The following is a 72,089-nucleotide window of genomic DNA, read 5'->3' as shown; positions in this document are numbered from 1 at the left end:
TGAGGTATTTTCCTAAAACGTGGTATTCTGACATATTTTTTCGAGAGAAAACTGTCCTGTGCATTCTCTTTTGAGGCTGCACGCTTACTCATACACCCAACACCAAATCTTTTCGAGTTACAACGTGTTGTTTAGGAAATACAAGATAATTTTGTACGATGCGTTATTTCTTCTCGTAAAGTTTAAGTATTTCTAATAAGTACGTATTTGTCTTTACACTGCAACACTGTATTTCCTTATAACGTGGTATTCTTACATATTCTTTCGAGAGAAAACTCTCCAGTGCGTTCTATTTTGAGACTACATGCTTAGGCATACACGCAACACCAAAGCTTTTTGAGTTAATATGTGTTGTTTAGGAAAAACAAGATAATTTCGCACGATGCGGGATTTCCATAAAACGTGGTATTATGACATATTTTTCGACAGAAAACTCTTCTCTGTGTTCTCTTTTGATGCTACACGCTTAGACATACACGCAACACCAAAGCTTTTCGAGTTACAACGTTTTGTTTAGGAAAAACAAAATAATTTCGCATGATGCATTATTTCTTCTCGTAAAGTTTAAGTATTTCTAATACCTATGTATTTGTCCTTACTCTGCAACGCTGTATTTCCTTATAACGTGCTATTCTTACATATTCTTTTGAGAGAAAACTCACCTGTGTGTTCTCTTTTGAGGCTACACACTTAGACATAGACGCAACACTAAAGCTTTTCGAGTTAAAACATGTTGTTTAGGAAAAACAAGATAATTTCCCACGATGCGGGATTTCCTTAAAACGTGGTATTGTGACATATTTTTTCTAGAGAGAATTCTCCTGTGGGTTCTTTTTTGAGGCTGCATGCTTAGTCATACATGCAAAACCATATCTTTTCGAGTTACAACGTGTTGTTTACGAAAAACAAGATAATTTTTTACGACTCGTTATTTCTTCTAGTAAAGTTTAAGTATTTCTAATACGTACGTATTTGTCTTTACTCTGCAACACTGTATTTCCTTATAACGTGGTATTCTTACATATTCTTTCGAGAGAAATCTCTCCTGTGCATTCTCTTTTGAGGCTACAAGCTTAGACATACACGTAACACCAAAGCTTTTCGAGTTACAACGTGTTGTTTAGGAAAAACAACATAATTTCGCAGGATGCGGGATTTCCTTAAAACGTGGTATTCTGACATATTTTTTCTAGAGAGAATTCTCCTGTGGGTTCTCTTTTGAGGCTACACGTTTAGACATACACGAAACACCAATTCTTTTTGAGTTACAATGTTTTGTTTAGGAAAAACAGGATAATTTTGCATGATGCGTTATTTCTTCTCATAAATTTTAAGTATTTCTAATACGTATGTATTTTTCTTTTCTCTGCAACACTGTATTTCCTTATAACGTGGTATTCTCACATATTCTTTCGAGAGAAAACTCTCCTGTGCGTTCTCTTTGAGGCTGCACGCTTAGAGAAAAATGCAACACCAAAGCTTTTCAAGTTACAACAAGTAGTTTAGGAAAAAAAAGATAATTTCGCACGATGCTGGATTTCCTTAAAACTTTGTATTCTGACATATTTTTTGTGAGAAAACTCTCCTGTGCATTCTCTTTTGATGCTACAGGCTTAGACATACATACAACACCAAAGCTTTTCAAGTTACAACATGTTGTTTAGGAAAAACAAGATAATTTCACTCGATGTGCGATTTCCTTATGACCGGGTATTCTGACATGTTTTTTCGAGAGAAAACTCTCCTGTGCGTTCTCTTTTGAGGCTAGAAGCTTACAAATACACGCAACACCAAATCTTTTCGAGTTACAACCTGTTATTTAGGAAAAAAAACATAATATTTCACGATGCGTTATTTCTTCTCATAAAGTTTAAGTATTTCCAATATGTACGTATTTGTCTTTAATATGCAACTCTGTATTTCCTTATAACGTTTTACTCTTACATATTCTTTCGAGTGAAAACTCTCCTGTGCGTTCTCTATTGAGGCTAAACGCTTAGACATACACGCAACACCAAAGCTTTTTGAGTTAAAATATGTTGTTAAGGAAAAACAAGATAATTTCCCACGATGCGTGATTTCCTGAAAACGTGGTATTCTGATATATTTTTTGAGAGAAAACTCTCCTGTGCGTTCTCCTTTGAGGCTACATGCATAGACATGCACACAACACCAAATCCTTTCGAGTTACAACGTGTTGTTTAGGAAATACAAGGTAATTTTGTATGATGCGTTATTTCTTCTCGTAAGTTTAAGTATTTCTGATACGTACATAGTTGTCTTTACTCTGCAACACTGTATTTACTTATAACGTGGTATTCTTACATAATCTTTCCAGAGAAAACTCTCCTGTGTGTTCTCTTTTGAGGCTACACACTTAGACATACACGTAACACCAAAGCTTTTCGAGTTAAAACATGTTGATTAGGAAAAACAAGATAATTTCGAACGATGTGGGATTTCCTCAAAACGTGGTATTCTGACTTATATTTTGGAGAGAAAAGTCTCCTGTGCATTCTCTTTTGAGGCTACACACTTAGACATACACGTAACACCAAAGCTTTTCGAGTTATAACGTGTTGTTTAGGAAAAACAAGATAATTTCGCACGATGCGGGATTTCCTTAAAATGTGGTATTCTGACATATTTTTTCGAGAGAAAATTCTCCTGTGGGTTCTCTTTTGAGGATACACGTTTAGACATACACGCCACAACAAATCTTTTTGAGTTACAATGTGTTGTTTAGGAAATACAAGATAATTTTGTATGATGCTTTATTTCTTCTCATAAAGTTTAAGTTTTTCTAATATGTACATATTTGTCTTTACTCTGCAACACTGTATTTCCTTGTAATGAGGTATTCTTATATATTCTTTCGAATGAAAACTCTCCTGTGCGTTCTCTTTTGAGGCTACACGCTTAGACATACATGCAACACCAAAGCTTTTCGAGTTACAACGTGTTGTTTAGTAAAAACAAGATAATTTCGCACGATGCTGGATTTCCTTAAAACGTGGTATTCTGACATATTTTTCAGAGAGAAAATTCTCCTGTGCATTCTCTTTTGAGGCTACATGCTTAGACATACACGCAACACCTAATCTTTTTGAGTTACAACCTGTTGTTTAGGAAAAACAAGATAATTTTGCACGATGCTTTATTTCTTCTCGTAAAGTTTAAGTATATCCAAAACGTAAGTATTTGTCTTTACTCTGCAACACTGTATTTCCTTATAACGTGGTATTCTTACATATCCTATGGAGAGAAAACTCTCCTGTGCATTCTCTTTTGAGGCTCATGCCTTGACATACATGCAACACCACAGCTTTTTGTGTTACAACGTGTTGTTTAGGAAACACAAGATAATTTCGCACGGTGCGGGATTTCCTTAAAATGTGGTATTCTGACATATTTTTTCGAGAGAAAACTCTCCTATGCATTCTCTTTTGAGGCTACATGCATAGACATATACGCCACACCAAATCATTTCGAGTTACAACGTGTTGTTTAGGAAATACATGATAATTTTGTACGATGCATTATTTCTTCTCATAAAGTTTAAGCATTTCTAATATGTACGTATTTGTCTTTACTCTACAAAACTGTATTTCCTTGTAACGTTGTATTCTTACATATTCTTGCGAGAGAATACTCTCCTGTGCATCCTCTTTTGAGGCTCCACACTTAGACCTACACACAACACCAAAGCTTTTCGTTTAAAACATGTTGTTTAGGAAAAACAAGATAATTTCGCATGATGCAGGATTTCCTTAAAACATGGTATTGTGACATATTTTTCCGAGAGTAAACTCTCCCGTGCGTTCTCTTTGGAGGCTACACGCTGAGACATACAAGCAACACCAAAGGTTTTCGAGTTACAACGGGTTGTTTAGGAAAAACAAGATAATTTTGCACGATGTCATATTTCTTCTCGTAAAGTTTAAGTATTTCCAATACATACGTATTTGTCTTTACTCTGCAGCACTATATTTCCTTATAACGTGGTATTCTTTCATAGTCTTCCGAGAGAAAACTCTCCTGTGGGTTCTCTTTTGAGGCTGCACGCTTAGACATACACGCAACACCAAAGCTTTTCGAGGTACAACGTGTTATTTAGGAAAAACAAGATAATTTCTCACGATGCTGGATTTCCTTAAAACGTGGTATTCTGACATATTTTTCAAGAGAAAATTATTCTGTGCGTTATTCTTTTGAGACTACATGCTTTACTATACATGCAACACAAAATCTTTTCGAGTTACAACGTGTTGTTTAGGAAATACAAGATAATTTTGCACGATGCGTGATTTCTTCTCGTAAATTTTAAGTATTTCTAATACGTACATATTTGTCTTTACACTGCAACACTCCATTTCTTTATAAAGTGGTATTCTTACATATTTTTTCGAGAGAAAACTCTCCTGTGCATTCCCTTTTGCGCCTACACGCTTAGACATACACACAACTCCAAAGCTTTTCGAGTTAAAACGTGTTGTTTAGGAAAAACAAGATAATTTCGCACTATGCGGGATTTCCTTAAAACGTGGTATTATGGCATATTTTTTCAAGAGTAAATTCTCCTTTGGGTTCTCCTTTGAGGCTACACGTTTAGACATACATGCAACACCAATTCTTTTCGAGTTACAACGTGTTGTTTAGGAAAAACAAGACAATTTTGCATGATGCATTATTTCTTCTCGTAAATTTTAAATATTTCTAATACGTACGTATTTGTCTTTACTCTCCAACACTGTATTTCATTACAACGTGGTATTCTTACATATTCTTTCGAGAGAAAACTCTCCTGTGCGTTCTCTTTTGAGGCTACACACTTAGACATACACGCAACACCAAAGCTTTTCAAGTTACAACGTGTTGTTTAGGAAAAACAAGATAATTTCGCACGATGTGAGATTTCCTTATAACGAGGTATTCTGACATGTTTTTTCGTGAGAAAACTTGCCTCTGCGTTTTCTTTTGAGGATAGAAGCTTAGACATTCGCGCAACACAAATTCTTTTCGAGTTAAAACGTGTTATTTAGGAAAAACAAGATAATTTTGCATGATGCGTTATTTCTTCTCATAAAATTTAAGTATTTCCAATATGTACATATTTCTCTTTAATATGCAACTCTGTATTTCCTTATAACGTGGTATTCTTACATATTCTTTCGAGTGAAAACTCTCCTGTGCATTCTCTATTGAGGCTACACGCTTAGATATACACGAAACACCAAAGCTTTTCGAGTTAAAATATGTTGTTAAGGAAAAACAAGATAATTTCCCACGATGAGTGATTTCCTTAAAACGTGGTATTCTGACATATTTTTTTGAGAGAAAAATCTCCTGTGCGTTCTCCTTTGACGCTACATGCATAGAAATACACGCAACACCAAATCCTTTCGAGTTACAATGTGTTGTTTAGGAAATACAAAATAATTTTTTACCATGCGTTATTTCTTCTTGTAAAGTTTAAGTATTTCTAATACGTACATAGTTGTCTTTAATCTGCAACACTGTATTTCCTTATAACGTGGTATTCTTAAATAATCTTTGGAGAGAAAACTCTCCTGTTCGTTCTCTTTTGAGGCTACACACTTAGACATACACATAACACCAAAGCTTTTCGAGTTAAAACATGTTGTTTAGGAAAAACAAGATAATTTCGCACGATGCGGGATTTCTTTAAACGTGGTATTCTGACATATTTTTTCGAGAGAAAACACTCCTATGCATTCTCTTTTGAGGCTACAAGCTTATACATACACGCAACACAAAATCTTTTGAGTTACAATGTGTTGTTTAGGAAAAACAAGATAATTTTGCACGATGTGATATTTCTTCTCGTAAAGATTAAGTATTTCCAATACGTACGTATTTGTCGTTGCTCTGCAACACTATATTTCCTTATAACGTGGTATTCTTACATATTCTTTTGAGAAAAAACTCTCCTGTGTGTTCTCTTTTGAGGCTGCACGCTTAGACATACACGCAACACCAAAGCTTTTCGAGTTACAACATGTTGTTTAGGAAAAACAAGATAATTTCGCACGATGCTGGATTTGCTTAAAAAGTGGTATTCTGACATATTTTTTAGAGAGAAAATTATCCTGTGCATTCTGTTTTGATACTACATGCTTTATCATACATGCAACACAAAATCTTTTCGAGTTACAACGTGTTGTTTAGGAAATACAAGATAAATTTTCACAATGCATTATTTCTTCTCGTAAATTTTAAGTATTTCTAATACGTACATATTTGTCTTTACTCTGCAACACTGTATTTCCTCATAACGTGGTATTCTTACATATTTTTTGAGAGAAAACTCTCCTGTGCGTTCTCTTTTGCGGCTACACGCTTAGAAATACAGGCAACACCAAAGCTTTTCGAGTTAAAACGTGTTGTTTAGGAAAAATAAGATAATTTCGCACGATGCGGTATTTCCTTAAAACGTGGTATTATGACATATTTTTTCAAGAGTAAATTCTCCTTTGGGTTCTCTTTTGAGGCTACACGTTTAGACATACACGCAACACCAAATCTTTCGAGTTACAATGTGTTGTTTAGGAAAAACAAGATAATTTTACATGATGCGTTATTTCTTCTCGTAAATTTTAAGTATTTCTGATATGTACGTATTTGTCTTTACTCTGCAACACTGTATTTACTTATAACGTGGTATTCTTACATATTCTTTCGAGAGAAAACTCTCCTGTGCATTCTCTTTTGAGGCTACATGCTTAGACATACACGCAACACCAAAGCTTTTCAAGTTGCAACGTGTTTTTTAGGAAAAACAAGATAATTTCTCACAATGTGTGATTTCCTTATAACGGGGTATTCTGACATGTTTTTTCGAGAGAAAACTCTCCTGTGCATTCTCTTTTGAGGCTAGAAGCTTAGACATACACGCAACACCAAATCTTTTCGAGTTACAATGTGTTATTTAGGAAAAACAAGATAATTTTGCACAATGCGGGATTTCCTTAAAATGTTGAATTCTTACATATTTTTTCGAGAGAAAATTCTCCTGTGGGTTCTCTTTTGAGGATACACGTTTAGACTTACAGGCAACACCAAATCTTTTCGAGTTGCAACGTGTTGTATAGGAAAAACAAGATAATTTTTTAGGATGCGTTATTTCCTCTCGTAAAGTTTAAGTATTTCTAATACGTACGTATTTGTCTTTACTCGGCAACACTCTACTTCCTTATAACGTGGTATTCTTACATATTCTTTCGAGAGAAAACTCTCATGTGCGTTCTCTTTTGAGGCTGCATGCTTAGACATACACGCAACACCAAAGCTTTTCGAGTTAAAACGTGTAGTTTAGGAAAAAAAAGATAATTTCGCGTTATTTCTTCTCGTAATTTAAGTATTTCTAATACGTATGTATTTGTCTTTACTCTGCAACACTCTACTTATAACTTCCTTATAACGTAGTATTCTTACATATTCTTTCGAGAGAAAACTCTCCTGTGCATTCTCTTTTGAGGTTGCACGCTTAGACATAAACGTAACAGCAAAGCTTTTCGAATGACAATGTGTTCTTTAGGGAAAACAAGATAATTTCGCACGATGCGGGATTTCCTTAGAACGTGGTATTCTGACATATTTTTTTGAGAGAAAACTCTCCTGTGCCTTCTCTTTTGCGGCTACAAGCTTAGACATACATGTAACACCAAATCTTTTCGAATTTCAACTTGTTTTTTTCTGAAATACAAGATAATTTTTTATGGAGCCTTATTTCTTCTCGTAAAGTTTAAGTATTTCTAATACGTACGTATTTGTCTTACTCTGCAACACTGTATTTCCTTGTATCATGGTATTCTGACATATTCTTTCGAGAGAAAACTCTCCAGTGTGTTCTCTTCTGAGGCTATACAGTTAGACATACACGCAACACCAAAGCTTTTAGAGTTAAAACGTGTTGTTTAGGAAAAACAAGATAATTTCGCACAATGCTGGAAATCCTTAAAACGTGGTATTCTGACATATTTTTTGAGAGAAAACTCTCCTGTGCATTCTCTTTTGAGGCTACACACTTAGTCATACAGGCAACACGAAAACTTTTCAAGTTACAGCGTGTTGTTTAGGAAAAACAAGATAATTTTGCATGATGCGTTATTTCTTCTCGTAAAGTTTAAATATTTCTAATACCTACGTATTTGTTTTTACTCTACAACACTGCATTCCGTTATAACGTGGAATTCTTACATATTCTTTCGAGAGAAAACTCTCCTGTGCGTTCTCTTTTGAGGCTACACGCTTAGACATACACACAACACCAAAGCTTTTCGAGTTACAACGTGTTGTTTAGGAAAAACAAGATAATTTCGCATGATGCGGTATTTCCTTAAAACGTGGTATTCTGACATATTTTTTCGAGGGAAAATTCTCCTGTGGGTTCTCTTTTGAGGCTACACATTTAGACATACACGCAACACCAAATCTTTTCGAGTTAAAACGTGTTGTTTAGGAAAAACTAGATAATTTTGCATGATGCATTATTTCTTCTCATAAATTTTTAAGTATTTCTAATACGTACATATTTGTCTTTACTCTGCAACACTGTATTTCCTTATAACGTGGTATTCTTACATATTCTTTCGAGAGAAAACTCTCCTCTTCGTTCTCTTTTGAGGCGACACGCTTAGACATACACGCAACACCAAAGATTTTCGAGTTACAACGTGTTGTTTAAGAAAAACAAGATAATTTCGCACGAAGCGGGATTTCCTTAAAACGTTGTATTCTGACATATTTTTTCGAGAAAAAATTCTCCTGTGGGTTCTCTTTTGAGGCTATACTTTTAGCCTTACAAGCAACATCAAATCTTTTCAGGTTACAACGTGTTGTTTAGGATATACAAGATAATTTTGTGCGATGCGTTATTTCTTCTCGTAAAGTTTAAGTATTTCTGATATGTACATATTTGTCTTTAATCTGCAACACTGTATTTGCTTATAACGTGGTATTCTTACATATTCTTTCGAGAGAAAACTCTCCTCTGCGTTCTCTTTTGAGGCTACACCAATAGACATACACGCAACATGAAAGCTTTACAAGTTACAACGTGTTGTTTAGGAAAAACAAGATAATTTCGCAAGATGTGCGATTTCATTAAACCGGGGTATTCTGACATGTTTTTTCGAGAGAAAACTCTCCTGTGCATTCTCTTTTGAGGCTAGAAGCTTAGACATACAAGCAACACCAAATCTTTTTGAGTTACAATGTGTTATTTAGGAAAAACAAGATAATTTTGTACAATGCGTTATTTCTTCTCATAAAGTTTAAGTATTTCCAATATATAAGTATTTGTCTTTAATATGCAACACTGTATTTCCTTATACCGTGGTATTCTTACATATTCTTTCGAGTGAAAACTCTCCTGTGCGTTCTCTTTTGAGGCTGCATGCTAAGACATACACGCAACACCAAAGATTTTCGAGTTACAACTTGTTGTTTAGGAAAAACAAGATAATTTCGCACGATGCGGGATTTCCATAAAACGTTGTATTCTTACATATTTTTTTGAGAGAAAATTCTCCTGTGTGTTCTCTTTTGAGGATACACGTTTAGACATACAGGCAACACCAAATCTTTTCGAGTTACAACGTGTTGTATAGGAAATGCAAGATAATTTTTTAGGATGCGTTATTTCCTCTCGTAAAGTTTAAGTATTTCTAATACGTACGTATTTGTCTTTACTCTGCAACACTCTACTTCCTTATAACGTGGTATTCTTACATATTCTTTCGAGAGAAAACTCTCCTGCCCATTCTCTTTTGAGGCTGCACGCTTAGATTTACATGCAACACCAAAGATTTTCGAGTTAAAACGTGTTGTTTAGGAAAAAAAAGATAATTTCGCAAGATGCTGGATTTCCTTAAAACGTGGTATTCTGACATATTTTTTTCGAGAGAAAACTCTCCTGTGTGTTCTCTTTTGAGGCTACACGCTTAGTCAAAAACGCAACACCATATCTTTTGGAGTTACATCGTGTTGTTTAGGAAAAACAAAATAATTTTGCATGATGCATTATTTCTCCTCATAAAGTTTAAGTATTTATAATACATACGTATTTGTTTTTACTCTGCAACACTGTATTCCGTGATAACGTGGAAATCTGACATATTCTTTTAAGAGAAAACTCTCCTTTGCATTCTCTTTAAAGGCTACACGCTTAGACATACACGCAACACCAAAGCTTTTCCAGGTACAACGTGTTGTTTAGGAAAAAGAAAGTAATTTCGCATGATGTGGTATTTCCTTAAAACGTGGTATTCTGACATATTTTTTGAGAGAAAATTCTTCTGTGGGTTCTCTTTTGAGGCTACACATTTAGACATACACGCTACACCAAATCTTTTCGAGTTACAATGAGTTGTTTAGGAAAAACAAGATAATTTTGCACGAAGCGTTATTTCTTCTCATAAATTTTAAGTATTTCTAATACGTACATATTTGTCTTTACTCTGCAACACTGTATTTCCTTATAACGTGGTATTCTTACATATTCTTTCGAGAGACAAGTCCTCTGTGCGTTCTCTTTTGAGGCTACACGCTTTGACGTACACGCAACACCAAAGCTTTTCGAGTTACAACATATTGTTTAGGAAAAACAAGATAATTTCGCACGAAGCGGGATTTCCTTAAAACGTTGTATTCTGACATATTTTTTTCGAGAGAAAATTCTCCTGTGGGTTCTCTTTTGAGGCTACACTTTTAGACTTACAAGCAACACCAAATCTTTTCAGGTTACAACGTGTTGTTTAGGAGAAACAAGATAATTTTGTATGATTTGTTATTTCTTCTCGTAAAGTTTAAGTATTACTAATATGAACGTATTTGTGTTTACTCTGCAACACTGTATTTGCTTATAACGTGGTATTCTTACATATTCTTTCAAGTGAAAACTCTCCTGTGCATTCTCTTTTGAGGCTACACGCATAGACATACACGCAACACCAAAGCTTTTCAAGTTACAACGTGTTGTTTAGGAAAAACAACATAATTTTGCATGATGCGTTATTTCCTCTCGTAAAGTTTAAGTATTTCCACAACGTACATATTTGTCTTTACTCTGCAACACTTTATTTCTTTATGACGTGGTATTCTTACATATTCTTTCGAGAGAAAACTTTCCTGTGCATTCTCTTTTGAGGCTGCACGCTTAGGAAAAAACGCAACACCAAAGCTTTTCGAGTTACAAATAGTTGTTTAGGAAAAACAAGATAATTTCGCACGAAATGGGATTTTCTTAAACGTGGTATTCTGACATATTTTTCCGAGAAAAAAACTCTCCTCTGCGTTCTCTTTTGAGGCTGCATGCTTAGACATAATAGCACCACAAAACTTTTCGAGTCCAACGTGTGGTTTAGGAAAAACAAGATAATTTCGCACGATGAAAGATTTCCTTCAAAGGTGTTATTCTGACATATTTTTTCGAGAGAAAATACTCCTGTGCATTCTCTTTTGAGGCTACACTCTTAGACATACATGCAACACCAAAGCTTTTCGAGTTACAAGAAATTGTTTAGGAAAAAAAGATAATTTCGCACGATGCGGGATTTCCTTAAAACGTAGTATTCTGACTTATTTTTTCGAGAGAAAACTCTCCTGTGCATTCTGTTTTGAGGGTACATGCTGAGACATACAAGCAACACCAAACCTTTTCGAGTTGCAACGTGTTGTTTAGGAAAAACAAGATAATTTCGCACGATGCAGGATTTCCTTAAAACGTGGTATTCTGACATATTTTTTGAGAAAAAATTCTCCTCTGGGTTCTCTTTTGTGGCTACATGTTTAGACATACACGCAACTCCAAATCTTTTCGAGTTACAACGTGTTGTTTAGGAAATACAAGATAATTTTGTACGATGCGTTATTTCTTCTAGTAAAGTTTAAGTATTTCTCATATGTACGTATTTGTCTTTATTCTGCAACACTGTATTTCCTTATAACGTGGTATTCTTACATATTCTTTCTAGAGAAAACTCTCCTGTGCATTCTCTTTTGAGGCTACATGCTTAGATATACACGCAACACCAAAGCTTTTCGAGTTACAACGTGTTGTTTAGGAAAAACAAGATAATATCGCACTATGACGGATTTCCTTAAAACGTGGTATTATGACATATTTTTTCGAGAGAAAACTCTCCTGTGCATTCTCTTTTGAGGCTACATGCTTAGACATACACGCAACACCAAATCTTTTCGAGTTACAACGTGTTGTTTAGGAAAGAAAAGATAATTTCGCACGATGCGGGATTTCCTTAAAACGTGGTATTCTGACATATTTTTTCGAGAGAAAACTGTCCTGTGCATTCTCTTTTGAGGCTACATGCTGAGACATACAAGAAACATCAAAGCTTTTCGAGTAACAACATGTTGTTTATGAAAAACAAGACAATTTCGCACGATGCAGGATTTCTTTAAAACGTGGTATTCTGACATATTTTTTCGAGAGAAAATTCTCCTGTGGGTTCTCTTTTGAGGCTACACACTTAGACATACACGCAACACCAAAGCTTTTCGAGTTACAACTTGTTGTTTAGGAAATACAAGATAATTTTTTATGATGAGTTATTTCTTCTCGTAAAGTTTAAGCATTTCTAATATGTACGTATTTGTCTTTACTCTGCAACACTGTATTTCCTTATAACGTGGTATTCTTACATATTCTTTCGAGAGAAAACTCTCCTGTGCATTCTGTTTTGTGGCTACACGCTTAGACATACACGCAACACCAAAGCTTTTCGAGTTATAACGTGTTGTTTAAGAAAAACAAGATAATTTAGCACGATGCGGGATATCCTTAAAACGTGGTATTCTTACATATTTTTTCGAGAGAAAACTCTCCTGTGCATTCTCTTTTGAGGCTACATGCTTAGACATACACGCAACACCAAATCTTTTTGAGTTACAACGTGTTGTTTAGGAAATACAAGATAATTTCACACGATGCAGGATTTCCTTAAAACGTGGTATTCTGACATATTTTGTCGAGAGAAAATTCTCCTGTGGGTTCTCTTTTGATGCTACACGTTTAGACATACACGCAATACCAAATCTTTTCGAGTTTCAACGTGTTGATTAGGAAAAACAAGATAATTTTGCACGATGTGTTAATTCTTCTCATAAAGTTTAAGTGTTTCCAATACGTATCTATTTGTCTTTACTCTGCAACACTGTATTTCCTTATAACGTGGTATTCTTACATATTCTTTCGAGAAAACACTCTCCTGTGCATTATCTTTTGAGGCTGCAGGCTTAGACAAAAACGCAACACCAAAGCTTTTCGAGTTGCAACAAGTTGTTTAGGAAAGAAAAGATAATTTCGCACGATTCGGTATTTCCTTAAAACGTGGTATTCTGACATATTTTTTCGAGAGAAAACTCTCCTGTGCATTCTCTTTTGAGGCTACATGCTGAGACATACAAGAAACATCAAAGCTTTTCAAGTTACAACGTGTTGTTTTGGAAAAACAAGATAATTTCGCACGATGCAGGATTTCTTTAAAACATGTTATTCAGACATATTTTTTCGAGAGAAAATTCTCCTGTGGGTTCTCTTTTGAGGCTACACGTGTAGAGATACACGCAACACCAAATATTTTCGAGTTACAACGTGTTGTTTAGGAAATACAAGATAATTTTGTACGATGAGTTATTTCTTCTCGTAAAGTTTAAGTATTTCTAATACATATGTATTTGCCTTTATTCTGCAACACTGTATTACCTTATAACGTGGTATTCTTACATATTCTTTCTAGGGAAAACTCTCCTGTGGATTCTCTTTTGAGGCTACATGCTTAGACATACACGCAACACCAAAGCTTTTCGAGTTACAACGTGTTGTTTAGGAAATACAAGATAATTTTGTAAGATGCGTTATTTCTTCTTGTAAAATTTAAGTTTTTCTAATATGTACGTATTAGTCTTTACTCTGCAAAACTGTATTTCCTTGTAACATGGTATTCTTACATATCCTTGCGAGAGAAAACTCTCCTGTGCATTCTCTTTTGAGGCTACACACTTAGACATACACGCAACACCAAAGCTTTTCGAGTTAAAACATGTTGTTTAGGAAAAACAAGATAATTTCGCACAATGCAGGATTTCCTTATAATGTGGTATTCTGACATATTTTTTCGAGTAAAAAATCTCCTGTGCATTCTCTTTTGAAGCGACATGCTTAGACAAACACGCAACACCAAATCTTTTTGTGTTACAATGTGTTGTTTAGGAAAAACAAGATAATTTTGCAGGATGTGTTATTTCTTCTTGTAAAGTTTAAGTATTTCTAATACATACGTATTTGTCTTTACTCTGTAACACTGTATTTCCTAATAACGTGGTATTCTTATATATTCTTTCAAGAGAAATCTCTGCTGTGCGTTCTCTTTTGAGGCTACACACTTAGACATACACGCAACAACAAAGCTTTTCGAGTTACAACGTGTTGTTTAAGAAAAACAAAATTTCGCACGATGCGTGATTTCCTTAAAACGTGGTATTCTGACATATTTTTTCAAGAGAAAACTCTCCTTTGGGTTCTCTTTTGAGGCTACACTTTTAGACATACACGCAACACCAAATCTTTTGAGTTACAACCTGTTGGTTAGGAAATACAAGATAATTTTGTATGATGCGTTATTTCTTCTCGTAAAGTTTAAGTATTTCTAATACATACTTATTCGTCTTTATTCTGCAACATTTTATTTCCTTATAACGTGGTATTCTTACATATTCTTTCTAGAGAAAACTCTCCTGTGGATTCTCTCTTGAGGCTACACGCTTAGACAAACACGCAACACCAAATCATTTTAAGTTACAACGTGTTGTTTAGGAAAAACAAGATAATTTTGCAGGATGTGTTATTTCTTCTTGTAAAGTTTAAGTATTTCTAATACGTATGTATTTGTCTTTACTCTGAAACACTGTATTTCCTAATAATGTGATATTCTTACATATTCGTTCGAGAGAAAACTCTCCTGTGCATTCTCTTTTGAGGCTACACACTTAGACATACACGCAACACCAAAGCTTTTCGAGTTACAATGTGTTGTTTAAGAAAAACATAATTTCGCACGATGCGTGATTTCCTTAAAACGTGGTATTCTGACATATTTTTTCGAGAGAAAACTCTCCTGTGGGTGGTCTTTTGAGGCTACACTTTTAGACATACAAGCAACACCAAATCTTTTGAGATACAACTTGTTGATTAGGAAATACATGATAATTTTGTATGATGCGTTATTTCTTCTCGTAAAATTTAAGTATATCTAATACGTACTTATTTGTCTTTATTCTGCAACATTTTATTTCCTTATAACGTGGTATTCTTACATATTCTTTCTAGAGAAAACTCTCCTGTGGATTCTCTTTTGAGGCTACACGCTTAGACAAACACGCAACACCAAATCTTTTTGAGTTACAACGTGTTGTTTAGGAAAAACAAGATAATTTTGCAGGATGTGTTATTTCTTCTTGTTAAGTTTAAGTATTTCTAATATGTACGTATTTGTCTTTACTCTGAAACACTGTATTTCCTAATAACGTGGTATTCTTACATATTCTTTTGAGAGAAAACTCTCCTGTGCATTCTCTTTTGAGGCTAAACACTTAGACATACACGCAACAACAAAGCTTTTCGAGTTACAACGTGTTGTTTAAGAAAAACATAATTTCGCACAATGCGTGATTTCCTTAAAACGTGGTATTCTGACATATTTTTTTGAGAGAAAACTCTCCTGTGGGTTCTCTTTTGAGGATACACTTTTAGACATACACACAACACCAAATCTTTTGAGTTACAACTTGTTGGTTAGGAAATGCAAGATAATTTTGTATGACACATTATTCTTCTTGTAAAGTTTAAGTATTACTAATACGTACTTATTCGTCTTTATTCTGCAACATTTTATTTCCTTATAACGTGGTATTCTTACATATTTTTTCTAGAGAAAACTCTCCTGTGGATTCTCTTTTGAGGCTACACGCTTTGACATACACGCAACACCAAAGCTTTTCGAGTTACAACATGTTGTTTTAAAAAAAATATGATAATTTCGCACGATGTGGGATTTCCTTAAAACGTAGTATTCTGACATATATTTTCAAGAGAAAATTCTCCTGTGGGTTCTCTTTTGAGGCTACACACTTAGACATACACGCAACACCAAAGCTTTTCGAGTTACAACGTGTTGTTTAGGAAAAAGAAGATAATTTCGCCCGATGCGGGATTTCCTTAAAACGTGGTATTCTGACATATTTTTTTGAGAGAAAACTCTCCTGTGCGTTCTCTTTTAAGGCTACACACTTAGACATACAGGCAACCCCAAATCTTTCGAGTTACAACGTGTTGTTTAGGAAATACAAGATAATTTTGTACGATGCGTAATTTCTTCTTGTAACTGTTAAGTATTTCTAATACGTACATATTTGTCTTTACTCTGCAACACTGTATTTCCTTGTAACGTGTTATTCTTAGATATTCTTTCAAGAGAAAACTCTCCTGTGCGTTCTCTTTTGAGACGACACTCTTAGACATACACGCAACACCAAAGCTTTTCGAGTTAAAACATGTTGTTCAGGAAAAACAGGATAATTTCCCACAATGCAGGATTTCCGTAAAACGTGGTATTCTGACATATTTTTTCGAGAGAAAACTCTCCTGTGCCTTCAATTTTGAGGCTACACGCTAAGACACACACGCAACCCCAAATCTTTTCGAGTTACAACGTATTGTTTAGGAAAAACAAGATAATTTTGCATGATGCTTTATTTCTTCTCAAAAAGTTTAAGTGTTTCTATTACGTAAGTATTTGTCTTTCCTCTGCAACACTGTATATCCTTATAACGTGGTATTCGTACATATTCTTTCAAGAGAAAACTCTCCTGTGCGTTCACTTTTGAGGCTGCGCGCTTAGACAAAAACGCAACACCAAAGCTTTTCGAGTTACAACAAGTTGTTTAGGAAAAACAAGATAATTTCGCACGATGCGGGATTTCCTTAAAACGTGGTATTCTGACATATTGTTTCGAGAGAAAACTCTCTTGTGCCTTCTCCTTTGAGGCTACTCGCTTAGACATACACGCAACCCCAAATCTTTTCGAGTTACAGCATGTTGTTTAGGAAAAACAAGATAATTTTGCACGATGTGTTATTTCTTCTCGTTACGGTTTAGTATTTGTAATACGTACGTATTTGTCTTTACTCTGCAACACTGTATTTCCTTGTAACGTGGTATTCTTACATATTCTTTCGAGAGAAAACTCTCCTGTGCGTTCTCTTTTGAGACTACACACCTAGACATACACGCAACACCAAAGCTTTTCGAGTTAAAACATGTTGTTTAGGAAAAAGAGTATAATTTCCCATGATGCGGGATTTCTTTAAAACGTGGTATTCTGACATATTTTTTCGAGAGAAAACTCTCCTGTGCCTTCTATTTGAGGCTACACGCTTAGACATACACGCAAAACCAAATCTTTTTGAGTTACAAAGTGTTGTTTAGGAAAAACAAGATAATTTTGCACGATGATTTATTTCTTCTCAAAAAGTTTAAGTATTTCTAATACGTAAGTATTTGTCTTTACTCTGCAACACTGTATTTCCTTATAACGTGGTATTCTCACTTATTCTTTCAAGAGAAAACTCTCCTGTGCATTCTCTTTTGAGGCTGCGCACTTAGACAAAAACGCAACACCAAAGCTTTTCGAGTTAAAACAAGTTGTTTAGAAAAAACAAGATAATTTCGCATGATACGGGATTTCCTTAAAACGTGGTATTCTGATATATTGTTTCGAGAGAAACCTCTCTTGTGCCTTCTCCTTTGAGGCTACTCGCTTAGACATACATGCAACACCAAATCTTTTCGAGTTACAACATATTTTTTAGGAAATGCAAGATAATTTTGTACGATGCGTAATTGCTTCTCATAAAGTTTAAGTATTTCTAATAAGTACGTATTTGACGTTACTCTGCAACACTGTATTTCCTTATAACGTGGTATTCTTATATATTCTTTGAGAGAACACTCTCCTGTGCTTTCTCTTTTGAGGCTGCACGCTTAGACATACACGCAGCACCAAAGCTTTTCGAGTTACAACGTGTTGTTTAGGAAAAATAATATAATTTCGCACGATGCGGGATTTCCTTAAAATTTGGTATTCTGACATATTTTTTCGAGAGAAAATTCATCTGTGTGTTATCTTTTGAGGCGACACATTTAGACATACACGCAACACCAAATCTTTCGAGTTTCAACGTGTTGTTTAGGAAATACAAGATAATTTTGTAAGATGCGTTATTTCTTCTTGTAAAGTTTAAGTATTTCTAATGAGTATGTATTTGTCTTTCCTCTGCAACACTGTATTTCCATATAACATGGTATTCGTACATATTCTTTCGAGAGAAAACTATCCTGTGCGTTCTCTTTTCAGGCTACACGCTTAGACATACAAGCAACACGAAATCTGTTCGAGTTAGAACGTGTTGTTTAGGAAAAACAAGATAATTTCGCACGATGCGGGATTTCCTTAAAACGTGGTATTCTGACATATTTTTCGAGAGAAAACTATCCTGTGCGTTCTCTTTAAAGGCTAAATGCTTAGACATACATGCAACCCCAAATCGTTTCGAGTAACAACGTGTTGTTTAGGAAATACAAGATAATTTTGTTTGATGTGTAATTTCTTCTTGTAAAGTTTAAGTATTTCTAATACGTACGTATTTGTCTTTACTCTGCAACACTGTATTTCCTTATAATGTGGTATTCTTACATATTCTTTAGAGACAAAACTGTCCTGTGCGTTCTCTTTTGAGGCTACACGCTTAGGCATACACACAACACCAAAGCTTTTCAAGTTACAACATATTCTTTAAGAAAAACAAGATAATTTCTCACGATGCGGGAATTCCTTAAAACGTGGTATTCTGACTTATTTTTTCGAGAGAAAACTCTCCTGTGCATTCTCTTTTGAGTCTATAAGCTTAGACATACATGTAACACAAAATCTTTTCGAGTTACAATGTGTTGTTTAGGAAAAACAAGATAATTTTGAACGATGCGTTATTTCTTCTTGTAAAGTTTAAGTATTTCCAATATGTACGTATTTGTCTTTAATCTGCAACACTGTATTTCCTTATAACGTGGTATTCTTACATATTTTTTCGAGAGAAAACTCTCCTGTGTGTTCTCTTTTGAGGCTACACGCTTAGACATACACGCAACACCAAATAATTTCGAATTACAATGTGTTGTTTAAGAAAAACAAGATAATTTCGCACTATGCGGGATTTCCTTAAACGTGGTATTCTGACATATTTTTTTCGAGAGAAAACTCTCCTGTGCATTCTCTTTTGAGGCTACATGCTTAGACATACACGCCACACCAAAGCTTTTCGAGTTACAACGTGTTGTTTAGGAAATACAAGATAATTTTGAATGATGCTTTATTTCTTCTCGTAAAGATTAAGTATTTGTAATATGTACGTATTTGTCTTTACTCTGCAAAACTGTATTTCCTTGTAATGTGGTATTCTTACATATTCTTGCGAGAGAAAACTCTCCTGTGCATTCTCTTTTGAGGCTACACACTTAGACATACACGCAACCCTACATCTTTTCGAGTTAAAACATGTTGTTTAAGAAAAAGAAGATAATTTCGCACGATGCAGGATTTCCTTAAAACGTGGTATTCTGACATATTTTTTTGAGAGAAAACTCTCCTGGCCTTCTCTTTTGAGGCTACACGCTTAGACATACACTCAACACCAAAGCTTTTCGAGTTACAACGTGTTGTTTAGGAAAAACAAGATAATTTCGCACGATGCAGGATTTCCTTAAAACGTGGTATTCTTACATATTTTATCAAGGGAAAATTCACCTGTGTGTTCTCTTTTGAGGCAACACATTTAGACATACACGCAACACCAAATATTTTCAAGTTACAACATGTTGTTTAGGAAATACAAGATAATTTTGTAAGATGCCTTATTTCTTCGAGTAAAATTTAAGTATTTCTAATACGTACGTATTTGTCTTTAATCTGCAACACTGTATTTCCTTATAACGTGGTATTCTTACATATTCTTTCGAGAAAAAACTCTCCTGTGCGTTCCCTTTTGAAGCTACACACTTAGACATACATGCAACACCACAGCTTTTCGAAGTACAATGTTTTGTTTAAGAAAAACAAGATAATTTCGCACGATGAGGGATTTCCTTAAAACATGGTATTCTGACATATTTTTTGGAGAGAAAACTCTCCTGTGTGTTCTCTTTTTAGGCTACATGCTTTGACATATACACAAAACCAAATCTTTTCGACTTACAACGTGTTGTTTAGGAAATACAAGATAATTTTGTATGATGCGTTATTTCTTCACATAAAGTTTAAGTATTTCTAATACGTACGTATTTGTCTTTACTCTGCAACACTGTATTTCCTTGTAAGGTGGTATTCATGCAAAACTCTCCTGTGCATTCTCTTTCGAGGCTACAGGCTTAGACATACACGCAACACCAAATATTTTCAAATTACAATGTGTTGTTTAAGAAAAACAAGATAATTTCGCACATATTCTTTTGAGAGAAAACTCTCCTGTGTGTTCTCTTTTGAGGCTACACGCTTAGACATACACGCATCACCAAAGCTTTTCTAGTTACAAGGTGTTGTTTAGGAAAAAAAAGATAATTTCGCACGATGCGGGATTTCCTTAGAACATGGTATTCTGACATATTTTTTCAAGAGAAAACACTCCTGTGCGTTCTCTTTTGAGGCTACACACTTAGACATACACGCCACACCAAATCTTTTCGAGTTACAACGTGTTGTTTAGGAAATACAAGATAATTTTGTATGATGCATTATTTCTTCTCGTAAAGTTTAAGTATTTCTAATATGTACGTATTTGTCTTTACTCTGCAAAACTGTATTTCCTTGTAACGTGGTATTCTTACATATTCTTGCGAGAGAAAACTCTCCTGTGCATTCTCTTTTGATGCTACACACTTAGACATACACGCAACCCCAAGTCTTTTCGAGAAAACTCTCCTGTGCATTCTCTTTTGAGGCCAAACGCTTAGACATACACGCAACTCCAAACCTTTTGGAGTTACAAAGTGTTGTTTAGGAAATACAAGGTAATTTTGTACGAAGCGTTATTTATTCTCGTAAAATTTAAGTATTCCTAATATGTACGTATTTGTCTTTACTCTGAAACACTGCATTTCCTTATATCGTGTTATTCTTACATATTCTTTTGAGAGAAAACTCTCCTGTGCATTCTCTTTTGAGGCTACACGCTTAGACATACACGCAACACCAAATATTTTCGAATTACAACGTGTTGTTTAGGAAAAACAAGATAATTACGTACTATGCGGGATTTCCTTAAAACGTGGTATTCTGACATACTTTTTCGAGAGAAAACTCTCCTGTGCGTTCTCTTTTGAGGCTACACACTTAGACATACATGCCACACCAAATCTTTTCAAGTTACAACGTGTTGTTTAGGAAATACAAGATAATTTTGTATGATGCGTTATTTCTTCTCGTAAAGTTTAAGTATTTCTAATATGTACGTATTTGTCTTTACTCTACAAAACTGTCTTTCCTTGTAAAGTGGTATTCTTACATATTCTTGTGAGAGAAAACTCTCCTGTGCATTTTCTTTTGATGCTACAAGCTTAGACATACACGTAACACAAAATCTTTTCGAGTTACAACGTGTTGTTTAGGAAAAACAAGATAATTTTGCACGATGCACTATTTCTTCTCATAAAGTTTAAGTATTTCCAATATGTACATATTTGTCTTTACTCTGCAACACTGTATTTCCTTATAACGTGGTATTCTTACGTATTCTTTCGAGAGAAAACTCTCCTGTGTGTTCTCTTTTGAGGCTGCACGCTTAGACAAAAACACAACACCAAAGCTTTTCGAGTTAGAACAAGTTGTTTAGGAAAAAAAGATAATTACGCATTATGCAAGATTTCCTTAAAACGTTGTATTCTGACATATATTTTCCAGAGAAAACTCTCCTGTGCGTTCTCTTTTGAGGCTACAGGCTTAGACATACACGCAACACCAAAGTTTTTCGAGTTACAACTTGTTGTTAAAGAAAAACAATATAATTTCGCATGATGCAGGATTTCCTTAAAACGTGGTATTCTGACATACTTTTTCAAGAGAAAACTCTCCTGTGCATTCTCTTTTGAGGCTACACGCTTAGACATACATGCCACACCAAATCTTTTCGAGTGACAACGTGTTGTTTAGGAAATACAAGATAATTTTGTACGCTGCGTTATTTCTTCTCGTAAAGTTTAAGTATTTCTAATATGTACGTATTTGTCTTTACTCTGCAAAACTGCACTTCCTTATAACGTGGTATTCTTACAAATTATTGCGAGAGAAAACTCTCCTGTGCATTCTCTTTTGAGGCTATACACTTAGACAAACACACAACACCAAAGCTTTTAGAGTTAAAACATGTTGTTTAGGAAAAGCAAGATAATTTCGCACGATGCAGGATTTCCTTAAAACGTGGTATTCTGACATATTTTTTCGAGAGAAAACTCTCCTGTGCGTTCTCTTTTGAGGCTGCACGCTGAGACAAAAACTCAACACCAAAGCTTTTCGAGTTAGAACAAGTTGTTTAGGAAAAAAAAAGATAATTTCGCACGATGCAGGATTTACTTAAAACGTTGTATTCTGACAATTTTTTCCAGAGAAAACTCTCCTGTGCGTTCTCTTTTGAGGCTACACGCTGAGACATACAAGCAACACCAAAGCTTTTCGAATTACAACGTGTTGTTTAGGAATAACAAGATGATTTCGCACGATGCAGGATTTCCTTAAAACATGGAATTCTGATATATATTTTTTGAGAGAAAATTCTCCTGTGGGTTCTCTTTTGAGGCTACATGTTTTGACATACACGCAACACCAAATCTTTCCGAGTTACAAAATGTTGTTTAGGAAATACCAGATAATTTTGTACGATGAGTTATTTCTTCTCAAAAAGTTTCCTAAGTATTTCTAATACGTACGTATTTGTCTTTACCCTGAAACACTGTATTTCTTTATAACGTGGTATTCTTACATATTCTTTCTAGAGAAAACTCTCCTGTGCGTTCTCTTTTGAGGCTACATGCTTAGACATACACGCAACACCAAAGCTTTTCGAGTTACAACATGTTGTTTAAGAAAAACAAGATAATTTCGCATGATGGGGGATTTCCTTAAAACGTGGTATTCTGACATATTTTTTCGAGAGAAAACTCTCCTGTGCATTCTCTTTTGAGGCTACATGCTTAGACATACACGCAACACCAAAGCTTTTCGAGTTACAACGTGTTGTTTAGGAAATAGAAGATAATTTTGTACGATGTGTTATTTCTTCTCGTAAAGTTTAAGTATTTCTAATATGTACGTATTTGTCTTTACTCTGCAACACTGTATCTCCTTGTAACGTGGTATTCTTACATATTCCTGTGAGAGAAAACTCTCCTGTGCATTCTCTTTTGAGGCTACACACTTAGACATACACGCAACACCAAATCTTTTCGAGTTACAACGTGTTGTTTAAGAAAAACAAGATAATTTCTCACGATGAGGGATATCCTTAAAACATGGTATTCTGACATATTTTGTCGAGAGAAAATTCTCCTGTGGGTTCTCTTTTGAGGCTACATGATTAGACATACACGTAACACCAAATCTTTTCGAGTTACAACGTGTTGTTTAGGAAAAACAAGATAATTTCGCACAATGCGGGGTTTCCTTAAAACGTGGTATTCTGACATATTTTTTAGAGAGAAAACTCTCCTATGCGTTCTCTTTTAAAGCTAAACGCTTAGACATACACGCAACACCAAATCCTTTCAAGTTACAACGTGTTGTTTAGGAAAAACAAGATAATTTTGCATGATGCGTTATTTCTTCTCGTAAAGTTTAAGTATTTCTAATACGTACATATTTGTCTTTACTCTGCAAAACTGTATTTCCTTATAACGTGGTATTCTTACATATTCTTTTGAGAGAAAACTCTCCTGTGCGTTGTCTTTTGAGGCTACACGCTTACACATGCACGTAAAACCAAAGCTTTTCGAGTTACAACGTGTTGTTTAAGAAACACAAGATAATTTCGCACGATGCAGGATTTCCGTAAAACGTAATATTCTGACATATTTTTTCGAGAAAAAAACTCTCCTGTGCATTCTCTTTTGAGGCTATACGCTTAGACATACACGAAACACAAAATCTTTTCGAGTTACAACGTGTTGTTTAGGAAAAACAAGATAATTTTGCACGATGCGTTATTTCTTCTCCTAAAGTTAAAGTATTTCCAATATGTACGTAATTGTCTGTACTCTGCAACACTGTATTTCCTAATAAAGTGGTATTATTACATATTCTTTCGAGAGAAAACTCTCCTGTGCGTTCTCTTTTGAGGCTGAACGCTTAGACAAAAACGCAACACCAAAGCTTTTCGAGTTAGAACAAGTTGTTTAGGAAAAAAAAGATAATTACGCACGATGCAGGATTTCCTGAAAACGTTGTATTCTGACATATTTTTTTCGAGAGAAAACTCTCCTGTGCATTCACTTTTGAGGCCACATGCTTAGACATACACGCAACATCTAATTTTTTCGAGTTACAACGTGTTGTTTAGGAAAAACAAGATAATTTTGCACGATGCTTTATTTCTTCTCATAAAGTTGAAAGATTTCTAATACGTACATATTTGTCTTTACTCTGCAAAACTGTGTTTCCTGATAACATGGTATTCTTACATATTCTTTGGTGAGAAAACTCTCCTCTGCATTCTCTTTTGAGGCTACAGGCTTAGACATACACGCAACACCAAAGTTTTTCGAGTTACAACTTGTTGTTTAAGAAAAACAATATAATTTCGCATGATGCAGGATTTCCTTACAACGTGGTATTCTGACATACTTTTTAGAGAGAAAACTCTCCTGTGCGTTCTCTTTTGAGGATACACGCTTAGACATAGACGCCACACCAAATCCTTTCGAGTTACAACGTGTTGTTTAGGAAATACAAGATAATTTTGTATGATGCGTTATTTCTTCTCATAAAGTTTAAGTATTTCTAATATATACGTATTTGTCTTTACTCTGCAAAACTGTACTTCCTTGTAACGTGGTATTCTTACATATTCTTGCGAGAGAAAACTCTCCTGTGCATTCTCATTTGAGCCTACACACTTAGACATACACGCAACACCAAAGCATTTAGAGTTAAAACATGTTGTTTAGGAAAAACAAGATAATTTCGCACGATGCAGGATATCCTTAAAACGTGGTATTCTGACATATTTTTTGAGAGAAAACTCTCCTGTGCGTTCTCTTTTGAGGCTAAAAGCTTAGCCATACACGGAACACAAAATCTTTTCGAGTTACAACGTGTTGTTTAGGAAAAACAAGATAATTTTGCACGATGCGTTATTTCTTCTCATAAAATTTAAATATTTCCAATACGTACGTATTTGTCTTTACTCTGCAACAATGTATTTCCTTATAACGTGGTATTCTTACATATTCTTTCGAGAGAAAACTCTCCTGTGCGTTCTCTTTTGAGGCTGCACGCTTAGACAAAAACTCAACACCAAAGCTTTTCGAGTTAGAACAAGTTGTTTAGGAAAAAAAAGATAATTTCGCACGATGCAGGATTTCCTTAAAACGTTGTATTCTGACATATTTTTTCAGAGAAAACTCTCCTGTGCGTTCACTTTTGAGGCTACATGCTGAGACATACAAGCAACACCAAAGCTTTTCGAATTACAACGTGTTGTTTAGGAATAACAAGATGATTTAGCACGATGCAGGATTTCCTTAAAACATGGAATTCTGATATATTTTTTTGAGAGAAAATTCTCCTGTGGGTTCTCTTTTGAGGCTACATGTTTTGACATACACGCAACACCAAATCATTCCGAGTTACAAAATGTTGTTTAGGAAATACCTGATAATTTTGTTCGATGCGTTATTTCTTCTCGTAAAGTTTAAGTATTTCTAATATGTACTTATTTGTCTTTACTCTGCAACACTGTATTTCCTTGTAACGTGGTATTCTTACATATTCTTGTGAGAGAAAACTCTCCTGTGCATTCTCTTTTGAGTCTGCACACTTAGACATACATGCAACACCAAATCTTTTCGAGTTACAACGTGTTGTTTAAGAAAAACAAGATAATTTCGCACGATGAGGGATATCCTTAAAACGTGGTATTCTGACATATTTTGTCGAGAGAAAATTCTCCTGTGGGTTCTCTTTTGAGGCTACATGATTAGACATACATGCAACACCAAATCTTTTCGAGTTTCAACTTGTTGTTTAGGAAAAACAAGATAATTTCGCATGATGCCTTATTTCTTCTCGTAAAGTTTAAGTATTTCTAATACGTACGTATTTGTCTTTACTCTGCAAAACTGTATTTCCTTATTAAGTGGTATTCTTACATATTCTTTCGAGAGAAAACTCTCCTGTGTGTTTCCTTTTGAGGCTACACGCTTACACATACACGTAACACCAAAGCTTTTCGAGTTACAACGTGTTGTTTAAGAAACACAAGATAATTTCGCACGATGCAGGATTTCCGTAAAACGTAGTATTCTGACATATTTTTTCAAGAGAAAACTCTCCTGTGCATTCTCTTTTGAGGCTACAAGCTTAGACATACACGAAACACAAAATCTTTTCGAGTTACAACGTGTTGTTTAGGAAAAACAAGATAATATTGCACGATGCGTTATTTCTTCTCGTAAAGTTGAAGTATTTCCAATATGTACATAATTGTCTTTACTCTGCAACACTGTATTTCCTTATAAAGTGGTATTCTTACATATTCTTTCGAGAGAAAACTCTCCCATGCATTCTCTTTTGAGGCTGAACGCTTAGACAAAAACACAACACCAAAGCTTTTCGAGTTAGAACAAGTTGTTTAGGAAAAACAAGATAATTTCGCATGATTCGGGATTTCCATAAAACGTGGTATTTTGACATATTTTTTCGAGAGAAAACTCTCCTGTGCGTTCTCTTTTGAGGCCACATGCTTAGACATACACGCAACAGCAAATCTTTTCGAGTTATAACGTGTTGTTTAGGAAAAACAAGATAATTTTGCACGATGCATTATTTCTTCTCATAAAGTTTAAAGATTTCTAATACGTACGTATTTGTCTTTACTCTGCAACACTGTATTTCCTTATAACGTGGTATTTTTACATATTCTTTCGAGAGAAAACTCTCCTGTACATTATCTTTTGAGGCTGTACGCTTAGACATAAACGCAACACCAAAGCTTTTCGAGATACAACGTGTTGTTTAGGAAAAACAAGACAATTTCTCACGATGCGGGATTTCCTTAAAACGTGTTATTCTGACATATTTTTTCGAGAGAAATCTCTCCTGTGCATTCTCTTTTGAGACTACATGCTTAGTCATACACGCAACACCAAATCTTTTCGAGTTACAACGTATTGTTTAGGAAAAACAAGATAATTTTGCATAATGTGTTATTTCTTCTCATAAAGGTTAAGTATTTCTAATAGGAACATATTTGTCTTTACTCTGCAACACTGTATTTCCTTATATCGTGGTATTCTTACATATTCTTTCGAGAGAAAACTCTCCAGTGCGTACTCTTTTGATGCTACACGCTGAGACATACACGCAACACCAAAGTTTTCGAGTTACAACTTGTTGTTTAGTAAAAACAACATATTTTCGCACGATGCGGTATTTCCTTAAAATGTGCTATTCTGACATATTTTTTTGAGAGAAAATTCTCCTGTGCGTTCTCTTTTGAGGCTACATGTTTAGACATACACGCAACACCAAATCTCGTAAAGTTTAAGTATTTCCTATACGTACGTATTTGTCTTTAGTCTGCAACACTGTATATCCTTATACCGTGGTATTCGTACATATTCTTTCAAGAGAAAACTCTCCTTTGCATTCTCTTTTGAGGCTGCACCCTTAGACATACACGCAACACCAAAGCTTTTCGAGTTACAACGTGTTGTATAGGAAATACAAGATAATTTTGTATGATGCGTTATTTCTTCTCGTAAAGTTTAAGTATTTCTAATACGTATGTATTTGTATTTACTCTGTAACACTGTATTTCCTTAAAACGTGGTATTCTTACATATTCTTTTGAGAGAAAACTCTCCTGTGTGTTCACTTTTGAGGCTAAACGCTTAGACATACATGCAACACCAAAGCTTTTCGAGTTAGAACGTGTTGTATAGGAAATACAAGATGATTTTTTACGATGCGTTATTTCTTCTCATAAAGTTTAAGTATTTCTAATACGTACTTATTTGTCTTTACTCTGCAACACTGTATTTCCTTATAACGTGGTATTCGTACATATTCTTTCGAGAGAAAACTCTCCTCTGCGTTCTCTTTTAAGGCTACACGCTTAGATATACATGCAACACCAAAGCTTTTTGAGTTAAAACATGTTGTGTAGGAAAAACAAGATAATTTCGCACGATGCAGGATTTCCTTAAAAAGTGGTATTCTGACATATTTTTCGAGAGAAAACATTCTTGTTCGTTCCCTTTTGAGGCTACAAGCATAGACATACATGCAACACCAAATCTTTTCGAGTTACAACATGTTGTTTAGGAAAAATAAGATAATTTTGCACGATGCTTTATTTCTTCTCGTAAAGTTTAAGTATTTCCAATTTGTACGTATTTGTCTTTACTCTGCAACACTGTATTTCCTTGTAACGTGGTATTCTTACATATTCTCTCGAGAGAGAACTCTCCTGTGCATTCTCTTTTGAGGCTACACTCTTAGACATACACGCAACCACAAAGCTTTTTGAGTTAAAATGTGTTGTTTAGGAAAAACAAGATAATTTCGCAAGATGCGGTATTTCCTTAAAACATGGTATTCTGACATATTTTTTCAAGAGAAGACTCTCCTGTGCATTCTCCTTTGAGGCTACAGGCTTAGTCGTACACACAGCACCAAATCTTTTCGAGTTACAACGTGTTGTTTAGGAAAAACTAGATAATTTTGCACGATGCGTTATTTCTTCTGGTAAAGTTTAAGTATTTCTATTACGTACCTATTTGTTTTTGCTCTGCAACACTGTATTTCCTTATAACGTGGTACTCTTACATATTCTTTCGAGAGAAAACTCTCCTGTGCGTTCTCTTTTGAGGATACATGCTTAGACATACACGCAACACCAAAACTTTTCCAGTTACAACGTGTTGTTTAGGAAATACAAGATGTTTCTCTATGATGCGTTATTTCTTCTCGTAAAGTTTAAGTATTTCTAATATGTACGTATTTGTCTTTACTCTGCAACACTGTATTTCCTTATAACGTGGTATTCTTACATATTCTTTCGAGAGAAAATTCTCCTGTGCATTCTCTTTTGAGGCTACAAGCTTAGACAGACATGCAACACCAAAGTTTTGGAGTTACAACTTGTTGTTTAGAAAAAACAAGATAATTTCGCACGATGCGGGATTTGCTTAAAACGTGGTATTCTCACTTATTTTTTCGAGAGCAAATTCACCTGTGTGTTCTCTTTTGAGGCTACACGTTTAGACATACAAGCAACACCAAATCATTTCGAGTTACAACGTGTTCTTTAGGAAATACAAAATTATTTTTTATGATGCTTTATTTCTTCTCGTAAAGTTTAAGTATTTCTAATACGTACATATTTGTCTTTACTCTGCAACACTGTATTTCCTTATAACGTGGTATTCTTACATATTCTTACGAGAGAAAACTCTTCTGTGCGTTCTCTTTTGAGGCTGTACGCTTAGACATACACGCAACACCAAATCTTTTCGAGTTACAACGTGTTGTTTAGGAAAAACAATATGGGCCTATTTTCATTTTCTGCATACAGACAGTCAGTACACCATTTGTCGTAAATGCTTCTTTTTTTACATTGCATATGTTTGGCTTCTTTGTCAAAGATGAAGTGTGCTTAAGTGTGGTTTTATGTCGGGCACTTGAGTTCTATTCCATTGATCACTGTGTCTGTCTTTGTATCAATACATTGCAGCTTTTATCACTATTGCTCTTTGGTAATGATTGAGGTCAGGAATGGTGATTCCCCCAGCCATTCTTTATTGTTAGGAAATGTTTTCTATATTCTGTTTTTCTGCTTTTCCAGATGAAATTGAGAATTGCAAGAATTGAGTTTGGTTTTAATGGGGATTGTACTGAATCTGTAGATTTCCTTTGGTAGGATGGCCATTTTTTATACTAATCGGAATGGCTAAGATCAAAATCTCAGGTAACAATACATATTGGCAAGGATGTGGAGAAAGAGGAACACTCCTGTATTGCTGGTGGGATTGCAAAATGGTACAACCACTCTGGAAATCAATCTGTAGGTTCTTCAGAAAAATATGAAATAAATGTACCTGAATATGCAGCAATACTACTCTTGAGAATATACGCAAAAGATGTCCCACCATGCCACAGGGGCATGTGTTCCACTATGCTAATAGAGGTCTTGTTTGTGACAGAAGCTGGAAACCACCCACGACAGAAAAATGGATGCATAAAATGTGGTTCATTTACACAATGAAATACTACTCAGCTATTAGGAAAGAGGACATCCTGAATTTTGCAGCAAATGATATATCTAGAAAATACCACCTGATTGAGGTAACGTGGACCCAAAAGGACATGCATGGGATGTACTCACTAATAAGTGGATGTTATCCAAAAATCAAACGTCCAGAATACCCAACATAGAGTTCACAGAACTCAAAAAGTTCAACATGCTGAAGGGCCCAAGTGAGGATGCCTTAGTCCCACCTGGGAAGAGAAGGAAAAAATGTCAAGATAGGAGGGACCTAGAATGGAAAGTGGAGGAAAGAGGGAAAGAGGGAAACATGATCTGTTATTGGGTGAGGGGAAAGGACTGAAGCCCTGAGGGCCAGCAGAAAGAAAGGAAAGAGGGAATCTCGGGATGTAGACCAGCCACAATGTACCAGCAACCTAGGAATAGAGACAATCGACTCAGGACTTGAAGAGAGGGACTATAGATGAGATTTCCTACAGTAGGGAGAGGGCACATATAGAGCCCACCTCCAGCAGAGAAACAGGACATCAAGTGATGGATGGGATTGCCATCCCACAATCACAACTCTGACTCATAAGTGTTCATGTCTGAAATAATTATACGGATGGAAATAGAGAGGAGTCTGAGGAAAAGAAGGTCCAGCGACAGACCCAATGTGGGTTCCAGCTCAAGGGGAGGTCCCAAGGCCTGACACTCTTACTGAGGCTATGGAGTTCTCACATAAAGGGCCCTATCATCACTGCCCTCTGAATGACCTAACAAGCAGCTGAAAGAATCAGATTTAGATATTTTCACCCAACCAATAAACAGAAGCTGCTGACTCCAATAGGCGAATTAGGGAAACACTGGAAGAAAGTGAGAAGGAGGGCAACCCTGTAGGAGAACCAGCAGTCTCAAGGAACCTGGACCCCCGAGATCTCTCAAATACTGGACCACCAACCAGGCATCATATAACAGCTTATATGAGGTCCCAACATTTACACAGCAGAGGACTGGTCAGGTGGGGTGAGTGGTGGGTGGTGGGTGGTGGGGACATCCTCATGGAGACAATGGGTGGGTAGTAGGTATGGGGAATGGAACAATTGGAGGTAGACCAGACTAGGACAGGAATAAAATCTGGATAGGAAATAAATGTATAATTTAAAAAAAATAACAAATGTTACATATCTTAACAATTGATTGTTTGTTCTTGAAACAAATTTGACGATATTGTCTTTGATACTTAGAACTAATTTACATCAGAAGTGTGGAAGAGAGAAATGGGAGCTTGTGATATTTTGACACCAGATGGACAGAGTTTAAAAGGTTCCTTCATGGTTTTGGAGTATCAGAATGTAGATTGAAATGGCTAATTTCAAATCACAGTTCACATATTGTCATATAAACAAAACAATTTTATTGGTAAATAGAGCTTCTCTGTGGTCACAGAACCCTTTCACACAAGTCATAATTTTGCATAATTTCGAGCAATGGCACTAGCTTATCACAAAATCAAAGAAATGTTTTCTTATTTAATAGGAGAAATGTCAAGATAGCATCACATTTAGCCTGGTCATTGTTTCTGTTGACTGATGTTTTAGGGTTTCAGTTGCAAGGAAGAAGGATGGAAGAAAATGTTTTGAAAATGTGAAATGTTAGAGAAGTATTGTGGTATCAAGTTTGATGCTGTAGTCACACTATGTGAAATTCATAACATCTGAAAGCATCAGAAATTAACACTATCAAAAAGGCATTTCATGGTCAGTTCTGGGAAAATTGAGAGGTTCCTCTAGGGAAAAACATCACTGGTTGATGTAAATAAATTGAATCAGAAATAAAATTTTGAGGAACAGTCTCTGAATCATCATACAGTTTGGGGAATAGAGAGTCATAATTCAGAAATATAACAGATTTAACAGGAAGGAATTAATATCTTAAGTTAATGAAAACAATGAAAGTTCATACAATTATATCACAATAATATTATTGTATTTAAAATATTTATTATACATGTTTATTCATTTTGGGGACTGGATGAGCATTAGTTTAGCCTCAGAAAGTTGATTTATTCTTTCATAATGTGAATTTAGGGAATCAAGCTCAGAATCTAAGATTTGGTGAGCAGAACATGTACCCAAAAGCCATCCTTGAATCATATTTTAATTTTTATGTGACTGTTAAAACTATAGTGAACTGGCCAAGTTCAGTTTAGTTGAAGAATTATGTGAACTATGTTTTAAGTAAAATTTTGCTCCTATCGTGTCTTTCATCCCTAATGTAATGGAGGGTGTTCCTCTCCGGCCTGAACAAAATAATGTAGCATTTAGGGGCAAATATTAGGATTAGAAGGCTTGCACTAGAAGCCAAGATGGAGAACATTTCCATAGCAACCATGACCTTCCCACTGGTGCTGTGGTAGACAGGGAGGAATGTGACCCAGACAGCGCAGAACACCAGCATGCTGAAAGCCAGGAACTTGGCTTCATTAAATATATCTCAGGCAGATTCCTGGACAAGAAAGCCATGGGGTAACTACCAAAGGCCATGACTCCCAGGTAGGCCAGAGTGCAGTGGAAGGCAATAGCTGAGCACTTGTTGCATAACATGATGATGTGTCCGTGTTCAGAATGAGCATCCATGTCAGTAAATGGAGGGGATGTTCCCAGCCATATGCCAGAGAGACATACTTGTATCAGAGTGCAAAATGGAATGGTGAAATAAGGGACCTGTGATATCAGCACCAATCTTAACTTTCTTCCTGGAGCTGTAATCTTGAAGGCCATAACTACAGTGATAGTTTTGGCCAATACAGTAGATAGAACCACAGTTAACAGAAGTCCAAACAAGTTCTGTTGCAGGATACATGTGGCTGTGCTTGGAATGCCAATGAATAGCAAGGGACAGAGGAAACACAGGGCAAGGGTGATAAGCAGGATGTAACTGAGAGATCTGTTATTGGCCTTGACAATTGGAGTGTCTCTGTGTTTTACAAAGACTCCAATAACGAGAGCAGTGAGTGCAGACAATCCCAGGGACATGAGTGTGAGTACCTTTCCCCAGGGATTATTAAAGGCCAGAAAGGTGACAATTTTCTTGAGGCAGTGTCTCTTCTCTGCATTTGCATAATGAGTCTCTGGACACTTTACACATTGTATTGTACCTGATAGAAATTCAGTTGGTTATGCAGATATGATCAAGTTTTCACTTTATTCTAATTCTATTTACTGTATCAACTCTTTGGATTTTTATCAAACTCATGTTGCCTTGTTAATTTACATGTAAAGAAAGGCATATTCTAAGTCAAATAATCCACCAAGTAAGGTTTATAGTCCTTTCATAACACGACATGAGAAAAAGCAACTTATGGAATAAGGGATATATTTCACATTATACCTAATAAATAAATATATCACTGAAAAAACTTGGCAGGAACTCAAGGTAAGATTTGGAGGCAAGGAATGAAGCTGAGTACATGCAGTTGTGGTACTCCTGGACCTTCATTTACTGCCTTGCTCAAACTGGTTTGTCATGTAGCTCAGGGTCATGTTCTCAGATGTGGCACCAAATACATTTGCTTAGGGAAGGCCACAGAAGTTACTAACCAAAGATATGTCTAAGAGGCTTGCATATAGGTCAGTTCTTGAAGATATTTTTTAATTGTGGTTTCTTTTTGTCACATAAATCTAGATTTTGTCAAACTGACAATGAAAATATGCAGAATACCACATCCCTATAAACCTTTTATTTTAATTGTATGCTGAGCTAGTCTAATGTTCTTCTATGTTTTTTAACAAAGTCTCCTGTTCATAATTCCTGATAATTAAAATGAGAATTTCAACCACTTGAGTACTTATTTACACAGCTGAAAGTAATTCAGTCCTTCTACAAATTCTCATATTTCTTAATTTCCAGGAGATTATTTGAATTCAATTATAAGAAATATAATCCTCTGATTTCTTGTCTAAAATGATGGTAGTCTGAGGTGCATGACACACATTTATATTTATTGATAACATCCTTCTGGCTTGACAATTTTTTCATTCTCATGTGGATGTTGATTGGATACCACTAAATACTTGTTCAAACCTTTTTCTTATCCTTCCTCTCCCACATTCATTTCTGTTGGAAGAGACATCTTACATGTGTTAGAGTACATATGAGGATGTCAGAGAAAAGCAAGCATGGTATAATTCTCTCATATACTTCTGGGTTCTACAATCAAATTCAGTTTGGTGTGTGTATGGGGAGGTCTAAGTTTCCTTATATATTGAGACAACATCATGACTATTAAATTACCAAAGTTTTGGAAAATTTCAATACTGAAAGTTTTTCAGAAAAAAAAATTATGTGATAATTAAAAATATGCTTTCTTTGATTTTCTAGAACAAAATTTAAAGATGAAATACTTGAGAGTTAAACTCAGAAGAAAGCAAATATATGTTTCTGATGTTATTTAATGTCATATTTCATTTTGGGGTATACCTTCCAATATTTTAATGAAGGTTTCATTTCAAGAGCTATTTTAGTTTTTTCATAAGGAATATAGAAAGACTATAAACTTTTACTTTTTTTGACCATCAACTCTTTTTTTGCATATCTTATTTATACTTTCTTATAAACTCCTGCCAAAATAGTTAACATATTCTCAATATGTCTTTTCATGGTACTATCCTATTCTTATGTTAATCTATTCTCCTGTTTTTAGATTATTTTTATTTCTGTGTTATATTAGTTTGTGATTAGTGTATTGTATAAAGAATGTAAGCTAATTTATTAATGGCTATTGACCTGTAACATACAAAATATACTTTGTGTATGATTTATGATTTGTCTTGTAATACAGCTTTACTATATTCTCCTATAATTGCCAGTAATTTTTTAGGTTTTGAGTGTTCAAAAGAAGTTTGCTGTATTTTTTAACCAATAAAAAAATGGTGATTCTTCCATAGGTAAATAAGTTCTTCATTCTTTTCCATTCCACCAAATATACATATCTCTGTACAGTCTAAATCTATCTCTGCAATGATGAAAATCTTTTGAGGTAACCTGTGATATGATTCTTCTATAACCATATCAAACTCATAAGTGAAATTACTAAGTCCTCAATATGCATAGAGCAACTATACCAAGTTAACAGTTAGGCAGTTTTGCAGGTCCTATCTTGCGTCTATATATGTTCCCAAGAAAGAACTTAAGTCTAGTCTTTTTATTAGGAAATAATGGAAATTTATAGAAAAGGCAAAAAAAAATCACCACCCTATCCTCACCAGAACTATACAGGTTATACTAGGCTCCTGCACTCATTATCCCTTCCCTCTGAGACCTACAGGTCATGCCAAGCTGTGCTGAGTAATTTGCTTTCCCAGGCAGACCTCAATTTTTCCTACTGCCCCTCTACCCAACTTCATGAGACCAGCTGATCTAGAACCATACAATCTAAGAATACCTCCTTGAAGTCTGTCATGCCAGGATCATTGAGGTTAGCTCCACTTCCAGTACATAGTATAACAAGCACATACCTGACTAAAACTATCTAGATGGCTAAAGGCCCATAAAAGAATATAAACCACAAAAGCCAAGTGAAATATGATACCAACAGAGCACACCTATTCTACAAGGCCAACCCCTGGATTTCCTATTATAAATGAAGCACAAGAAAATAACCTTAAATGTCAGGACATGGAAGCATTCTATTCTGGATAAGCTAGGTTTCAACTCCGGTGACCGAGGGGATTTAATCCAGGAGCGACAGAAGGCTGTTTGTCCATGCTCCCAGACACTAGGCTGACACTACGAGGCCCTCAACTCCATAATTCTGTGGCCATCAGTCACATAGTGCTACATTCCAGGCTGCTAGTATTCTGTCTGGAATCTACCCCATAGCTAGGTTTGCCCTGCCTCACAGTTATGTGGTAACAGCCAGGTAGTCCAGCCCACCATGAAAGAAGCTGCTTGAGCCATCCTCTTGTGCTCTTCCTCTTCCTCTTCCTCTTCCTCTTCCTCTTCCTCTTCCTCTTCCTCTTCCTCTTCTCTTCTCTTCTCTTCTCTTCTCTTCTCTTCTCTTCTCTTCTCTTCTCTTCTCTTCTCTCTCCATCTCCCTCTCTTATATTTCTCTTTTCCTATTCTCTTCACCCCCTTTCCACGTAGCTGGCTTCTACTTCCCCACCTTTTCTCTTTTCCTCTACTTTCTAAAAGAAAGCTTTAAAATCATGGGCAGTCTCTTTTCATCTAAACCCACGGTACTGGAGCAATGGAACAGACGACTCAGCATCTCCAGCAACCAGACTAGATCACGGAATCCCACCTCCACCCCAAAAGGCTCTCCTCAAGAGGCACCCAGGCCCCACAATTAAAGCAGTCTTATAAGGATGATAAAGGCCTTTAAATGGGAACTGAATAAATCCCCTAAAGAAATACAGGAAAATACAATCAAGTAGGAAAATCTTTTTAAAGAGGAAATAAATCCCTTAGAAATACAGGAAAATAAAATTAACAGGTAAAGGAAATAAAACTGTTCAAGACAGGAAGTAGAAACAGAAGCAATAGAGAAAGCAAAGACTGAAGAATTCTTGAACATAGAAATCCTAGGGAAGAGAACAGGAACAGCTAATTCAAGCATCAACTACAGTAGTCAAGGGATGGCAGAGAGAATCTCAGGCATAGAAGGAACAATATAAACTGAAACATAAACCAAATATGTGTATATATATATATATATATATATATATATATATATATATATATATATATATATATAAAAGATCTATGATGCAGAACATGCAGGGAATCTGGGATATTATGAAATCACTTAACCTAAGAATAATATGAATATAAGAAGGTAAAGAGTCCAAGCTCCAAGGACTAGAAAGTATTTTAAACACAATCATAGAAGAAACAATTTCCAATCTGAAGTTACAGATGCTTATACACACACAAGAAGATTTCAGAACACAAATTATACAGGACAAGAAAAGAAAATCTCCCCTGGACAAAATAATCAAAAAGTGAAATGTGAAGTAAAGAGAAAGAATATTAAAAGCAACAAGGGAATGAAGCCAAACAACATACCCAGACAGACCTACTAGAATTTTACTTGACTTATTAACAGAGACTCTAAAAGCTAGAAGGGCCTTCACAGATATCTTACAACCTATAAAAAAATATCAGAGAGGACAACCAAAACTACTATATCCAGCAAAACTCCCAATCACCATTGATAGAGAAAACATGATGTTTCTCAGCATAGAGCACTTAGACCTCCCTTTTACCTGTTTGGAAGAACATGATGCTGGGACTGACTCTTAGCTGGTCTGCTACAGTGAAGACTCCAAATCCTGATCCATCCTGAGGACTCCCTATACTCAAGTATAAGACTCTTAGCTGGTCTGCCCACTGTTAAGATACAATATACTGATGCATCCTAGAGGACCTGCTGAAATCAGAGCAGTAGAGGACCTGCTGCACTCAGAGCAGTTGAGGATCCACTGCAGTCAGAGCAGTTGGACAACAGCTTAACTGCTCCACTAAGACCCAACAGTCTGAAGGCCTCACAGGAGATCTACTGCAGCCAGGACAACCGATCAGCAGGTTTTCTGCCCTGGTGAAGAGCCCACAGTTTGTCTGCTTCACAGGTGGTCTGCTACAGTCAAGGCTGCAGGCCTAATAGAAGACCTGAAGCAACCCAGGGACAAAAGAGGCAGACTCCAGACAGTCACTCAGACCAACTAATATCCAGATGTAAATACCAGGAATATCCAGATTGTAAAAGCCAAACACAAGATCTTAAGATACAGAAGCCAAAATATGTGGGCATCATCAGATCCCAGTTCTCCCACCATAGCAAGCCCTGAATACAACAGCAAACCTGAAAATTAGGAATCTATCCTAAAATCCTATCTCATGAAGATAATAGAGTCCTTTAAGGAAAATATCAATAACTCACTGAAAGAAATACAGGAAAACACAGGTAAACAGGTGATGGAATTGAATAAAATGATCCAAGACCTAAAAGGGGAAGTAGAAACAATAAAGAAAACACCAATGGAGGCAAACCTGGAAATGGAAAACCTAAGAAAGATGTCAAGAATTACAAATGTGAATATCACCAAAAGAATACAAGAGATAGAAGAATCTCAAGTCTAAAAGATAACCATAGAAGAGATTGACACAACTGTGAAAGAAAATTAAAAACAAATAAATCCTAACCCAATGCATGCAGAAAATTCAGGACATAATGAAAAGACCAAATCTAAGAATAATCAGAATAGAGGAGAACAAAGATCCCCAGCTCAAAGGACCTGAACATGTCTTCAATAAAATCAAAGAAGAAAACATCCCCAACTTAAAGAAAGAGATAGTCATAAAGGTACAAGAAGCCTATAGAACATCAAATAAATGGTACCAGAAAAGAAAAATCCTCTTGTCACATAATAATCAAAACACTAAACACACAGAACAGAGAAAGAATATTAAAAGCTTCAAGGGAAAAGGGCCAAGTAACATATAAAGATAGACCTATAAGAATTACTTCAGACTTCTCAATAGAGATTCTGAGAGCCTGAAGAGCCTGGTCAGAGGTCACCCACACTCTAAGAAAACTTAAATGCCAGCCCAGGCTACTATACCCACAAAACTCTCAGTCAACATAGATGGGGAAACCAAAATATTCCATGACAAAAATCAAATTCAAACAGAGTCTATTTACCAATCCATGTCTACAGAGGATCCTAGAAGAAAAACTCCAACACAAGGAAGGTGCTTGCACCAAATAAAGGACAGATATTAAGCATTTCATAGCAAAGCCAAAAGGATAGAACCACAAGCACATAGAGTCACCAACAAAAGCAAACATATCAGGAGCCAACAGTCATCTCTCTTTAACATCATTCAATATTATCATTCAATATTTATGAACTCAACTCACCTATAAAAAGACATAAGCTAACAGAATGAATATTCAAACAAGATCCATACAGTAAATACACTTCAAAAACAAAGACAGTTTCTATCTCAGAGTGAAAGAATATAAAAAGGCCTTCTGAGCAAATGGTCCCAGGAAATGAGCAGGAGTTGCCATCCTAATATACAATAAAATATAGTTTTTACCAAAAGTCATAAAGTGTGATGAATAATGACACTTCATGTTCATCAAGGGGAATATCCACCAAGATAAAAATCTCAGTGCTAACCATCTATGCTCCAAATGCAAGACCACCCACATTCATAAAAGAAACTTTATTAAAGCTCAAAACACACAATGTACCCCACACATTAACAGTGGGAGGCTTCAACACCCAACTCTCACTAATGGACAGGTCATTGAAACAGAACTAAACAGAGACACAGTGAAACTAAGAGAGGTCATAAACCAAATGGATTTAACAGATATCTATAGAATATTTCACCCTATATCAAAAGAATACATCTTCTTCTCAGCACTTCATGGTACCTTCCTTAAAATCGACCATATAATTGGTCACAAAATAACCCTCAACTGATACAAGAAGACTGAAATAAAATCACGCATCCTATCAGATCACCATGGCCTAAGGCTTGTCTTCAATAACAGCAAAAACTACATAAAGCCCAACTACATATCATTACTCAATGATAACTTGGTCAGGGAAGAAGTAAAGAAAGAAATTCATGATTTCCTGGAGTTCAATGAAAATATTGACACACCATACCCAAACTTATGGGACACAAGGAAAGCAGTGCTTAGAGGAAATTTCATAGCACTAAGTGCCCTGGTAAAGAAACTGGAGAGGTCTTACACCAACAACTTAACAGCACAACTGAAAGCTCTAGAACAAAAAGAAGCAAACTCACCCAAGAGGAGAAGACAGCAGGAAATAGTCAAACTCAGGGCCATAATCAACCAAATGCAAACAAAGAAAACAATACAACAATCAACAAAACCACAAGCTGGTTATTTGAAAGAATCAACAAGATAGATAAACCCCTAGCCAAACTAACTAAAGGGCCAAGACCCATTATCCAAATTAACAAAATGAGAAATGAAAAGGGAGGGATAACAACAGAAATGGAGGAAATTCAAAAATTCATCAGATCCGATTATAAAAGCCTATACTCAACAAAACTGGAAAATATAGATGAAATGGATGGTTTTCTAGACAGATATCACATACCAAAGTTAAATCAAGAGCAGGTAAACTATTTAAACAGCCTCATATCACACAATGAAACAGAAGAAGTCATTAAAATTTTCCATCCTAAAAAAGCCCAGGGCCAGATGGATTAAGTGCAGAATTCTACAAAACCTTCAAAGAAGACTTGATACCAATTTTCCTTAAACTATTCCATAAATTAGAAAGATTAGGAACATGACCTAACTCATTCTATGAAGCCCCAATTACTCAGACACCTAAACCACACAAGGAGTCAACCAAAAAAGACAACTTCAGGCCAGTCTTGCTTATGAATATCAATGCAAAAATACTCAATAAAATTCTTGCAAACTGAATCCAAGAACACATCAAAACAATCATTCACCACGATCAAGTAGTCTTCATATCAGTGATGCAAGGTTGCTTTAATATAAAAAAATCCTTTAATGTAATACACTATACAAACAAACTCAAAGAAAAAAATCACATGGTCATCTCCTTAGATGCAGAAAAACAATTTGACAAAATACAACACCCCTTCATGTTAAAAGTATTGGAGAGATCAGGAATTCAAGTCCCATGCCTAAACATAATGCCAAGAAATTTAAAGCAATTTCACTAAAATCAGGGGCAAGATAAAGCTGCCCACTCTCTGCCAACTATTCAATACTTAAGGTTCAAGCTAGAGTAATCAAACAAGCAGATCATGTAGACAGAATGTGCAAAGAAAGAAGTCAAAGTATTGTTACTCACATTTGATAGGACAGAATATACGAGTGACCAAAAAATTCTATCAGAAAACACATACAAAATTAACTAAGAAAATCATTAGTCCTTCTTTAGAGAATGAAATATGGGCTGAGAAAAGCATTCACTAAACAACACACTACAAAATAGCTACAAATAATAATAATAATAATAATAATAATAATAATAATAATAAAAATCCTGATGTAATTTTAACCAAGCAGGAGAAAGACCTGTATGACAAGAGTTCAAACTACTGGAGAAAAGAAAATGAAAAATATATCACACAATGGAAAAACAGTCCAAGATCATGGAATGAAAGAATTAACATAGTAAAAATGGCTAAATCACCAATCTATAGATTCAATACAAGGCCAGTCAGGGTTCCAACAAATTTTTTTAGAAACTTGTAAGAGCAATTTCCAATTCATATGGAAAACCAGAAAGACCAGTATAGCTAACACAATCCTGAACAATAAATGAACTCCTGGAGGAGCTGTACTATAGATCAATAGTGATAAAAAAAACTACATGGAGATGGAATACAGACAGGTTGATTAATATAATCTGATCAAAGACCCACAAGTAAACCCTTATGAACATATTAATATGTACTTATGAACAATTGATTTTGACAAAGAAGCCAAAACCATAGAATAAAAAAAGAAAGCATGTTTTATAACTGATGCTGGTCTAACTTAGTATTTGCATGCAAATGAATGCAAATAGACCCATCCTCATCACCCTTCACGAAACTCATGTCCAAATTTATCAAAGACCTCAACATAAAACTGGATAAACTAAATCTAAGAGAAGAGAAAGTGAGGGTTAGCCATGAACCCATTGGTACAGGAGACAATTTCCTGAACAGAACCTCCATGGCTCAGACTCTAAACAGCTAATGATAAGTGGACCACATGTAACTGAAACCTTCTGTAAGGCAAAGGACACTGTGATTAGGGCAAAATGGGAGCCTACTGATTAGAAAAAGATCTTCCCTAACCCTACATCATATAGATGTCTAACATATCAAATATATAAAGAACTTTAGAAATGAGACATCACCACTACCTACAAAAACAAAGAAATTACCCAAATAATAAATGGGGCACAGATCTAATGGATAATTTTCAACATAGGATACTTGAATGGGTGAGAAGCGCTTAAAAATGTGGACAGGAAATGGGAAATGGGGACAATATTTGAAGTGTAAATAAATGAAATAATCAATTATGAAATAAATATTCAATGCCCTTAATTGTCAGGGAAGTGCAAATAAAAATGGCCCTGAGATTCCATCTTACAACTTTCATAATGGCTAAGATCAAAAACACAAGGGGTAGCACTGCTGGGAAGGTTGTGGAGCAAGGGGGAAGGAAACTCCTCCATTACTATTGGAAATGAAACCTGGTACAACCAGATTAGAAACCAATTTGCTGGTTTCTGAGAAAAATAGGAATAGTTCTTCCTCAAGACCCAACTATCCCAGTCCTAGGCATTTACCCAAAATGTACCCTTTTATATGACAGTGACACTTGCTAAAGCATGTTCATATCTGCTCTATTTCTAATGTCCAAAAATTAGAAACAGCTTCAATGCCCCTTAACTAAAGACGGGATAAGGAATAAGTGGTACATCTACACAGTGGAATAGTATTCAACCATTAAAAACAAGGACATCATGAATTTTGCAGGGAAATGAATGGAACTTGAAAATATCTTCCTGAGTGAGGTGAATAACAACCCAAAGAACCTGCATGGTCTATACTCATATTATTATATGTGGATATTAGCCATAAAATATAGGAAACCTAGACAGCCTCTATCTGTACCTTGACAGATCAACATGCCAACCCAATACCCCACCCTACATTCTAACTCTCCCACAGGATGTCTTTCATAAGCCAGATCACAGACTGACATATCTGGCCCTGGATCCCAAAGACAACTTGTCTCTCTAGAGGTCTTCTCTAACTATGGACACCAGGACACAAGAACAAAGGAGGCCTGCTCTAAAAGGGCCACATAGTGACCTAAGAGGACACTGCACAGTGTGACTTCCAAGACGTCTCCTCTAATATAGGTCACAGAGCTATACATGCTCCCAAGGAGACATAACCAGACTAGTTAACACCAAAGGTAAACAGATGGGAAAAAGAAGCACAAGAACATAAGCAACAGAAGCCAATATAATTTAGCACCAGCAAAACACAGTTCTAGTACCACTGCAAGCCCTGGACACCTTAACACAGTCAAAGAGCTAGCTTCTGACCTAAAATCCCATGTGAAGAGATAATAGAAACCTTTAAGAAAGAAAATAGCAAATCCCTCAAAGAAAGCCAGTTTTTCTCAGTTCAAAAGATGTTAGATAAACTTTCACTACATTTACATTTTTGGTTTCTAATAGTTCTGAGAATGTTCATACACTCTTGGTATTCAGACATTGATGAGTTAATGAGTAATAATATTACATACTATAAATTTGATAGACTGGGCAGTGGTGACACACGCCTTTAATCCCAGCACTTGGGAGGCAGAGACAGGCAGATTTCTAAGTTTGAGGCCAGTCTGGACTACAGAGTGAGTTCCAGGACAGCCAGGGCTACACAGAAAAACCCTGTCTAGAAAAAAAAAAAAAAACTGCAGAAAACAAATAAATTTGAGAACACTGCCTTGGTTGTTGCAGTCATCATAACATTTTCAGATGTTATGTAAGTACAGTTTTAACTTAATTAGTAGATATGGGAATATTAAATTTCTAAATCATCTGTGCTTTACAGAAAATGTTAATTATTTTATAAAGTACTATACAAAAAAGGATTATGTCTTCCAGACTGTTCACCATGCTCTACTTTCATTGTATAACCTATAATTGCTTCTGCATACACTGTTATGAAGAAAACCTGCCTGTAAAATCTTCCATTAAGTTAATTTAGAAGCTTACTTATGCCATAAAATAAAGACAAAACAGAATAAAAACCTCAGTGGGGAAATGAAATGATCTATCTGAGATGCTTGAATGAAATGAGACTGGGATGGAACTACTCTAGCAAAGCTGAAAATATCCAATAATTAACATGTGATTGAAATATGGTGTTAAATTATGAATGCTTAATATTCACAATATTGTCAATTAAATTCTATGCTGAAATGGATCTTTTCTCTGTGTTGTGAGAAAGTGATTTCTTTATTCAACAGTACCTGGAATGGATAAAAAAATGTGAATCAATTATATGCATTATTTAAGGAGAACACACAGGTAAATGATTTAAATTCTTGAAATGAAGTAAGGAATTGTCATGTGGTTCTCTTGCCTAATTTTTCCTTTATCTAAGGTTTGTCAGAGCACTGTAGGAAGGATGGAAAATCCTCTGAGAGACTTGTCCTTCACCTGTCTCATTGGAAATCTCATTGTCTGGGCAAGGACTGCAGTCAAAGCAACAGGCAGGCCTGCCCTCCAGGACAACTTTCCTAAATCCAGGACTACAGCTCTCTCTACAGGTAGACTGAGGAATCTGAAAAATATTTAAGAAAAATGATTAGTACTTCATCAATGTCCCAGTAAAGTATGTGTTTTGTGAAACAAAACATTTATTAATTGATCTTTTACATTTGAGAAAGTAGGTTCTACCTGTGTTACTCCTTGTTTCCATGTAGCCTGATATACAAAGTGCATTCTTTTTAAAACTAAGTCTTAATATTATGAAACTTTGTAAGATATCTAAAGATGTTTGAATTTAGAACCACAAAGGGGTAAGTTAGATTGGAAAATGTTGGGAAAATGTATAAAGAGGGGCAATTTGCACACCAGACTGATTCTGTCCCTGTAATTCCTGCCTCCAAAATTAAGATTTATTTTAATTGTGTCTGCAATCTCTAACATCAGAATGATATGAATTAATTTTATCATAAAAACAAGTGTTTGGGTAGTTGTTGGAAGTATTTCTTATATTCCATTATCTAAGTATTGCTGACCTATACAAAATGTGAGCTGGCATTTTTGGCATTGGAATGAAAATCGAAAAGAAGTTTAGTCAGCAATAGCCAAGGATTCCTGATGTTGGATGAAATCTGCCTGGTTTCCTATAATCACTGCTGTCAATATTTCATGTCATGATGGAATTCACAGTCAAACTGTGATATTAAGAGCAGAACCCTTCATTCCTCACATGAATTTTGTTGCATACAATTTTGGAACAAGACACTTAAGTATAAAAGTGACACACACTGACTTCATATTTTTGTTCAGCTAAGGCTAAAAAAAAGTCTGTTTGAAAATTGACTGTTATTATGTAAATTTGTTGATTTATTTATGGTTTGTATTGTTGCGAAAAAAACACACCAACAGCAAATTGTGGACAGACCTCTACACTTAACAAAGACACTTGGAGTTAATACAAATATGCTTCAGGTGTTTTGTTACAATCATATCAGAAATGACAATTTCATATCCTTTTTAAATTAGCAAAATAATTAGATAATTTTAAAATACTGGAAACATCCACCAGAATAAGTAAGTAAATGACTTTCTATTGATAGTTATTACTATATTTGTGATGGTGATAAATATAGCCAAGGATCATTAGATCCAGTATCATATATTATTTAGTTTTATTAGAGTCTCTTAATAAGAACCACACCAACCTCAGTAAATCCTATGGGCCAGTTAATGATGTGTTCAGATATAGAAATTTGTTCTCTCTTGGGAGCACTTGGATCAAATGTACCCACTTTCACTAAAAGTGAAAGACCTGTGGGGAAATTCCAAACATTGGAAATATCATTCTCCGTATCGGGCTTCCTTTTCCAGTCTAGAATGACATGGTCACCAACAGGATTTTTCACAGCAATATTTTTCAGAAAAGGGTGAAGCTAAAAGATATGTGAAATCCTGTGATGAAATTGTAGTTACAGAGTTATAACTAAATTATATATAAGATAAGTGAATACAAATTGGCAAAGAAGTCAAGGTATCACTATTGGGAGATGATATGACAATATACATAATCTACCCACAAAATTCTTCCAAAGAACACCTACAGCTGATAAATAATTTCATCAAAATGGCTTGATATAAAATTAACTCAAGCAAATCAGTAGCCTTCATTTGAACAAAAGATAAATGGGCTGAAAAAGGAAATAGGGAAATAAAGCCCTTCACATTATCACAAATAATACAAAATATCTTATGGTAACCCTAGCCAAACAAATGAAATATCTGCATTACAAGAATATCAAGTCTCTCAAGATAGAAATCAAAAAACCTTATAAAACAGAGAAATCACACATGCTCATGGAGTGATAGGATTAATGTAGTATAATGTCCATCCTATCAAAAGAAATTTTCAGATTCTCTGCAATCCCACAAAAATTCCAAAACAATTTACCAAAGGTATGAGATGAAAAATTCACTGCTTCATGAAAAAAAGAGAGGATAGTGAAACCAATTAACAATAAAATAACTACCAGGGGAATCACCATCCATGACTTCAAACTCTACTATAGAGCAACAGTGATTAAAAACTGAATGCTATTTTGTATAGATACAAACATGTAAATAAATGGAATAGAACTGAAGACACTGTCTTAGTCAGGGTTTTTATTCCTGCACAAACATCATGATCAAGAAGCAAGTTGAGGAGGAAAGTGTTTATTCAGCTTACACTTCCACACTGCTGTTGATCACCAAAGGTGGTCAGGACTGGAACTCATGCAGGTCAGGAAGCAGGAGCTGATGCAGAGACCATGGAGGGATGTTTCTTACTGGCTTGCTTCCCCTGGCTTGCTCAGCCTGCTCTCTTATAGAGCCCAAGACTACCAGCCCAGGGATGGCACCACCCACAAGGGGCCCTCCCCCCTTGATCACTAATTGAAAAAATGCCCCACAGTTGGGTCTCATGGAGGCATTTCTCCAAATGAAGCTCCTTACTCTGTGATAACTCCAGCCTGTGTCAGGTTGACACACAAAACCAACCAGGACAATTGACCCCTTGTCAACTTGACACACAAGCACGTCACTATTAAGCCTCAACCCGTACTTTCTTATTCATCCCCATGATCTAAATAACTTTAAAAGTCTCACAATCTTTACATATTAAAAGTTGAATCCCTTTAAAATGTCCAATATCTTTTTAAAATTCAGAGTCTTTTAAATATTCAAAGTCTCTTAACTGAGGACTCTACTAAAATATTTTCTTCCTTCAAGAGGGAAACATATCAGGGCACAGTCACAACCAAAAGAAAAACTCAAACTCCAATGGTTCAATGTCTGGGATCCAACTCACGATCTTCTGGGCTCCTCCAAGGGCTTGGGTCACTTCTCCAGCTCTGCCCTTTGTAGCACACACCTTGTCTTCTAGGCTTCAGCTGCCTGTACCCCACTGCTGCTGCTGTTCTTGGTGGTCGTCGCATGACACTGGCATCTCCAAAACACTGCTGTCTTCCACTGTAACTAGGCTTCACCAATAGCCTCTCATAGGCTTTCTTCATGGTGACAAGCCTCTGCTCCTATGCATGACCCCTTCAGTCCTGGGCCATCAACTTCAACAGAGATTGTACCTCACCAGTGGCCTTCCGGGGCCTCTCACAGTGCCGAGTGCCTCAGCTGCTCTTCATGATCCTTCATGCCATCAAAACCAGTACCAACTGGGTGACTCTTACACGGTACCAAATCCAGCCACAGCACAAAGTACAACTGTGGCTATCTCTGGAACACAGCCTCTGAGCTCTCAGAAAACACTTCCTAGAAGTTTTCACCTCAGTGATACTGGTCTCTTCTTAATCACTGTTAATTTCTTAGCTCCAGCTAACCAGCATCAATAGTTCCACTAACACAAAGGTTTGCTTAAGTGGTTCTGGTATCTTGTTAATCACAGCTGATTCTTCAGCCCCAGCTAACCAAACCCACAGAATCTTCACAATCAAAAGAGCAATGGCCCTGAGAAGAGTCTTAAATTTTCCCTCTGAAATTTCACAAGCCAGGCCTCCATCTTCTGCACTGTTCTCAACATTATCTTTTAAGCTTCTACAGAACATTCTACAGAACTTTCAACACCGAATGGAACATCTACCCAAATGTTCTAAAGACCTTCCACAGTCCTCCCCAAAACATGGTCAGGTTGTCACAGGAATACGCCACTATGCTGGTACCAATTTGTCTTAGTCAGGGTTTCTATTCCTGCACAAACATCATGACCAAGAGCAAGTTGGGGAGGAAAGGGTTTATTGAGCTTACATGTCCATGCTGCTGTTCATCACTAAAGGAAGTCAGGACTGGAACTCAAGCAAGCCGATAAGAAACATCCCTCCATGGCCTCTGCATCAGTTTCTGCTTCCTGACCTGCTTGAGTTCATGATACATGCCTCTCAAGTCAGCCAAACAAATACAACTCCAGAAGACCACTCAGCCAGGCACTCCGGTTTTAATTAATTCCAGATGTAGTCAGGTTGACTCTAAAAAACATCTTCAATATCTTTACCTTTTATTCACCTTCCCCTGGTAATTACAATTCTACTAAAATCTAGTCTTTAAGTTGTATCTAGATTTCTTTTTCTTTCCTTTCTTTTTTCTCTCTTTTTCTTTTGTTCTTTCTTTTGTTCTTTATTTTTTTAATATTTTTATTTTCTATATTCTTTGTTTACATTCCAAATGATTTCCCCTTTCCCGGATCTCCCCCTCCACATATGTCCCATAAACATTCTTCTCTCCATCCATTCTCCAATCACCTCCCTCCTTTTTTTCTCTGTCCTTATATTCCCCTCCAATGCTAGATCAATCCTTTCCAGGATCAGGACCTTCTCCATACTTCTTCATGGGATTCATTTGTTATGCGATTTGTGCCTTGGGTATTCAGGGCTTCTGGGCTAATTAATATCCACTTATCAGAGATTGCATTCCATGTGTATTCTTTTGTGACTGGGTTACCTCACTTAGGATGATATTTTCCAGATCAGAACATTGGCCTAAAAATTTTGTGAATTCATTGTTTCTAATTGCTGAGTAGTAATCCATTGTGTAAATATACCACATTTTCTGTATCCATTCCTCCTTTGAGGGGCATCTTGGTTCTTTCCAGCTTCTGGATATTATAAATAAGGCTGCTATGAATATAATGGAGCATGTGTCTTTATTGCATACCAGGGAATCCTTTGGTATATGCCCAGGAGAGGTATAGCAGGGTCCTCCGGAAGTGTCATGTCCAGTTTGTTCTTTTTTCTTATTTTTTAGAATCTGCATCCTGATAACATCTTGCCCTCCTGAGGCACTTCTCCCATAATCTCTACCACTATCCTTTCATTCCTGTCTCCTCTGAGAGGGTGGAGATCCCCTCCAACCCAATGTGTACCCCAACAGTTGGATATCAAGACTCTGAAGAACTAGGCACATCCTCTAGAACCTTGATTTTCCTAGTGAGATCTCAGCAAGAAAAATATCCCTCTGTGTTTCTACCAAACGCAGAATTATTTTGTTAAATGAAATCTTCTACAGGTCCACTCATCATGTACATAGTACACATGTGAGAACATTGATAAGTAAGCATTGTAATGTATACTACCTCTTATAAATTATTAAAAAGTAAACAAGGACCTACATAACTACTTTGAAAGCTTTTAAAGCAGTGTGGGGAAAGTGAGGGGGTTAGGTGGGTTGGGAAGAGGGACATCTTGGATTCAGGGGGTGGGAGGATGGGTTGGGTTTTACTGGGAGGGGGAAACCAGGAAAGGGTATAACATTTTAAATGTACATGAAGAATATATTCAATACAAAGAATATGATGTCATATTGCTGTTAAAATACAATGAAGGACAAATTACCTGCCAGGGGAATAACATAGTCCTCTCATTATAAGTCTGTGGTTGAAATTGTACTTGATTGAAAATCATCTCATGTAGACTGTGGGCCACTGCATACACAGCATTGTACACGTTGTAACTCTCTTCAGTCATGATCATTTCAAAAATATTCCCTGGCAACAATTCCAAGGAGGCATTGGGCAGACATGTTTCAATGACTTTACAATCAGATTGCAAAAGTGAGCAATTGAAATACTTGTTCCACAAGGCATGAAGGAAAATGTCTTCTGGGTATTTGAAAGGGGTGGCTTCCCGCACAAAATTAGTGAAGCCAAAAATCTCCCCATGATGGGGTGAAAAACTGAGAGCGCCATGAGATAATTCTAGCATGGTATATTGCTCAAATTTTTGGCCAACCCATTTTGAGCTCATGACCCAAACTTTTTTCATTATGTGCTTACTATGTCTATTTTTTATTACAGTTAATATAAAAGCAATGGATCCATAAACTACAATCACATTTACTGATGACTCTAGAATATGCATTTGATTATGGACTTTCAACGAGTTTAGGGATTCCCCCCACAATGATACTGTTTCCGTAAAAGCTATGCAGACTGTATTCTTGTCCAGTTCCTTTCTCAAGTCTGACAGAAACTGAGCCCCTCTGTGGTCATCTGTGCTGAGAAGTCCCACCCAGGTCCAGTTGAAAAGAAGCATTAAAGAGGCAATACCAGACAACAGAGATGTGTCTTTGGAGGCCACTTGATACAGAGATGGAAAATGGTTTCTGTCAATCTGACTGTGATCAAAAGGCCCAAAAGTAAGCTGAAAAGAATGAAGTATTTATTGATTGATTTTTATTGAGTATTTTCTTTATTTACATTTCAGATGTTTCCCCTTTCCAGGTCTCCCCTTCAGAATCCCCATCCAATCCCCTTCACCTACCTCTATGAGGGTGCTCCCCCACCCACTCCTGTCTTCCCACCCTACACTGGGACATTGAACACCCTCAGGCCCAATGGTTTCTCCTTCCACTTATGTCCAATAAGGCCATCCTCTGCCACATATGTGGCCAGTACCATGGGTCTCTCCATGTGTATTCTTTGGTTGGAGGTCCAGTTCCTGGGATCTCACAGGGTCTGGCCTGTTGACACTGTTGCTTCTTTCATGGGGCCTCAAACAACCTCAGTTCCTTCAGTCACTTCTCCAATTCCTCCTTCAGGGACCCCTGTGTTCAGTCCAAGCCCCAAACTAAAATGAAAATATGTATGTCTCTAACAGTCTCTATAGTTCTTCTTTTATATTAAGTAATTGAAATCTCTCCATATTATTTTGAAAAATGTTAACATCTGAGATAAAAGAAATGGATGCCAATCACTCACATCACTTGAACTCACCTGAGGAAATTTGTAGAGATCCAACACCGTCCCAGTGTTTTCAGATGTTTTCCATAATATTCCAGTAAGGGCAGCAGCTGATTTGCTATTTTTTCTACAGCTGTAATTGGGGATGAATTTACTCAAACCTGTTAGCCAATAGAATACACTCCTCAGAGCATTCCTTTGAAGATATGACACATTATAAATCTCAAGATCCAGAGAAGTGTTTGGTAAAATATGGGAGTTCAAGTTGATCTCACTGATGGCAAATAATATGGCCAAAACAAGCTGGTAGTTGTGTACATTCATCCTACACAAAAGTATCACAACATATGTATGGGAACCTCATATTAATTGCACCTACAACATTATTCCTATGGCTTCTATGGTTTGACAATTTGGGTTTGCATTAACTGCACACTTTATATCTGCCAATTAATTGTTTCAATTCAAATGGTCTGCTAAGACATTTGTAGTTGAAGCAATACTAAAGTGGAAATGTTAGTTATAGACCTCAGAGAACTTGCAGTCATGAATTTTTGGAGGTGGAAATATAACATAATTCTACCATAGAATGAGATAGATTCCGTCATCCCATATTCATTATCTTGTCTCTAGCCTCCAGAACTATGTAAAATAATTGTTACTTCATTAAGCCACTGGGTTTTGTGGATATAGTTTCTTAAAAGAACACACATATTGAGTTCAATCTACCTGGGGCAACATCTGGCTTTTGTCCAATTACCTATTTACCATACTTTGTATATGCGTGCCAGTGTTTCTGAATCTGGTACAGTTAGATATACATCTATTTTTGTTAACACATATCAATGCCCGTGCATGAAATGCATGTGGTACCTTCTTAAATTTGACAGCGTTTCACAGTTCTCTTCAGATTTTGTGTCTTTTTTGACACTCTTATATATGCCATCGAAGATGCTTGGAATTTTCGTGTTTCATCTTCCCATATCACTGTAATAGTACTTCCAGTGTAATTGGGCACTGTCATTCCAGTATGATGTAAGCTCTATGAATCTGATCTCATGTTCCTCACCTCTATTGTAACTATTCTCTATGCTGTGGCATTCCAACACATTTCAAATTAATGACATCTAGTGAATCATTAGAAAACTTATACTTGGAAAAGCAAAAGCTTCATGTATATGGAGACAAACGGATACACTTTCAACATGGTGTGAGCATGTCTAAGCTCTGTCGCAGTTACCTGGCAACAGCCAGGTGTGCCTGACTCACTATCAAAGGGGCTGCCTGTCTGCTCCTTGCTCTTGCTCTGTCCTCTTATTCCTTCCTCCCTCTCTCTCCACATGCTCATGTCTGGCCTCCTCCTCCTCCTCCTCCTCCTCCCCGCTCCTTTTCCTCTTCCATCTCTCTCTCTCTCTCTCTCTCTCTCTCTCTCTCTCTCTCTCTCTCTCTCTCTCTCTCTCTCTCTCTCTGCCTTTATTACCCTCTTAATTCCCCCTAGCAATGCCCCAAATTAAACTCTATTCTATACTACACCCTCCTGTGGCTGGTCCCTCAGGGGGAAGGGATGCCTCATCATGGGCTGTCTGAGGCACCCCTTTCCCCCATACCTCACCACACCTCTAGAGAATATATCCCCCTCTCTTTGACATTTTATAAAACAACACGTGTAGTGTTAAAACATTGCTTTCTTAATTTTAATTTTTTCAAATAGATTTTTAGTTGGTGACCTAAAACTCATATACATATGAAGATATTGTTAATTGCTTCATGAAAAGCTGTTTAACTTTTATCTTCTCTGAAATATCCTTTTGCGAGTAGATTAATTCATTAATGATGATGTAGAAAGAAAATGTACACAGAATTTCAAGTACCATATTCTCCTTTTACCATTTTAAACGTAGGGATGGGTGAGGTTTTTAAAGCTATACCATCCCTAGATTCCTTTAAAATGTTTTTGCTTACACACACAAATAAGTGTAGTTCTTGTATCTTAGAAATCACCCATCTAATTAAAAAAAATGAAAGCCAAATGATTTTATAGTCAAATTCTACCACACTCTCAGAGAAGACCTAATAGCATTCTCTGTAAAAATACAAACAAAGGAACTTTCAAAATTCATTTTATCATTCCACCCATCATCCTAATGGAAAACAAGACAAAACTAAAGATTGCAAAGTATAGCTAAAAAAAAAAAAAAAAAAAAAAAAAAAAACCTCAATAAGTACTTGTACTTGCAAATGAATCCAAGGACCATTTAAAATATAGTCCAGTATGATCAGCTAGGTTTCATCTCTGAGATCCAGCAATGGTTTAATACAGGAAAAAAATCACAATGGAATTCACAATATTAACTTCCTGAAAGAACAAAGATGTCCATGATCATCTCATTACATGTTAAAAACATTTAACAAAATCCAGAATCCCTTAATGATAAAAGTCTTGAAGAGATCATGGTGACCAGTGGCATACACATAATAAAGGCAGTTTACAGAAAGCTTATATTTTAGAAACAGTTCCACTAAAACTGGACAAGGTCCTCCACTATCTCCAGCTCAATATAGTACTTGAAGTTGTAGACAGATGAATAGGACAGTATAGGAGTTTAAGGGAAATCAGGTTGAAAAGGAATAAATTAAAATGTCACTATTCACAGATGATATGATAATATACATATGTAACCAAAAATTTATTCAGGGCACTCCTACAGCGAAGCAGGTGAATACCAAACTAATTAAACAATAGCAGTAACCCTTCTATGTAGAAATAATAAACAAGCTGAGAAAGAAAATTGGTAAGTATCACCTTTCACAACAGCCACAAATATTATAACTTATTTTGCTATAAAAATAGCCAAGGAATGAGAAAACATGCATAATGAAAAATGCCAAACTATTGAAGAAGGAAACTGAAGAAGATATCAGAAGACAGAATAATCTCTCATGGTGATATATCAGTAGGATCAAATAGTAAAAATGGCCTTTTAACCAAAGCAATGCCAAGTTTCAATATAATCCCCATCAAAATTTCAAGAAGACTTTTTACAGACCTCTACAGAACAATACTCAATGTCACATGTAGAAACAAAAACCCAGGGTAGATAAATCAACCTCGGACAATAAAAGAAAATCTCAATGAATCACTATCCCTGACTTCTAACTGAACTTTAAAACATTAGTTTAAAAAAAGGAAAATGTGTTAGCATAAATGTAGAAAGATTGAGTAATAGAACTGAAATTAAAACCTTGATGTAAATACAAATACCTATGGACTCCTGATTTCTGATAAATAGTCCAAAAATATACACTTGGGAAAAAGGATTTTCAATGACTGGTTATGGTCTCACTATATGCCAGCGTTTATAGAATGCAAATAGATACACATTTACCGTGTAGAACAAAACTCAAGTCCAAGTGGAGACAACTTTCTGAGCAGACCAGTAATCATGCAGGTAGTATATACTCAAAAGTTAATAAAATAAAAGCTCATGAAAATGATAATTTTCTGTGAGAAAAAGGAAATCATTAATAGGACAAAAGAGCGGTCTTAATATTGAAAAGGATTTTCACCAAGTCTACACCTGGCAGAGAGCTGGTATCCATAATATTTAAAGAATGTGAGAAAGTAGACATCAACAAACCAAATATTTCAATTAAAATAGTGTACAGATATAAACAGAAAATTCTTAAGATAATAATGTCTAATGGCTGAGAAACATTTAAATAAAAGTCCAACATCCTTAAGCGTCAGAAAATGCAAACCAAAATGACTCCAAGATTCCATCATATGCATGTCAGCATGACTAAGATAAAAAACAATGTAACACTTCATGTTGGTGAGAATATGGAACATAGCAAAACACCTTTCATTGATGGCAAACTTGTACAAGCCACTTGTTAAACCATAGGATATTTACTCAAAATATTGTGAATTGATCTACCTGAAGAATCATCTACACCACTCCTAGGCATAAGTAAAAAGGACTCTCCATCCTACTACAAAGGCACTTGCTTAACCATGTTCTTATCACCTTAATGCATATGAGCTAGAGTCAAGAACTAATTTATATATCCCTCAATCAAAGGAAGGATAATAAAAATGTGCTACATTTACATAATGTACTATTAATCAGAGTTTAAAAGATAGCATCATGGGATTTGGAACTGGAAAAAATTATCCCAATGAAGGTAAACTAGACCCAATAACTAAACATGGCATGTTCTAACTTACAAATGGATATTAGCAAGAATGTAAAGAAAGTCATGCTATAATCAACATATTTTGAGAGGCTAAGTAAAAAAGAAGTCTTGGAGAATGCAAGTATCTTCAAAATGTGATAAATGTTAATGCTATATTCTTATAAAGAACTCACTCTTATGTTTAATGTATATACGTGGCTTTTGACTTCCATAATCATTCTGGATTGTTAGATTGTGAATTTAAATGACCTTACACCAAAGATACTACACTTAAATAATCAGGATTTTGAGAGTAGTTGGTTAAAAATCTCCTAGCACCTGATAACATAACCAGCTATATTTTTGCTGAAATAATGTTATAGTTTAATACTGCAACTACAAAAAAAATGGATCAAAGAATCAGACTTCAGTTTTTTTTTTTGTCTGAAATATTTAGGCTTGAGTTTTCAAGCTTGTCTTTCCTCACTTCTGCTTCCAAAATACTTTTCTATTCAAACTGTGTATATCTAGCACTAAAATGTTGAAGAAGGGAATAATATAAAATGAAAATAAAATGATATTCAATTATACACAGATAAATTGAAACATCTGGGTAAGGCCAGCCACACTAAAACACATGAACTTTTGTATTTTTGTAATCATGATGTGTGTACTTGTGCACCTAGAACAAGAATATGAGGAAAATGGACAGAAGAATTTCAGAATAATCCTGTTTCAAAATAACTATGTAATCCCTCACTGTATTATGAAAGATTAAATCAGAAGCATGAATACAGTTTAGCAGATATTAATTTGTATCACTCATATATCCTGTCTTGTACATAACTATATACTTTTAAAATTTGTTACATAAGGCAAATATATTTATCATAATGGAAGAAATAAAAAAAATTCTATCTCATAATTTTATTTCCTTATTGTTGAGACAAGCCATTTTTCAACTCTTCATATTTGAGATTTAAATCTGTTTTACTACAATTGTGTTCTTTCAGGCAGATTTCCACTAACATTGTCTGGAGAGAAATGGTGTACAGTATACAAGGGTGCCAGAGGTAGAGAAAATAGACAGCAGAGAGAAAGAGAAATTAAGTGTAAACTAAATACTTGCAAAATTTAAAAATATACATCACTGGCATATATAGAAGTATAAATGAAATATTTCAACTAACTGTGAAATTTTGTATTAGTCTGATCAACTTATCTATTAAAATTTAAGACAAAATATGAAAACTTATTCTAGTTCTCTAATGCCATACTACTGTTGAATTATTCCCCTTCTGCACGTTCTTGACCCAATAATCATACCAGGCTGTAGGCAAGTAGTTACAATTTCTCATTCACAAGAATCCACACAGGCTTTCAGCAATTTTCTAGCAACTGACCACAAGCTAGACATTAATAGTATATTTTTCCACCTGTTGAATTCAGAGTTGAGCACATGCTTTGTTTCTCCATGTGAGGTCTTTAGTTTATGTATATCACACCATGATAGAAATATTAGCATGATACAACATACACTTTGTTGCTTTTAAAAACTATTACACACCATTATTTCTCTCTAAATTCACCAATGAAATTGAAGCAAACTATATGTTTAGATCTGCAGTCCTAGCAGATTTAAGGCTTCCTGAAGAAGAGTTCCCAGGGGACATAACCTCATAAATTATGTTTGTATGAATAAATTCATACAGTCATGTAATGTATAATGGAAATACACAGATTGAGTAGGGTTAAATGGCTAACAATGTCCATCAGATGTGTGAAGTAATTACTTTCAGTACTTTGTAAATTTTAAGGGTATAAAATAGTAGTGAAAATAGATAAATTTTTAATTCAGACCTTACTATACCCAAATCTTAGGCAGCTTATACAAACAACATCTACTAATCTAGAACAGGAGGAGGGACTCCAAAGTCACAGATTATGATCTCTAACACAATCATGACTGGAATCCCCTGAATACCTGAAGTGCTGTCAAGCCTCTGTCAACAACAGTGGCTTTAGCACAGAAATGACTTTGTATGTGCTCTGAGTCTGAAGAATTACAGTTAGCACAGGGAAAAATAAACAAATTGCAGCCATGAAATATGAAACATAAAACTCTGAAACGAAAATCTTCTCTTCCTACTTTGGATGGCACAAAGATATCACCAATAAGTTAAACATAATGAGAGGGTCTTAGATGAGAACACATGGAGTTACATAATGAGAAATACTTGCACTAATGTTCAAATCCACACTTAAGTCAGGAAATATGTTTATTTAAAATGAGTCAATACCAAGTACTTACTCTAAATTATTTTCTGTGTCAAAAGATGTTGTTTTCCAATTGATTGTTCTACTTACAGGCAATGCCTTTAAAATTGGAAAAAATGCACCAATGACCGCAGTCCCATCATGCTGTAGTAGGTATTCTGATTCGGTTAGGCAGGAAGGGGTTGCAAAGGTCCAGATGAGGGGAAGCATGTGTACAAACCAGGTGATAAAAAAGCAAGAGCACAGCATATTCATAGATGTTTCTGCCAAGATCAAGGGCATGGGGTGGTACAAACTATGGTGTGTATCATATTTATACATACAGAGTTTACGTTCATGCCTTTGTGGCTATCCATATACTGTTGTCGACTTGATGACTGAGTATGTCACTCTAAGCAGCCTGGGATTTTTTCATGGATTCTTTCCTCCATCCCTTGAGAGGTCGGTAGTACTTTTTGCTTCAGGCTCTCCATCTGGAACACAGCACTCAGTGAAAAACAGATTAATGTTTAAGACAACATATTTTTTTTCCTTCAGCCATACTCAGAATTATTTGTTCTAAGACTTCAAAACCCATGGCCAGATTTTCCTTCTGTGATTTTAGCCACAAGTGTTTACCAAGAAAGAATTCATGTGGGGAATTTTGAAGAAAATGCACCCACATTACAGAGAAGAAAGTTTGTTGGAAAAAATATGGAGCACCAAGCTCTATAAAATTTAATATGCTGATTATTATGTTCCCATTTTACCTTCCTATCTAACTCAGTACTCTAAATCCATTCTGTTTATGATACATATATATCTACAAATGAATATTTCATCAGGTATCTTCTCCAGACACTTTGTGTCTCATTTTCAGGTAATCAGCTGTCGAGGTGAATTTATCACCTCAAATAAATAACTGAATTTCAATGTGGAAAGAATGATGCTAATTTTGTCTCAATTGCTGTTATTCTCTATTTTTATCCATGTTGGAACATTGAATCTGTACATCCTCATTACCCTCCTTACAGCTTAGTACCTCTCATTGCTCTTTTTTTTAATATCAGATAAATACTTCCATTTCTCTAAAGAACATAACAGGTGCTGAGGATTCTTGTGTCCCTTTCATGAAGTTGCTGTGCAAGCATATCACAAGCAGGGATTATTTCTTACCACACAATACACTTTTAGGGCAGGGCAAATAGTTTGTGCTGTAGTGTAAACACGGTTGCATTTCATGTTAGTTGATGGCCATGGAAGCTGAACAACATGCAATCTGAAACAGTGTATACAGAATGAATATTTTAATGCCTAAATATCTCTTTAGTGTTAAACCCGAGTATTTATTTCTAGAAACACTATAATTTGAAGCAAATGACTGCCCAAACAAGATCTTCAGAATGACAAGACTTGTTGATATCACACAGTATAACGGATAATTCCCATCTAGGAGAATAGACACAGGCAAATAAGACCTGCTTAAAAACCATGAAACAGGATCAGGTGGAGATGAAGTCCCCATTTATTAACTAACACCTAGTAATCAGGAGCAAAGCACACACACACACACACACACACACACACACACACACCAGCAATCTTATCAATGGTTACGTAAAGTTCATAGCCTTCTCAATTGCTTATGAACTGCATAGAAATTGATATCTGGTCATTTCTGTCTTGTAATCGCTTTTGTATTGATGTAATCAAATGAGGATAACATAGTTTTTGCCTAAAAAGATATGAATAGAATTCTTTAGTAGCTATCGTCACCAAAACCATGTCTGAGACTGCAGCTGCAGTGTGAGGAAGGATAATATGGCATTCACTACAGTATTTTTACAACTTCCATTTACTGAAGATTGTTCTGCCCTTTCTAAAAGTTTTACAATTTGTAGTTTGAGATTATTATATATAGTGTTTCCTCCTTTCTCCTTTATATTATTCCTAACTATTGCAATGCACAGCTTTGCTTTTTTTTTTTTTTTATTTACATGTGTCTTTCCCTGATGATTTTGGTTACAGCATAGACACCTAAATGGAATGAGCTCAGTCTGATGTTGTTTTTTGTGTGCGTTCTTGGCTTATCCATTTTTACTGGGCAGTGAATTGGTTTGGCCTTTCTTGTGAGGAGATCATTTCAATGTTGACTGGAGGCACAAAGATAAACTTTCCATCTGTACCTCCATCTGAACCCATAGAATATCAGTGCATCTTCCCCCCTCCAGAATTCCAGAACTTCTGCAATAACCATGAACACGTCTTGATGTGGTTTCCCCTGGACTCTAAATCCAGCCTGTTTCCCATGAGGCCTGCCCTAACTAGAAATAGCTCTGCTTGTCTGGCAGGAAGCCTGCTTTAAGCCAGATAATACAGCTCTAACTCCCTCCAAAGAGGAATCCACATTTGGGCCTTCCTTCTTGTTAAAACTTTTTTACAGTCTATGAGTTGTATCAGGCATATTCTGAAATTTTGACTAATATCTATCAGTGGGTCTGGGTTACCTTACTCAGCATATTTTCTAGTTCTGTCCATTTGCAGGCAAAATTCACAATGCTCTCATTTTTAATAGCTGAATAGGATTTTATTGCTTTAATGTAAACCACATTTTCTGAGTCCATTCATCCATTAAGGGATATCTGAGTTTTTCCCAGCTTCTGGTTATTACAAATTAGGCTGCCAAGAGCATAGTAAAGAACATGTCCTTGTGGTATAGTGGAACATCTATTGATTGTATTCCCAGGAGTGGTATTGCTAGGTCTTCAGGTAGAAATAGTTCCCATTTTCTGAATAATCACCCGATTGTGTTCCAGAGTGGTTGTACCAGATTGCAATCCTGCCAGTTGGAGGAGTATTCATTTTCTCTGCATCATTGTCAGTATGTGCTGTCACTTGAATTTTTGAACTTAGTCATTCTGATGGGTGTAAGGTGGAACCAAACTCAGGGTTGTTTTAGTTTTTATTCACATTTCTCTAATGACTAAGGAGTTATAAAATGCTTTTCAGCCACTCAAGATTCCCGTGTTAAGAATTCTCTGTTTACTTCTGAACCCAATTTTCATGGGCTTATTTGGTTTTTTTGAGTCTAACTTCTTGAGTTCTTTACCTATTTTGGATATTAGCCTTCAACCAGATGTTGGGTTAGTGAATATTTCTCCTGATCTGTAGGTTGCTGTTTTGTCCTATTGACAGTGTCCTATGCTTCAAATAAGATTTTTCTGTTTCAGGGGGTCCTGTTGATTGATTTTCAATCAGAGAGCCTGAGCCATTGGTGTTCAGTTCAGGAAATTTTCTCCTGTTCCAATGAGTTCAAGGATGTCCCCACTTCCTTCTTTATTAGTTTCAGTGTATCTTATTTTACATTGAAGTGCTTGACCTACATGGATTAGACTTTCATACAAGGTGATAAATATAGATCTATTTTCATTCTTCTACATGCAGTAGAACCAGTTAGACAAGGACAATTTATTGAAGATGCTCTCTTTTTTCCACTGTATGTTTTAGTTTCATTGTCAAAGATCAATTGTCCACAGGTGTGTGGGTGTATTTTTTTCGGTCTTTGATTCTATTCCATTTATCCACCAGTTAGTCTCTGTAACAAATCCATGAAGCATTTATCACTACTGCTTTGTAGTACAGTTTGAACTCACGGATGGTGTTTCCGCATAAAGTTTTTTTACTGTTGAGAATCGTTTTGGGTATCCCGGGGATTTTGTTTTTCCATGTGAAATGTAGAATTGCTCTCTCTATACTGTGAAGATATGTTTTGAATTTTGCTTTGAATCTGTATAGTTATTAAGGAAACGCCCATTTTCACTATATTAATCCTACTAATCCATGACCCAGGAGATCTTTTTATATTCTGATGTCTTCAATTTCTATCTTCAAGAACTTGAAGCTCTTATAAAGATATTTCATTTCCTTGGTAGGAGCTAAAACAATATATTTCATATTATTTGTGGTCATTGTAAAGGCCCTTGTTTCCCTAGTTTCTTTCCCAGCCTGTTTATCATTTGTATAAAGAAAGGCCACTGATACTTTTGTGTTAATTTGATGAAAGTTCACTTTGCTGAAGTTGTTTATCAGCTGTAGGAGTTCTCTGGTGGAATTTGGGCAGGTCATTTGTATACATTATAATATCCTCATTAAATAATGATACTATGACTTATTCTTTTCCAGTTTGTATCCCCTTGATTCGTTTTGTTGTGTAAATGCACTAGTTAGAAATTCAAGCACTATATACAAGAGATGAGATTTTCAGCAGCATTATGTTGTCGTTAATTTTAGTGGGGTTGCTTCTATTTTTTCTCCATTTAATTTGATGTTAGCTGTTGGTTTGGTATATATTGCTTTTACTACTTTTAAGTATGTGCCATGAATTTCTGATCTCCTCACCAATTTTAACATGAAGCAGTGTTGCATTTTGGTGTAGTCTCTTTCACAATCTAATGAGATGATCATGAGACTTTTGAGTTTTTTATATAGTAGATTATCTTAATGGATTCTTTTTTCTTTTGATATTGTTTGAATTTTTCAAACTGGCATATGGGTTTTCAAAAGACACTGTCTATATGATATTCACAAAAAACTAGATATAGATATAGATATAGATATAGATATAGATATAGATATAGATATAGGTATAGGTATAGGTATAGGTATAGGTATAGGTATAGGTATAGGTATAGGTATAGGTATAGGTATAGGTATAGGTATAGGTATAGATATAGATAGATAGATAGATAGATAGATAGATAGATAGATAGATAGATATAGATATTTGTAAATTTTGATTAGATATTTTCTTTAATACATTTCAAATGTTATCCTCTTTCTTGGTTTCCCCTCCAAAAACACACTATCCAATCCACCATCCCCCTGATCATGAACTCATCCACACCTGCTTCCCTGTCCTGGCATTATTCTACACTGGGGTATCAAGCCTTCACAGGACCAATGGCTTCTCCTCCTATTTATGTCTGACAAGGCTATCCTCTACTACATATCTGGTTGGAGCCATGGGTCTATTCTTGTGTACCCTTTGGTTGGTGGTTTAGTCCCTGGGAACTCTGGGATTACTGATTCAGTCCTTTATCTCCTCTATTGGGGACCCTGTGCTCAGTCCAATGGTTGGCTGCAAGCATCCACCTCTATATTTATCAGGCATTGGCAGAGCCTCTCAGGAGACAGCTATATCAGGCTCCTATAAGAAAACACTGGTTGGAATCCCCAATAATGTCTGGGTTTGGTAAATGTATATGGGATGGATCCCTAGACTGAACAGTCTCTGGATGGTCTTTCCTTCAGTCTCTATTCCACACTTTGTCTCTGTATCTACTCCCAAGGGTATTTTATTCTCAATTCTAAGAAGGGCCAAAGTATCCACACTTTGGTCTTCCATCTTCTTGAGCTTCATGTGGTCTGCGAATTGTATCATGGGTATACCAAGCTTCTGGGCTAATATCCACTTATCATTGAGTACATACCATGTGTGTTCTTTTGTGACTGGGTTACTTCACTCACAATATTTTCTCGTTCCATGCATTTGCCTAAGAATTTTATGAATCCATTGTTTTTAATTGGTGAGTAGGTAAATTTACTTCATTTTCTTTATCCATTCCTCTTTTGAAGGACATCTGGGTTCTATCCAGCTTTTGGCTATTATAAATATGGCTGCTATGAACATAGTGGAGTGTGTTTGCTTACTACATATTGAAGTATCTTCTGGGGTAACATGTTAGAGCATGTCCTGGAGTGGTAGAGCTGGGGCATCAGGTAGTATTATGTCTAATTTTCTGAGGAACCACCAGACATATTTCCAGAGGGTTTGTACCAGCGTGCAATCCCACAAGCAATGGAGTGTTTCATTCAGAATTCCTCAGTTGAGAATTCTTTGTTTAGCTCTGTACCCAATTTTTTATTTTTGTTTTTTCAGTGTTCTGGAGTCTAACTTCTTGAGTTTTATGTATATATTGTATATTAGCCCTGGATCGGATGTAGGGTTGGTAAAGATCTTTCCCCAATTCGTTGATTGACATTTTGTCTAATTGACAGTGTCCTTTGTCTTACAGAAGCTTTGGAATTTTATGAGGTCTCATTTGTCAATTCTTTTTTTTTCATTAAATATTTTTTATTCGATATATTTTATTTAAATTTCAAATGATTTCCACTTTTCTAGCCACCCCATTCCCCGAAAGTCCCGTAAGCCCCCTTCTTTTCCCCTGTCCTCCCACTCACCCCTTCCCACTTCCCCGTTCTGGTTTTGACGAATACTGTTTCACTGAGTCTTTCCAGAACCAGGGGCCACTCCTCCTTTCTTCTTGTACCTCATTTGATGTGTGGATTATGTTTTGGGTATTCCAGTTTTCTAGGTTAATATCCACTTATTAGTGAGTGCATACCATGATTCACCTTTTGAGTCTGGGTTACCTCACTTACTATGATGTTCTCTAGCTCCATCCATTTGCCTAAGAATTTCATGAATTCATTGTTTCTAATGGCTGAATAGTACTCCATTGTGTAGATATACCACATTTTTTGCATCCACTCTTCTGTTGAGGGATACCTGGGTTCTTTCCAGCATCTGGCAATTATAAATAGGGCTGCTATGAACATAGTAAAGGATGTATCCTTATTACATGGTGGGGAGTCCTCTGGGTATATGCCCAGGAGTGGTATAGCAGGATCTTCTGGAAGTGAGGTGCCCAGATTTCGGAGGAACCGGCAGACTGCTTTCCAGAGTGGTTGTACCAATTTGCAACCCCACCAGCAGTGGAGGAGTGTTCCTCTTTCTCCACACCCTCTCCAACACCTGCTGTCTCCTGAATTTTTAATCTTGGCCATTCTGACTGGTGTAAGATGAAATCTTAGGGTTGTTTTGATTTGCATTTCCCTACTGACTAATGAAGTTGAGCATTTTTTTAAGATGCTTCTCCACCATCCGAAGTTCTTCAGGTGAGAATTCTTTGTTTAACTCTGTACCCCATTTTTTAATAGGGTTGTTCAGTTTTCTGGAGTCTAACTTCTTGAGTTCTTTATATATATTGGATATTAGCCCGTAGAATCAATATAGTTAAAATGACCATTTTGCCAAAAGCAATATACAGATTCAATGCAATACCCATCAAAATCCCAACTCAATTCTTCACAGAGTTAGAAAGAGCAATTATCAAATTCATCTGGAACAACAAAAAACCCAGGATAGCTAAAACTATTCTCAGCAACAAAAGAAAATCTGGGGGAATCAGTATCCCTGACCTCAAGCAATACTACAAAGCAATAGTGTTAAAAACTGCATGGTATTGGTACAGTGATAGGCATGAGAATCAATGGAACAGGATTGAAGATCCAGAAATGAACCCACACACCTATGGCCACTTGATCCTCGACAAAGGGGCTGAAAACATCCAATGGAAAAAAAGATAGCCTTTTCAACAAATTGTGCTTGTTCAACTGGAGGTCAGCATGCAGAAGAATGCGAATTGATCCATCCTTGTCTTCTTGTACTAAGCTCAAATCCAAATGGATCAAGGACCTCCACATAAAGCCAGACACTCTGAAGCTACTAGAAAAGAAACTGGGGAAGACCCTTGAGGACATCGGTACAGGGAGAAAGTTTCTGAACAGAACACCAATAGCGTATGCTCTAAGAGCAAGAATTGACAAATGGGACCTCATAAAATTACAAAGTTTCTGTAAGGCAAAGGACACCATCAAGAGGACAAATCGGCAACCAACAAATTGGGAAAAGATCTTCACCAATCCTACATTTGTCAATTCTTAATCTTAGAGCATAAGCCACTGGTTTTCTGTTCAGGAAATATTCCCCTGTGCCTATGTGTTCCAGGTCCTTCCACACTTACTTTATTAGTTTTATTGTATCTGGTTTTATGAGGAGGTTCTCCATCTACTTGGACATGAGCTTTGTACAGGAGCTAAGAATGGATCAATTTGCATTCTTCTACATGCTGACTGTCAGTACAAGCAGCACTATTTGTTGAAAATGTTGTCTGTTTTCCCACTAGATCTTTGTCAAAGATCAAGTGACCATAGGATTGTGGGATCATTTCTGGGTCTTCAATTCTATTCCATTGATCTAAGTACCCGTCTGTGCACCAATGCCATACAGCTTTTATCACTACTGTTTTGTAATACAGCTTGAGGTCAGTAATGGTGATTTCCTCTAAAGTTCTTTTACTTTTTTCATTATCCTGGGTTTTTTATTATCCCAGATAAATTTGCAAATTGTTCTTTCTAACTTTATGAAGAGTTGAATTGGAATTTTGATGGGAATTGCATCGAATCTGTAAATTGCTTTCAGCATAGTGACCTTTTTTTTTTTTTTACTATATTAATGTCAATAATCCATGAGCATGGGAGATCTTTCCATCTTCTGAGTTCTTCTTGAATTTCTTCAGAGACTTGAAGTTCTTGTCATAAGATTTTTTTTTGCCTTGGTTAGAGTCACACCAAGGTATTTTATATTATCTGTGACTACATTTTCCTAATTTCTTTTTCAGCCTATTTATGCTTTCAGTAGAGGAGGACCACTGATTTAATTTTATATCCAGACACTTTGCTGAAATTATTTATCAGATGTAGGAGTTGTCTTGTGGAATTTTGGGGGTCACTTAAGTACTCTATCATATCAACTGCAAATAGTGACATTTTGTGTTTCTTTTCAATTTGTATCCATTTGACCACTTTTTACTGTCTAATTGCTCCAGTTAGGACTTTGAGTACTCTATTGAATAGGTATGGTGAAAGTGAGCAGCCAGTCTAGTCCCTGATTTTAGTGGGTTTTCTCAAGTTTCTTTCCATTTAGTTTTACATTGGCTACTGGTTTGCTATATATTGTATTTACTTTGTTTAGTTATGGGCCTTGAATTACTGATTTTCCAAGACTTTTATCATGAAGAGATGTTGGATTTGTCAAATGTTTTCTAAACATTTAATGAAATGATCATGTGGTATTGTTCTTTGAGTTTGTTTATGTAGTCAATTATGTTGATGGATTTCCATAAATTGAACCATCCCTGCATCCTTGGGATGAAGCCTACTTGGTCATGATGGATGATCATTATGATGTGTGTTGGATTCAATTTGCAAGAATTTTATTGAGAATTTTTCATGGATATTTATAATGGAAATTGGTCTGCAGTCCTCTGTCTTTGTTGGGTCTTTGTGTGGTTTAGGTATAAGGATAATTGTGGCTTCATAGAAAGTATTGTATGGTGTTCCTTCTGTTTTTATTTAGTGTAAGAGTTTGAAGAGTATTGAAAATAGGTCTTCATTATAGGTAGAACTCTGCACTTAACCCATCTTGTCCTGGGCGATTTTTGTTGTTGTTGTTGTTGTTGTTGTTGTTGGAAGACAGATTATCAATGACTGCTATATCTTCTGGGGACTGATTGGATGGGTTATCTGATCATCATTTAACTTTGGTACCTGGTATCTGTCTAGAAAATTGTCAATTTAATCCAGATTTTCCAGTTTTGTTGAGTAAAGGTTTTTGTAGTAGGACCTGATGATTTTTTTTAAGATTTCCTCTGTTTCTCGTTATGTCTCCCCTTTTAATTCTAATTTTGTTAATTTCAATACTGTCTCTGTTCTCACAGTTTAGTCTGCCTATCTTGTTGATTTTGCTAAAGAATCAGCTCCTAGTTTGGTGATTCTTTGTATATTTATATTTGTTTCTACATGACTGATGTCAGCCCTGAAGTTATTTTTTTTTTCTATTTCATGTGGTCTACTCCTCTTGGGTGTATTTACTTATTTTTTTTTCTAGAGCTTTCAGATATGATGTCAAGTTGCTACTGTGTGCTCTCTCTCCAGTTTCTTTTTGGAGACACTCAGAGCACTGCTTTCATTGTGTTCCATAAGTTTGGGTATGTTGTGGCTACATTTTCATTGATTTCTAAAAAGCCCTTAATTTCTTTCTTCATTTCTTTCTTGACCAATTTATCATTGAGTAGAATTTTTTCAGATTCTCTATATATTTTGGCTTTCTATTTTTTCTATTGTTTTTGTTGTTATGGAATACCAGCCTTAGTTCATATTGTTCTGATAAGATGCATGAGGATATTTCCATCTTTTTGTATCTTTTGAGACCTGTTTTGTTACTGATCATGTGGTCAATTTTAGAGAAGGTACCATGAGGTTCTGAGAACAAGGTATATTCTTTTGTTTAAGGATGGAATGTTCTATAGATAACTTTTAAATCCATTTGGTTCAAAACTTTTGTTAGTTTCATGGTGCCTTTGTTTAGTTTCTGTTTCCATGATCTGCCCATTGATGAGAGTAGAGTGTTGAAATTCCCCACTATTATTTTGTGAGGTACAATGTTTGGCTTGACCTTTAGAAAAATTTCTTTTATGAATGTGGGTGACCTTACATTTGGAGCATAGATGTTCAGAATTGAGAGTTCATCCTGGTAGACTTTTCCTTTGATGAGTATGAATATCCTTCTTTATCTTTTTTTGATTACTTTAGGTTGATTGTCGATGTTATTTGATATTATAATGGCTGCTCCAGTGTTTGTCTTGGGACCTTTTGCTTAAAAAGGTGTTTTCTGGCATTTTACTCTGAGATAGTGTCTGTCTTTATTACTGAAGTGGATTTCCTATGCAATAAAATGTTGGGTCCTCTTTATGTATCCAGTCAGTCTATGTCTTATTGATGAATTGAGTCCATTGATATTAAGAGATATTAAAGGGAAGTAATTATGGTTTCCTGTTATTTTTGTTGTTAGAGGTGGAATTATAGTTGTATGGTTATCTTCTTTTTGGCTTGTTAAAAGATCATTTTCTTGCTTTTTCTATGGTGTAGTTTCCCTCCTTGTGTTGAAGTTTTCCATTTATTATCCTTTGAAGGGATGGACTTCTGTAAAGTTATTGGGTAAATTTGTTTTTTCATGGAATATCTTGCTTTCTCCTTCTATATTAATTGAGAGTTTTGCTGGGTATAGTAGCCTGGACTGGCATTTGTGTTCTCTTAGGGTCTGTATGGCATCTGCCCAGGATGAGAGGACTGGTGCAATTTTGATAGGTCTATCTTTATATGTTACTTATTTTTCTCTTACTGATTTTTAATATTCTTTCTTTGTTTAGGGAATTTGGTCCTTTGATTATTATGTGACTTGAGGAATTTCTTCTCTTGTCCAATCTATGTGGAGTTCTGTATGTTTCTTGTATAATCATGGACATCTCTCACTGTAGGTTAGAGACATTTTCTTCGAGAATTTTGTTGAGGATACCTACTGGCACTTTGAGTTGGGAATCTTCACTCTCTTCTATACATTTTATCCCTAAGTTTGATCTTTTTATTGTACCCTGGATTTCCTGGATGTTTTGTGTCAGAAGCTTTTCTCATTTTGCATTTTCTTTGACAGTTGGGTCAATGTTTTCTGTCTCTTGTATTCTGTTGGTGATACTTGCATTTATGACTACTGATCTGTTTCCTAGCTTTTCTATCCCCAGAGTTGTCTCACTTTGTCATTTCTTTATTGTTTCTATTTCTATTTTTAAGATCCAGGATGATTTTGTTCAATACCTTCACCTGTTTGGTTCTGTTTTCCTGTAATTTTTAAGACATTTTTGTGTTTCCTCTTTAAGGTTTCCTACCTGTTTACCTCTGTTCTCAAGTATTTCTTTAAGTGAGTTATTTTTGTCCTTCTTAAAGTTATCTAACAGAATTATGAGATGTTATTTTAAATCTGAATCTTGCTTTCCCGTGTGTTGGGGTATTAAGGACTTGCTGTGGTGGGAGAACTGGGTTCTGATGATGCCAAGTCTTTTTGGTTTTTGTTCAAAAGATTCTTGTACCTGACTCTTGCCATTTTGTTATTTCTGGTGTTAATTGGGTTTTGCTGTTTCTGTATTTATCGTGTCCCTTCTATGGGCCTGTAAACTTGTGTCAGCACTCCTGGCAAGACTATTTCTCTTCTGGGCAGAGATTGGGTGTGGAGGGCTGTCAATCAGTTCCATGAGGTACAGAGAAGGTATATTCTCATGTTTTGAAGTGGATTGTTCTGTAGAGGGATGGGAACATGTTCTTGGAGATGAGGAGAGAAGATAAGGGATGCAACACAGTCAGAGGGAAGACTGGGAGTGGGATAAAGACTGGAATGTAAAACAGATTAAAGAATAATAAAATAAAAAAGAAAGAAATGTTCTGTAGATATCTGTTAAATCCATTTGGTTCATACTTCTGTATCTAATCCTCTGTTGAAAGATGTCTAACTTCTTTCCAGCATCTGGCTATTATAAATAAGGCTGCTATGAACATTGTGGGGCATGTGTCCTTATTATATATTGGAGTATCTTCTGTGTATATGCACAGGAGTGGTATAGCTAGGTCCTTCTGTAGTACTATGGTCAATTTTCTGAAGAATCAACAAACTGATTTCCAGAGTGGTTGCACCAGCTTGCAATCCCACTAACAATGGAGGAGTGTTTGTCTTTCTCCATATCCTCCCCAGTACCTGCTGTCATCTGAGTTTTTGATCTTAGCCATTCTGAATCTTGTGACATGAAATCTCAGGATTGTTTTGATTTGCATTTCCCTGATGACTAAGGATGTGGACCATTTCTTTAAGTGCTTCTCAGCCATTTGGTATTTCTTAGTTGAGAAGTCTTTGTTTGTCTCCGTGCCCCATTTTTAATAGGGTTATTTTCACTATCCTGGGTTTTTTGCTGTTCAAGATGAATTTGAGAATTGCTCTAATACTATGAAGAATTGATTTGGAATGTTAATGAAAATTGCATTGAATATGTAGATTGATTTTGGCAAATTGGCCATTTTATTATATTAATTCTGTCAATCCATGATTATGGGAGATCTTTCCATTCTCTGAGTTCTTTCTTCAGAGACGTGGAGTTCTTGTCATACAGATCTTTCACTTGCTTGGTTAGAGTCACACCAAGATACTTTATATTGTGTGTGCCTATTATAAAGGGTGTCATTTCGCTGATTTCTTTCTCAGCCTCTTTATCCTTTGAATATAGGAAGGCCACTGATTTAACTTAATTCTGTATCTGGCAACTTTGCTGAAGTTGTTATAGGCTTAACGAGTTCTCTGGTAGTGTATTTCTACATTGGTATTCATAAAGAAAATTGGTCAGAAATTCTTTCTTTTTGGATCTTTGTTTGGTTTTGGTATAAGTGTAATTGTGGCTTCATAGAAGGAGATGGGCAGTGTTACTTCTGTTTCTGTTTTGCAGAATAGTTTGAAGAGTATATTAGGTCTTCTTTGAAGTTCTGATAGAATTCTGCACTAAAACCATCTGGTCCTGGACTTTTTTTGGTTGGGAGACTTTTTTTTTTTCTTTTCTTTTTTCTTTTTTTTTTTTTTAATCGATATAATTTTTTATTTACATTTCAAATGATTTCCCCTTTTCTAGCCCCCCACTCCCCGAAAGTCCCATAAGCCCCTTTCTCTTCCCCTCTCCTCCTACCCACCCCTTCCCACTTCCCCGTTCTGGTTTTGCCGAATACTGCTTCACTGAGTCTTTCCAGAACAAGGGGCCACTCCTCCTTTCTTCTTGTACCTCATTTGATGTGTGGATTATGTTTTGGGTATTCCAGTTTTCTAGGTTAATATCCACTTATTATTGAGTGCATACCATGATTCACCTTTTGAGTCTGGGTTACCTCACTTAGTATGATGTTCTCTAGCTCCATCCATTTGCCTAAGAATTTCATGAATTCATTGTTTCTAATGGCTGAATAGTACTCCATTGTGTAGATATACCACATTTTTTGCATCCACTCTTCTGTTGAGGGATACCTGGGTTCATTCCAGCATCTGGCAATTATAAATAGGGCTGCTATGAACATAGTAAAGGATGTATCCTTATTATATGGTGGGGAATCCTCTGGGTATATGCCCAGGAGTGGTATAGCAGGATCTTCTGGAAGTGAGGTGCCCAGTTTTCGGAGGAACCACCAGACTGATTTCCAGAGTGGTTGCACCAATTTGCAACCCCACCAGCAGTGGAGGAGTGTTCCTCTTTCTCCA

At 35.9% G+C, this 72,089-nt stretch overlaps 1 pseudogene; it reads right to left on the bottom strand.

Moving 5' to 3' along the window:
* Positions 1–32,833: 32,833 nt before the first annotated feature.
* LOC127671091 (vomeronasal type-2 receptor 116-like) lies at positions 32,834–58,339 on the bottom strand (annotated as a pseudogene).
* Between the last annotated feature and the right edge of the window lie 13,750 nt (positions 58,340–72,089).

The sequence above is a fragment of the Apodemus sylvaticus genome, chromosome 20, assembly GCF_947179515.1.
Source record: "Apodemus sylvaticus chromosome 20, mApoSyl1.1, whole genome shotgun sequence".
Classification (NCBI taxonomy): domain Eukaryota; kingdom Metazoa; phylum Chordata; class Mammalia; order Rodentia; family Muridae; genus Apodemus; species Apodemus sylvaticus.
The sequence above is the reverse complement of the archived record's forward strand: the minus strand, read 5'-3'. Positions and strand labels throughout refer to the sequence as shown.